Source organism: Apteryx rowi, unplaced genomic scaffold (assembly GCF_003343035.1).
Source record: "Apteryx rowi isolate R43461 unplaced genomic scaffold, aptRow1 scaffold_282, whole genome shotgun sequence".
NCBI lineage: Eukaryota > Metazoa > Chordata > Aves > Apterygiformes > Apterygidae > Apteryx > Apteryx rowi.
Genome location: NW_020449219.1, coordinates 212,819 through 284,907, shown reverse-complemented (window position 1 = coordinate 284,907; position 72,089 = coordinate 212,819). Strand labels below are relative to the sequence as shown.

Below are 72,089 nucleotides of genomic sequence, written 5' to 3'. Positions count from 1 at the left end.
TGGTATTCATGCTTATTCATAACCACTGGTATTCTCTTTATCTATCGTCCCCCCAGATTTCTGGTTTCTTTCTACACAGAAATCTGTCTTTCTCCAAAGTAGTTCATATTCTTTTTCTGCATAATAACACATTTTCCTAATCTCTTTTCTTATTCTCTTTTGTATATAATAATAATCTTTTCCTCTTTGCCTCCTTAACTGGAATGATGTTTTGTTGCTTATTTTCACTGACCTCAGTGAATCATTCTGAGTTTACACAGTCATGTTTCCCTCAGTTTTAATTCCGGAAAAGGAATTTCAGGATTTCTGGTCAAGATAACTGACTGCTATATCTGTCCCTGATGGGAGGGATGCTATAAATGTAACACAAACATTAATAATGAAATGCGGTGACAGGATCACTAAGAGCTCTTTCAGACCCTGGATTTGTAAAATATCCTCTGGTCCTTTCCCACTAGAATATCTTCTCCCACTTCCCATCCTCTTGGCTCTGACCTCCCTGGTGCCAATTATTTGATTTATATCCTGAGCCCACAAACATTAAATAAGCATCTAAAGGGGTCAAAGACTGGAAGAAGCACTAAAAGGAGATGAGAGTGCCAGTGTGAGGTACATAGGGAGGTATAGAATTGGCTCAGTTTGAGGATAGAAACAGGATGAAAAGGGTGAAACAGGGAATTATGCTTCCCTACACTATGGGAAACCTGATTAAATCCCAGCTTTTCCACAGATCTCCTAAGTGACTTTCTGCAAGTTGTTCAACTCCAGATCCTCAAAGGCACTTAAGCGTGGCAAAGCTTCAAAATCATGGTTAACATCTCATGAAGTTCTTAGCCTGATCTATGTGTCCCTCATATAAAGCACAGACAAGGGGATAGCTGCACAAGCTATCCAAGCAAGAAAAACAGAAGAAAGGGAGAGCCAGTTATGTATCTAACATGGTATATCTTACAAACATTATCAAACATGCCTAATTCAGCATAGGATCTCAAACCATGAACTCTCAGGTATAGAGGTGGGCTCCTTCACAGGCAGCTGTTCTTCCCTAGTGGCATTGTAGTCAAGGTCACCAAATCTCAAGTAAATGTCTTAATCAGTTCACACATCTATATAGACAATTGTGTCTTTTGTCATAGTCATGCTTAGAGGAGGCCAAGAGGATCAGGTATTTATGGTGTTCACTTGCCTTATTCATCAATCTCAAGAATCCACCGTGTATCTGAGCAGCCCTGAGTATGTATGTGCACTGTTAGAAGAAACTCTGGCACCAAAACCAGAGACAAGTGTGTCTATATAGATATGTAAAGGAAGTCTGGATAGTGAGCTTGAGCATTAACTGTCTACCTTTACTATTTCTTAGTTTACTCCTTGGCAGTTTTGAATCTGTCCAACTAGCTCTAAGACAAATCTGCTCTAGACAGAGCTAGTACTAGCCACCACGGATGTAAGACAACCAGTGCCACTTGGCTTCAGTGGCCCTCACTTGGTTCTGATCCCTTTTTATTTGGCAGTATCGGCATAGTCCTGGAGGACTTAGCACTACAGGTGGGTGAATGAAGTTTTTTAGGATGCTCGTGATGTCTAAGAAGCAACTAAAGTAATGGAGAGGTACCATTTAGTATTTAGTTTTTAGTATTTAGTATTTAGCTAAGCTAATCTCCCTCTCTGCTCTTTGGAGAGAGTTAGGAATCTTGAGAAGCAATTCAGGTCTGTGTGACTTGACTCCTCTTCTGTTTTTCATGGACTACAGGAGGGAGCTGAAGTGACTAACCTCCTAACTTCACTGCATCAGCCAAATGCCTGGATCTGGGACCCTAATCCTCTTGGGAGTAATTTCTGTCCTCACACTAGTACTGAGGATAAATATAGACCTGGCTGTAAGAAATAGGGTGACTGGGACTAGAGCAGAGGATGTGCTGTGTATATACCTAAGGATGAAATATTGTAACATTTGGCAATGAAGCCAGGAGCTCTTTCTCTGCATCTTCACATACAAGAAAAGTCACTGGGATATTTTTGCTTGTATGGAGACCTCATCACATTATTCCCTTTTATAGTTTTCCATTTTGTTTAGACCAGCGCTGGAACCCACTTGCTCTCCACATAAAGTTCCTCACTAGAGTTGGAACACAAGATCCTTTTTTTTTTTTTTTTTTTTTTTTTTTTAAACATGCATGAGCTAAACTGTTCTTATAAAATAGACTGATAATAGTTTTAAAAAAAGTCTTCTCAGTAGTTAAGGACAGATGTTTATCATAACTAGTCATTAACAAAATGACTGTAAATGTTCCTAGTAAGAATATAGCATTGCACAAAATCTTGTTTCATTAACATATTGCTCCCTTATCCAAAATTGCAGGGTGTAGACCAGATACCCTGCAATATACAGGCTGTGTGTTCTGGAACTTTAACATGCTCAGAGCATCATCTTGGCAAATCACATAGAATCTGCAAACCTGATTCAGCTCTTTCTGAGGACAGTGGTAAAAATTCCATGTTTTTTCCTCGGGTGGTTATTCTTCTGTATATTTCATAAGATGCACCAATGCCTACAGCTAAAGGTAGAAATAGCAACCTGCCATTTTTTTTCATTTGCCCATAAAGCTTTAACATAGTGCTCAAATTTGAAAGCCTTTGAAGAATGCAATAATCACCTGTAATACTCTTACCAAGGAGATGGCATCCCTTAACTGTCCTGTACACAATAAGCATTTCATAAGGAGCCTGTCCCACTGCCCATGAGGGAGCAGGGCACCAGGGTCAGCTGGGACAGCCCCAGCATCAGGCACCACTGCGGGAATGGGGACAGGCCAAGGCCAGGCCTGGTGGTCACCCCCAGGTCAGGGTCCAGATCAGGCCTGGTGAAGGTAACTGGGGTCAGACACAGTCCCACAATGGCCAGGAAGGTCCGTGGTCTTCTAGACATACTGGCTTAGCTGTAAAAAGAATATAAACTTAAAATCCAGCAGAAACTGGTTTAAAGAATCAAGGTATATACAGTGCTTGGCTTTTAGCAGGATGGGACACTGCAGAAGGTACAAAATTGTGGCTAGTAGACATATTTAACGCTTACAGGCATAGAGAAGAACAAACTTCCTCTGGCACTTGTGCATAATAGCGATTTAAACAAGCTCAGTGAACAGTGGCAAAGGCAATAAAATGAATTATGCTGTTTTCATACCAACATCATCTAGACACAGGTGGGCTGAATTACTGTTCAGGAAGGATCTTATCTACTTATAAAGTCACGTCTATAAGGATATATAGCCACCTACTTTCCTGGTGGCATATGCTGAAATGTCAGAAAGTACACTCCTTTAAATGCTCAGAAGCACAGTTACTCTGCCTGAGAAAAATATGTGCCTGTCTGTTACTCACAGACTAGAGATGCTAGATCTCCTGGATTTGTGGGAATGTCTACAGAACAGATTCAACACTCACCTGGTTAAGTATTTTTCCTCATAAATGTGTGTAGCGGTGTCAGTAGAAGTGATCTGAGTACCCACGCAGGATGCAGCAATTGTAGATTCAATTATTTCTGCAAGAAGAGTTTAAATCCATATTACCAAGAAAGCCTTAACCATTAGTATGAAACCTAAGTCACGAGTGTGATTGTGCTTATCCAACTGTTTTTTCCTGATGCAGTTATAGTGCTCTTTTACTGTGCTTCTTATCTCTCTTTTGCTTTAAAGACATTTTTTATTATTCCTTTAAGACTGTCATTTGCCAATTGATAGTTTTTCTCCTATACTCTACCATAAGACTACATACAGCAGTTTCCTGAGTTTGGAAAACTGTTTTTTGTAGTCTTCTATCTATATGCTGCTGTTCCAACCTCTTCCTGAAAGCAGGGATCTAAAATGTCTTGCCTATGTTTTTTAAGCTCCTGATGCAATAAAATAGCAATAAAACAGTCACTCAGTGAGTAAACTGTACCATGGTTGGATCAATTTCTATGTGGATAGCTTTTTATCTATATGTTCTCAGGCATATAGAGGCAGGCATATATTCTTTTCGTCAGAAGCAAATCGTACTGCCCATTTAATAACTTGCTCAGCTATTTCAAACAAAAATTTCTTCCCAACTTACTCCAAGAACTTGCTGGGCTATGTTGTGGTCACCTATTTTCAAGTAGTTATGTGGATAATTAAAATTCCCCCAGGTTCTGTTCTTGGAGAATGCTATTAAAGGCATAGAAAGATAGCCTCACCTACCCCTTCCTTATGAAATGACCTATAATAAGCCACATAACATGATGTTGCCTTTTATTTTCACAGAAACCTATCTCAGACCTTTCCCTACTCTCCAAGAAGTGGAAAAAGGCTTGATGTACTGTGCACTTCTAGCACATATAGTCTGAGAAAAGAATCTGCATCAGCATAGAAAGGCTGCATCTTTCTATACAAATATTCTTGTTTTGAAGTTTGTCCAACCAAGTACCTTGATGGCCAAGCGAAATCAAAGTTTTGGCACTTAGTCTTCAGTTGCTTGCTACTAAATTCTACTTAATCTTCATATTTGCAGTTATACATCTCAGATGCTCAGTGTGGATGGGCTCTAGTCTGCCAAATACAAGATCTAAACTCAGGCAGGCAGACCATTTCTGGAAACTTTAGCTCTACATAGATGCCTTAAATGACTGTACCAATAGTTGCCTAAACCTAAGTACAATTCAAATTCTAAGCTGAAAGGACTAGATTGCACCCTCAGTTGCTCCATTAACCTTTTGCCTCATCCAACACCCTATGTCAGTTTCCAGCTCTTAGCCCAATTTTTTCCTTAGGATCACTCCAAACAGAGTGTAAATTCTCTTCATTTTTTGGCAAATTGTCATCCTTTGACATTTCTCTTCCCATCATTCTCAGGGCAGCAGCCCATGTTTGCAGAAATCAAAGGCCTCTTAAAAGAACCTCCAGTCCTGCACCAAGGCAGTACTAAATCCACCTTCATATTCCTGCCAGGCATTGTGTCTACCTTCTCTTGAAGAGCTCCAGGGAAGGACGTTCCTCCTAGCCTCCTCTAGTAGCCTGTTTCAGTTTCATTGCTAATATTATTAATATCCACCCTATATCTTCTTTGCTAATAATTAGTCTTTTTTTTTTTCTTCAGTTGATGTGGAGAAAAAATGATCACCATCCTCTTTGTTACTTCATCACTTCTTATATTATCATACTTTTATGCATTCCTTAGCCTTCTCAACTGACCAAAGTACACTCAGTCTTTCCATAGTGATTGTGCATTCTCTTATCATTTTTTGGTTTCTCCTCTGAACTTTCTCCAGTTTGTTTACATTCTTATCCTGTTTATGGTCTTCCTAGCTTCACTAACACCATATAAAAAGTATAGTACTTTAAATGTAATACAACCCCATTTTTAAAACATCCCAAAAGAAGTCTTTTTATTTCTTTGTAAATGTCCCAGATTATTGAATATATCAATATATTTAATTTCTCCTTGATAAATAATGCATTACTGACTTTTTTTAATTTCAGATGGTTTCTCTAGTTTAGTTGGATTTTGCATTCTGATCCTCTTTTCTATAGTATTTGTAATCTCCTCAAGGGTCAAAGACAGATATTCTGTTGGTTTGGTTTCCTTCAGATAAAATTACACTAGCTGTTACTGTGGTTTTTAGTTTACAGCCCTGTATCTCCCTAGTGAACTGATCAGACATAATCTACTACTTTTTTCTCCTTTCCTTCCTTCCCCACCCTCAAACCCTTGTATATCAGTGCCTACCAAATGAACTTGGGGCACTGCACTCTCAGATCTGAGGCTGGAAGGATGAAATACAGGTGAAGACCACAAAGCCCTGTCACTTTATCTCAGTGTCTCCTCTCTTTTCCCCAGTTGTTCACTCTTAGGTCTGGAAGCCCTTCTTCTGGGAGGAATAAATCCCACCTGGTTTCCTACAGCTGGATGAGCCTGCAGTGCACTGATTCCGGTCCTGAGTAAGGGCAGAACAACCCTGAGTGTAGTGGTTTGTTCAGCATGGCTACTCTAACCAAAAATAGTTAGTTTTATTTTTACAAGAGTAATAGAAATACAACTTGCCTAAAGATATATATGTGGCTACCAGTCATTCCTTGGCTATGAAGAATCAGTTGCCCATGCCATATGCCCCAGAACAGACAAGGATATAGTGATTTCTTTAGGCCACATGCCCTGCTCAGTGCTCTTGCTTAACCAAAGAAAAGTCTTCTCACTTCAGGAATCATTTAAGTTTGCAGGTCCATAAAGTTCCTCCTGAAGTATATTCTTGACAGTGTACAATCAAAGCTTACTAAGTCTCTAAACTCACATTTGCAGAAGATCACCTTACAGTCAACATCTCCTTGTGAGGAGCATGCTCACAAGCATACCTATATACTGTTTTATACTTACACAAAACTTACCTGAATTCAGGGCTTGATGGATGAAGAATTACCCTAAAAAGAAGAACTACCTTTGTTGTGCACTGCACAATTCTACAGGTTATGGGGGGGGAGTGAGGGGGAGGTTGGTACTCAAAGAACAACGCTATAGCCTTAAAAGAAAGATATGAATGCATCTCTCCAAGTCTCTATAAAGGCATCTGGTTTTCTAAGAACTTATGGTCAAATTATGAAGTCAGCACAACTAAAGTTTGGGAGAGTTTTTTTCTATTGATCTGAATACCAGAAAGATTAGACTCAGTGCATCCCGTGGAACTCCAAATTTAGACTTAGTTTAAACTGGCTTCTTGACCTTGAACAAGCTTTTTCAGCCTTCTGTGAGATCTTTAGATCAAGAGAGAACATGCTTAATTAACTGCTATTGCTATTATCATCATATATTCACCTAAAGGCCCAGTGGAGAAATTATAAATGCTTTTAAGAAAACTACTTTCTCTGAAGGGAATAAAATAAGAGTGTTGACTTCTAAATACAGTTTAAGGGATGGTAGGTGTAAACAGGCCACAGCATTGAGGATCATTCTGAGAAGCAAGTGGTTATATGCACTACAGCTGTGCGTTACAAGCTTTCAGATAGTGGTCACAAACTTGCTCATTAAATGGTGAGATGGTTTACGTCAGATGGAAAGCTTAAACACCATTCCTGAGTGATGAGAGTGTCTTCAGCTGATGTACAGCTTGCTGACTGCTACAATTCAGACCTGAAAGATGAGCATCTCCTGGGCAGCAAACGGCTCCTGCATGGAGAGGAGGACATCAAAGTGTCTCTTTTTAAACAGAAGGCCTCCTGGCAATCTAGTCTAGCACAAAGAGAAGAGTTTAACCTTCATTTCTTCACTGGATGTGTTTTCTTAAGCATTAATCATCTATCACCAGGTACTAATTGTTAATCCCCTGATCTAACAGATCCCTTGATCTGTCCCTTCTGTTGGGCCATTACAATCAAAATCTTCCTTTTCTTCCAGGGGTAGCTTCCAGTCTGATGCATTCCCTAAACTGTGAACCACGCAGTGGTTGTTGTGCAAGCACAACAGAGGGAGCACTCTGCTAGTAGGAAGGTGAGAGTTTAGGAGCTGCTTAATTAGTCTAAATATGTATCTAGTATTCATGTCAAATATCTAAACATGGCCTCAGGCAGCCGGACAGCTGCTCTCCCTCCTTCCCCCTGCCATTAACCCCACCATCAAATTCAAGTTTTCAAGGTAACAGATACTTGTAGAGCTTCTTCAGTTTCAAATAATCAATAAGGAGTTTCTAGGCAGTTCCTGGAAGATTACCTGCATTATGACAACTCATTTTAAATATGACTTCATTACTCATTATTGATTAAACTAGTGGTTTTCTAAACTCATATAAAGGGCAGCATTTTGTTGCAGTGCTAAGGAGGGTCTAGAAAGAGATCTGGATCCAGGGAATCACTATCTGGTTCCTATTTCCACCCAGGGGACAAAAAAGTCATGCCTATACCTGTTTTAGAACACTGTCAGAAGTATCATTTTCTCTAGGTCAAACTGATTTTTGGTTCATGCTACCAGAGCTCATTTGCCATCTAGAAGAGCTGAGTCAGAGTATGCTGGAATTGCACTGACTCAGCAATAATTTCTGGCAGATGAAATACACTTGCATGAGCCAGACTTAAAGTTTGATTGAGTAGAAATGACAGCCCCCAAAACTGTGTTATATGCATAACGAGAGGACTTATAGTAAGAAAAAAAATAAATGAGAGTGTAAATTAAAGAAGCTTTCAAACAGGTGCAAGAAGCAAACACTAAAACTTGGATCTTGAACTCAACTATCTCATGGTAACTACAATGCAAACTGCCATCGATGACCACATTTACCACCAGTTCTTTGTGGGCAGCAGATCACATAGACCTGTTTGGCTTCTCTGTCATTTATATTAGGAAATTGTCACCAACACAAACTAAAGATTTCATGGATTGCTTGTACGATACTATTGTGCCCTCCCAGCCAATGTCTGGATGGTTGAAATCTCCCATGAGGGCGAGAGTTTGTGATCAGGACTTCTGTACTAAGGTTGATGCCGTTTGCCCACACTTCAGTTCAGGCTGTGAGGCACTTTAGGTCAATTTAATCCTGTCAGGATTGTGTTAGAAAGGAAAGAGATTGTGCTGACAGTCTGAATATCCTACAACAACAGCATTTTTGTAAATGTAATGCTGGCCTACAAAATACCAATCATCCAGTTTAGTGTGGAGTGCACAACTTAAGCACCCTGCACTCGTATGTACAGATTCCTCTCTCCTAGGTGTTGCTTTCAAACTTTCACTTTTCCTGCAGTGGATATCCTTCCTACTGCTGCTGGAGAGGGAGAAATTCACCTGGAAATAGCCACCTGCACTAACAAATAACCTTAGGTCTCCCCATCTCCTTCCACACACACTGCTTGCACAGCTCACACTCTGGATAGTTCAGCACAGTGCAACCCATGGATGTTGCCCCAACAGATGTTGTTGCCTGGTAAGCAGCCAGCACACCCAGTCTGACAACTATGCTGTTGCCCACGCTATGGTAATGCATACAGGCAAGTTATGGCCACCAGCCAGAGCTCTGAGGAATCAGATTTCCTGTTGCTAATGCTTTCCCCTTCTCTAGGGATTCAAGAAGACTGCCACTTTTTTGCAACATATTGTCTGCTTTGTAGGCAGTGAAGCATGGCTACACATTTATTTCAGTTCAACTGAGTGGCATATAGCTGCTAGCTAGATTTGCCTCCGCTTGTTTTCACAATTTCGGTTTGCTCCTCCCTATGTTTTATGTGCACACCTTAGATAAGGTATTGCTTCAGTCTTTAGCTGCACACTAGCCCTATCTTAGAGCCAAACCTCTGCCAAAAAAAACCCTGTTTATCATCATTCAGATGCACTGGCACCAGCCTACTTCAAAACTGGCTTGTAGCCAAATGAATTCAATTCCAAACACTACTGAACTTCTGCTCTGATCCAGCAACTCATGTTTGAAAATACATGTTTTAGTGAAGTCCAAATATATTTTAGCAAAGCCCAAATTACTCTGCCTCCTTCAAGAGTAAATACATTAAATTCTTGGCTTGAGATATACCAGGGGTCAGATGGATGGTAATTGCAGCTCAGGCTCCCCAGGGTCCCTGAGCTTCACCCAGAATCTCTTGGCCCACAGCCCAGGCAGCTGGTACCAGAATTGACGACAGGACGTCTCCAAACTCCCTCCCTTTGCCGTAAGATCAGTGTCCCCCCGCAGTTTTCCTACAAGTGACTTGGGAAGTGGCTTTCCACTGTTAAACACCAGGAATCTTCCAGCTAGTATTCATTTTGATTGTGGTTACATACTGTTATTTGAAGAAATGAATGGTATATGAAGAAAAAATAGGTATTTTTGAATTCTACAGTGGCACAGAAAACACATCCCTGTGTTTTATCTCATCTAGGTCAGAGAAAATAATCTAGCAAAGAGAATTTCAGATAAATCCTTTTTAATATTTAACTAACCTTATCAGGAATAGTGGAACTGGCAAGAAATAAGGTGGACTTGGAATGCTGCTTGTTATTTTTACGTAACCTTTATTACTTAATCATATGAAATGGCATTTCAATCTTGATCAAGAAAAGATAAGTGAGATCATTTATGTAGAAAAAAGATATTCACTTTCTGTCTTTGAATATTTTATGAGTCTTTTATATATATATGTGCATCAGTCATATAAGGTGTGTGAAATACGCTTTATGTTCATCAAGAACAAAAAAGAAACAGAACTGACATATTATTGTCTGTCAACAACTTCCTGTATGAAGTTTTGAGATTTATTTCACTGACAGGATATTGAGAGAGGTGTGTGTGCAACACTTTTGGTCAAAATCATTTATTTAGAATAAAAGTACAAACTTTTAATGATGTAAGAGATTTGGGGAACTAGAATTTTCCAAATCCTGGAAAATACTCCAGACCTTTTCATTACCAAAGTGTATAATTAAAAATACATTAAAAAAAAAAGTATATGTAGTAAATTTCTGAAAAATCTATCATGGGAGAAATGGACACCGACTATCCATTGATGGACAGTCAATAGACAAGTGTCCATTGCGAGGAAAAGCTGGCCTGAAAGCAGGGCAGGCAGCGAGCCGAGCAGCCTGAATGCTCCTGCCCAGCATGCCAAGCCCTCCACCTACTTGTTAGCTAGCTGGAGAACATTTCACTTTATAGCACCAGCATTTTCCCAGTGTTCTGTTACAGCAGAAAATTATCAGCTGCTGTGAACAACAGATCCGCTAAATTATTAATCCAGAGCACTGTTTGCTCTACAAAGCGACATGTATAGATTAGGATACTCAAAGGCTTGTCTTTCGATATTTTGTTGTCAGTAGTAGGACATGGCCAGAAAGTACCCTTTGCATTAAGAAGAACAGAGTTGATTCTGTGGTGCTGCATGGACTGAAATACTTCTAAATACGAGTTTCTTGAAGTGATTAATTTAATAACAAATGTCTAAGGCTAAAGAACTCAGTTCTTTCATCCCACAAGCATGGTAATCTTCTGTGACTCTCTGCAATTAGCAAAGACTGTCCATAGACCCAAAGATTTGTCCATGAATTTTCTGTGGGCTGTAGTGGGCCATAGGCAGTAAGTGCGGTTTGCATGACAAACTATGGAGAAGGTAACATGGAAAGTAACTGAGTCAGAGGTTTTAAAATGAATAATCTAGTAATTATAAGAACAGCCTTTATTCTGAAATTAGAATTATTTTAAAGGAACTCTTGACTGAAATTCTTCTCACAAAATGGAACTGTTCTTATTACCTTTAAGGAAAATATGATTGGTGACTGCTGTAGTCATTACAGCAGTTTTCTTTCTGTGAGGTGCTCAGTAGGAACAGGTTTTCTTTACTAAGTCTCCAGCTGTGCCTTGGGGAGCAGTGCAGAACTGCCAGCCAACCAGCTGCATTTTGTGTAGTGCTGCTGGGAACAACATGCCGATATTTGTATAAACAATTTGTCCCTGTTATTTTACTGGGGAAAAATCATGTCTCTCCTTTTTTTTTTTTTTTCCCCCAGCTGTCTAAATTTGAGCCTTCCTGCATCTTGAAGAATAATCACATTTTCAAGTAATCAGGAAGTTGAAACTAATCACTGAGCAATCAGGGGAAGGACCTGTGCTCTAGTAACATGCCTGAGTTCTGCTGAGCTATAGCTCTGGGAAATGCAGGGATACCAGAATAACTGCTTCCTCTGAAATACTAACTGTGAGACCATGTAATAGCAAGAGTTTACTACAAAGAATGATCTGCTCACCATGTAGTAGAAAAGAAATTACTATCAGAACTTACACGCTCTTATTCAACTCACCTACACTGTAAAAAAATAAACCCTCAAATTAGCTCCTTTAATTACAAAGCACTAGGGAGAAAATTGGCACAACTGAGTACTCTACAACTGTGTTCATTGCATATGCATAGGCATATTAAGGCTAACCAAACACCCACCACTGCTCTTGCAGCTTTGGTATTGCAGACCACTGGCACCCCCACTGAGATTCTTGTTCTTTAGTGGTTAAGTGCACAGAAGAATATTCTGCTCTTTCAAAGCAAATTTGGAATAACTTCCCTGGAGTCAGTAGATTAGTGCTAGAATAACACTCATTGTGAAAAGGCCAAAAAAATTGGTGGGAACTGAAAAGCTGGTGGTTGCGCTGGACAGATGTCCATTTCTCTGAGCAGCAAGAGGCATGATGACTATGAACAAGTGGTTGCAAGTCATAGGACTCCCAGCAGATGTAAGGATGCATAATCACATATATTTTGCCATATTTACAAAGAGAAGTAGTGTTATTTTAGCAGTTCAATTAAGCAAAGTTCTGTAAGCTGAATGATCAACCCCCCACACCGATAACAGCAAGCCGAACTTGGAAAGGGTTACTTGAGAGAATGCCACTAGCAACAGGAAATAAGTTTTTTTAATCTTTTTTTCCCTTGATCACAGTGGTAACAATGCTAGTATAACAAGACAGAAGAGAAATTTAGAGTCACACTAATGAAAATTGATTCAATTCAACCTGACAATTCAACAAGATAAAAAAAAGCATAGCCTCATGCCTTCCAATATCTGCTACCGCTGTTAGGAAGATTTCAAAACTCCAAGCTGACAATTCTATTAAAAGATTAAGTTCAGGAATAGTGAGCTGAACTATCAAAATGAAAATCAGAGCCAGATACTATTGCAAGCATGGTTCTGTCTGTCAATAATTATATTAAGATCAAAGTTCCAAAAATTATTTTGAGGACAAGCACGATCTTACATTGGTCATTTAAGAGCAATGCTAAAAACCCATTGTTTTGGAAAAAAAATCTAATAAGCTCTTCCACAAAGTGTAGTTCTTCACAAACTTCAAAAGACTTCATTGGATTTCATGGTACAAATCTATTTAAAAAAAAAAAACAAAGACAGTCCGCACTAAATATTAGCCTGTATTGGTTTACAGACAGTTTCTGCACAACTAGATCATTACTACTTGCTAAAAATCATAAAGCTACACCAACTGAGCATAGCTCATAAATATTTTTTTGTAATTTTTATGCTGTTTGTAATAATGAAATGCAGTACATATTCAAGTTAAAAGCACCAGAGCAACTGTGCTTTTTCCAAACAAAAGCCATTCAGTCTCTTGCAAAAGAAGCTCAAGATCTCACCTCAAAATTACATTGTCGATACAAGATGCGGCCACTGCTCAGGTGAAACAGTACAATGAAGTATTCAGACAAGTAACATTTGAAATAATTGCTTCCACAAAGACAAGCACCTCAAAAAAAATCTAAAATTATTCACTATGCCAACTGGAATATCCTAATGGAAAGGAACAGCCAGAGATGTTGTCCAGTATGTTAAAATTTCCCAAACATGATCCTTCTTATAAAGCCATCTCCAGCAGCTGTGCATAATGGGCAAGAAAATCATGAGAATAAGCATGCACTGATTGAGAGAATCACAACCAAGGCAATAGAAAATTATCTATGAAAAGTGGAAGACCTTGAGCCTTTTTGCAACCAGCAGGAATCAAGGCACCATATGTAAAGTGTATTCAAGTTCTGAGGAAATATATTGTTAAAAAAGACTGGTTTTTAAACATTCCTGGAAAAGCTATAGATGATAGCCATGTCCAGCTATGCTCCACAGACAATAGCTATTGCTACATTACCCAGTCCTACTGAAATCCATTTAAGTTTTAAAAGAGTGGGGAAAAGGTGAATTCTGGTTGTGAAGAATACTCAGTGGTGTGTTACTTCAACGACAGCAATGTGACATTAGTGTAGGACATAGATGGCCAGGTGTCTATTCCTCCTGGGAAATGGAAAGAGGACCACCTTCCAAAACCACATGTAGGAGTCCCCAAATAACTCTGAAGAAAACTGGGCCACTCTGCTGGAATAAAATAAGGGTCTGCTGACCACTCCTGGGTCTCCTCCAGTCATATGTGTGTCCTTATGTTGATGAGCAAACTCCAACAAATTTCACACTTTAACTCTATGAAATCTTACACTCCTTTCACATATTATATGCAAATCTCAAGCTCAGCACTTGAAGCTGAAGGCTACACAAAAAAGAATGTTTACACAGACAAGAAAGGAAAAGAGATGTCTTTGTGTTTCATGAGACAATCACTGAAAAGAGGTGTAGCAGGAACAAGTTCTAGACAGAGACAGTACTAAATGTACTAAATGAAGCAGTACAATGGATTGCAGTTTTTATGGAAATACTTAATGATTTTCCCAAAAGGAAAGACTCATCAGATTGGACTATTACCAACAATCATGTTATCAACTTAGAACATGGTCAATTAGCTCACACCGAGCTTTGCATTGCCATAAAAATAGATTGTACTTGGGATAAAGAAATGATAGCTTGAGTAGCCCAACAGCCATTTCTGTCAGCCTTAATTTCTGAAAAACTAGACTGCCTTGTTTTCTTTTTCTCTGACAGAAAGACTTAGCAGTAGTGATGAAGGTCCACAGTAATATTAACTTCCTCTTATAGACGATGGATTAGTGCTAGACGATGGATTAGTGCTAGACGATGGATTTAGTCAAAGGCAAGATAGACAGTGTGACCGCAAGGCGGGCAAGAGAGGGTCAGATACTGGCGGAGAGAGACGCTCAAGGTTCGTAAGGGGTTAAACAGGATAGGTTTAATAAAGGACATACTTACACTACAGACTGCACGGGGAGCCCTGGGAACCGCGCGGAGGGGTCGCCAATGGGAGGCTGCTGGAGGCACAGGTCGGACACACGGGTCGGACGCCCAGGCGGGACTCAACTCGTTGTTCATAAGGGCCCCTTAAATCTACTAGAACTTTTCCTTATCTCAGCTGTGCTAACCTTGAGTAGCTACTGCTGGGAAGCAGCTAGATGTTGTTGACAAAAGGGAATATGCGTGCCTGGCCCTGACGGGAATTTGGTCAGTGTGGAGTTTCACACGCTGGGCCTGCTACCACGTACTCTGCCAATCACTGACTCCTCGCCAGGTCTTCCACAGGTGTTCTCACCACACTCCACCCCTTGACTGATAGAGACAGGATATTGGTGCCACCAGTGTGTGGACAATGTTCAGACATGCCTTTCAGGTATTAACCTAACTAAACAGCTAAGGTGTACAAGCAACTAAATCATAGTGAATATATATATATATATATATATATACACACACACACAGAGTAAATTATAACATGTATGCACACAAAACTGATCAGCCCAGAAGACCAGGAGCATAATGTACTTTCCCCATAGTCCTAAATTCGATGGCCATGATGACAGTCACTGCCAGGGGTTGTCCCACACTGATTCTTCGGACTTTACATGGTGTAGTACTTGAAGTAGGCTCTTTATCTTGTGGTTGTTGGGCTCGATGCACTCACTGCAGTTCCGTCAGTGTCCCAACTGCTGTCAGTGTACAGGGTTAGGATGGAGAGCAGCATTGTCACAGCTCCACTCAGCATATTCATCAGGTCACGGTTCTCTGGGCAAGAGTCTCCTAGAGGGGACATAGACTGGGACACTTTCCCCTTTGATTAGTACCAGGTGGGTGTCTCCTGGCCCATCAGCAATGATTTCCCCTTCTGACTGTTTAGGTTTAGCCAGATCTTGCACCCACACAGCACGCCCTGTAGACTGGAAACCACCTGGTTGCTGGGTGGGCCGCAAAGAATCCGTTTCCTGGATAGTGGGGACCCCTATCTGGTCGCCTGTCAGTTATGCTCTCTGGTCTCCTTGTGTACATCGCAGCGGTTGGAATCGGGTGTAACGGATCGCAACCTTCACCTCCTCAAGGTAGTTTGAGTCAATGACTCCTGCCTCGATGCCCCCACTCCCAGAGAGCTAAACTATTGCAGGGCACCACGTGACCATCATACCTTTGAGGTATGGTGATGGCCAGCCCCATACTCACAAGATGACAGCTCTCCAGTTCTAGGGTTATTTCTTTGTGTGGCAGTCGCAGATTCAACCCTGCACTCCCAGGCAAGCTTGCCTGGGGAGGCAGGCTTGGGGGTGCAGCCATGCCATTGCACTCTAAGCACACGTGGCTGCTCGATGGATTCCCCTTGGAAATGAGCATACGGGCTAGAGCCACGCAGTGGGCGGTCATTGAGGCAGGCATTGCCTGACGAATGTTTTTGCTCCGATCTGGAGGAGGAGGGGACAGTATGCCCAGCTGCTCTTTGAGCAGCCTGTTCGTTTGCTCTACCAATCCCGCCCTTTGCAGATGGTGGGGTATGCGATATGTCCAGGCTACTCCTTGCTCTCCAGCCCAATTTTGAATGTCATTCCCTGTAAAATGAGTGCCCTGATCACTTTGGACTTCCACTGGGGAACCATGCAACCCAATCAAGTTTTCTAATGCCTTAACGGTGTGAGCCTGGGTAGCTGCGGCGCAGGAGTGGGTGTGCAATAGACCAGAGCAGGTATCTACAGCGGCCAGGACATATCTGTGCCGCTGGCTCTCTGATAAGAGTCCAATATAATCAATTTGCCACACCTCCCCCGGCTTTTGCCCTCTGCGGATATAACTCTTTTTGGTCCACACCTGCTGTGGAGCTAAGCAGGTACAACGAGAGCAACGCTGCCTGGCCTGTTTTTTGCTGCTGGCAGCTCCCACTCCATGCACACTGCTGGCGGGGCAGTGGGCATTGCAGGTCCCCCCTTGCGCTTCCCAGGCTGCTTGCTGTGCTCCCCCAGCCCTGGGGGCTGTGTGCGCTGCTTCAGCTGGAGCCGCAGCCACTGCTCGAGCAGCTCTGCGCTGGGTTTACCGTCCACCTCCCGCCACGGCACGCAGGCTCGCAGCAGGTCTCGGAACACAGTGCCACAACTCACTCTTTTTTTCTTTTTCACATTTACCCTCTTTTTTCTCCAGTTCCTGTCTCTGCTAACAGAGGATGCCTCTGCTAACTGAGATAGCAGCACTGCGACTTCCCCCACCGTACCTGCCCCCTGCCAATCACAGGTAGCACCATCGCTTTAAGATGGGCAGGGGCGGTTCACAGCACCTTAGTCCGGATGGTTTTGCTCATGGGGATCTGATCCGGTCCTGTAAAATCAGGGAAAAAAATTCCGGACAACATTCCTAATTGCCGCAGCTGGTTTATCCCTGCTGCAATAGTAGTCCACCCAGTGAGCCCGTCATTGATGTCCATGGCAATCGGCCAGGTTAAATGCACTGCACCCAGCACTCACTCCATTAGGGAGGGAGGGGGAAACCTTTTGGTTTTCCTGCTGCAGGGTGCGGATGGTGTTGCACAGCCTGGGGTCCTGGGGCAGAGCCCCCTCATCCTACCAAGCTCCTCTCTAGTAAAATAAACTGCCTCTGCCCCATCGTCCCACAACCTTAACAGCCACTCTAACAACCCTTCATGGGGCTGCTGCCGGTAGCGCTCCTGCATATCCTGCCGCAGCTCTGATGCTTTAAATTCACAAGTAGTTGTGATCCCTTGCAAATCGGCTGCATTTGGCCCAGTGAGCCGCTGCTCTGACACCGACTGGGCAGCTGCCTCCCCCTCATACTCTGTGTCTGACTCCGAGCTGGGGGGCTCATCAGGTTCCCAGACATTCCCATCCCAAGTTTCTGGAGCCCAATCCACTTTTCACGCCAGTGCCCACAGCACCAGGGGACGGACATCTCGCCACCTCCCCTCTTGCCACTGGCGATTTGCAATGTGGGCAGCCAAAACAGCACGCCGGTGCTGCAGCTTCTCGGCTCGACCTGCGGTGCAGTTGCAACCTCTCGGGCCAGTTGGCAAGCCTCCTTAGCTGCTTCGGGATCGCTTCCAACTGCCCATTTCGCTGGCGCTGCATCAGCAACGCCTCATCCAGGGTGCAGAGCGCAGTCAGTAGGATGCACCCCAGATCCCCCGCTGCCTTTCGCGCCGCCAGCCCTGCTTTTTCCAGCCGGAGCTTGGTGTGGCGGAGCGCAACTACTCCCCCCCCACTGCATCTCAGGCCCAAAGTGTGGTGGAGCACAACTATCTCCCCCCCACACACACCTTATCTCAGGCCCCAGCTGACCGCAAATAACTGACAGCGCCCAGGACTGACCAAGAGGAACTAGGCAATATGGTTGCAACTGGTGAGGCCAGAAATGGGCATGAGATCAGCAAAAAGGGGTGTATTTTCCACAGCATGGCATGAGGTCAGCCAAAAGGTATCTTTTTCCCAACACAGCAAGAGATCAGCAAAAAAAGGTACTTCTCCACACCAAATACTGTATGACCATGAGTCAAACTCTGTGCCCATAAATAGCACTGCAGCCCAGAGCCCGTTGAGCTCTCCTGCACGGCAGCGGGCTGCACAGCGGTGAAACTCCCCTTGAGTAGGGACACGTCTCAAGGTTACTCTCCGGGAGTTAAGAGAACCTCTGACAAGAAACCACTGGAGTGGTAAGAAACCGAGACTTGGGTACTAACAAATGTGCAGTAAGATTCGCTTGCTATGACTACATTGTACAGCCATCTTCAATAAATCTGCTTGAAATAAACCCAGAGATAATAATAATAATAACAATAATAATAATAAAAATAGTAACCAATAACCTCCCCCCCCGCCACACTGGGAAACCAGTTCCACCAGCCGCTCTGGGGTTACCCCCAGCTCACTCCCTAGCTCCGGCCATGCTACGGGGGTGACCCTCCCTGCCAGCTTGCAAGCCATGGGTGCCCACCGACCCGCAGCGGCCACCCAGGAATGCGGATCCCCACCTCCCCCTTGTCCTTTTGCCCCCAAAGAGGCATCTCCACACCGGTATCCTGCCGACTACACCGAATGTGACCGCAAGGCGGGCAAGAGAGGGTCAGATACTGGCGGAGAGAGACGCTCAAGGTTCGTAAGGGGTTAAACAGGATAGGTTTAATAAAGGACATACTTACACTACAGACTGCACGGGGAGCCCTGGGAACCGCGCGGAGGGGTCGCCAATGGGAGGCTGCTGGAGGCACAGGTCGGACGCACGGGTCGGACGCCCAGGCGGGACTCAACTCGTTGTTCATAAGGGCCCCTTAAATCTACTAGAACTTTTCCTTATCTCAGCTGTGCTAACCTTGAGTAGCTACTGCTGGGAAGCAGCTAGATGTTGTTGACAAAAGGGAATATGCGTGCCTGGCCCTGACGGGAATTTGGTCAGTGTGGAGTTTCACACGCTGGGCCTGCTACCACGTACTCTGCCAATCACTGACTCCTCGCCAGGTCTTCCACAGGTGTTCTCACTACAGACTGTCACTTAGGAAAGCAGATATAGGGAAAAAACAGCTGTTCTTCTCCCCCCCTCCAACCTTTTTTTATGATGCCAGAGCCTTGCAAAGTTGATTTGTCTTTCTGTGGCGAATGGGCTGGTGCATACTGCTGGGGGGAGGAAGAAGAGGAGCTCCTCCCAGGCACCAGGCACCATCCTTATTTCCCTGCCTCCTAGGTCGTTGGAGCAGCAAGCCCAACTTCCCACGTTTTCTTACCAGCTTCCTCTTCCCTCTTTGTAGTGGGAGTTGCTCAGCCCTGGCAACCTCCCTCCCTCCCACCCCTCAAGCCCGTTTCTTGGAATAGCAAATTTCAGTGTTTCCTCCAAGGCTCGAGCTGTCTCTGACGATTTGGTTGCATGTGTTCAAGGTGGGGGACTGCTGTGCCAGGTAAGTCTAGGTTTTAGCTGTGCACTGAGGAGGTCATCGTTTCAGTACTGTTTCAGTACCATTCCAAACAAGTGAAACAACAATGTTTGGGGATTTCAAAACCTCCTTCTCAGACTGCAAACTGAAATTGCTTCCCCATCTCTTTCTTTCTTAATATGAAGTATGTATTTTGAGTTTGAAAGTATTTCTATTATATATTCAGATTTTCCTTTAACCTTTTAGTTTCAGTCAGCTATGTTACGAAATCCAGTAAAAAATTCTGATTTCAGCTTAAAAAAATATCTTTTTTGGTTTTGTTTCTAATCTCAAGGCTGTGCTAAGAACAGAAGAACAGTTTTTTAATGCATTTTAGCAGGATAATAAGTTACAGCACTAGTAGTCACCTATTTGTTATTTTTCCTGTATCATTCTTTATCTGGAAACCTAAGAGAATGTCCAACTTCCAAACATGCAATTACCAAAAGAGATTTCACATCCTTTCTCAGTCAATATACTCAGTATATAGAGGAAACCAGAAAGTTGCCTTCACTTGTACTGAAATAAATCTTTTATCATTGTTCTTTTTTTATTTTGTTGTAGTTTAGGAATTTCTTTAAGAAATACCAGAACTGTCTATCTGGAAATTAGTGGAAGCTCCGGGTCAGCATATTAGATGGAAAAAAAGCATCCTTTTTTCTAACCACCAGTAGCTGAAACTGCCATCAGTGTTCAAGGAGTCTGGAAAGAGTTGTACTGGATTGATAGTGATCCACCAACTCCAAAATGACCAAGGAAGGACAAACACTAGAGTCTCCATCAAAAATCTCAGAGACAAAAGGGGAAAAAAGATTTGGTAGCCTCCCTAGAGAGTGCTTTTATCAGTTTGGTGTTGGCAGGGGAGGGTGGTCGGGGCTGTGGCTGAAGTATGGGCGTACATACTCCTCCTGTTATTCAGACATAAACTCTGGAAGGTCCTAGGAGGACCTGCATGAAGCATCTTCCCAGGAATTTAGTAACACATAACCTTTGACCTCATCATTGCTTCTGACTGGAGGGCCCCATGCTGAGTTTGTCTGAACGAGCCGCGGAGGAGGATGTGGGGAGCCTGTAACCCAGATGATGGCAGCATCCCGATCTCTGCTGCTGCATTGGAGCTCCCTAGTGGAATATACACTGCAGAACAGCCACCTCTTAGCTGAAGGTGGCTAATTATGTTCAGTTTTCTGAACATAATTATGTTCTGACACACCCAAGCAGAGAACTGCCCCCAGTGTTAAATCACTTTATATCAAGAGCTTAATATCATATTATGTTTTGTAAGAGACGGAAGCTGGAGAAAAGATATAGGAAAACAGGCAAAACATGAAACAAAGGTGATGCATACATTTCTACTACCTCTATACAGTTATGAAGAAACAAGATGACAAAAGGTTCCTATTCACCCAATCTATTATGCAGGCAAAAATTCCATTACAATCAATGACACAAAATCCAGAACAGCACAGTATAAGCACTTTGACCGTCTAACAAAATGCACCAAAATAATGGGCTTGATTGTTATTCTGAGTACCTGTGAAGACCAGGGATGTACAAAAAAAGTTGGCATGTCCCACAGGACCCTCTTTTTCAGTATCTATTATGTCTTTAAACTAACTCTGGAGAAACACTCAACAGCATAATCTGGTAGAGAAGTAATGGGAAAAGACAGTTGTGTTTCTGCTGGGCATGGAGCTAGGGCTTCTAGATGGCCAATGCATCATTTAATTTTAGCTTTTTTTTTTTAAGGTTCTTGATCTATTTAGACATTTGTGTTAATCTAAACAGCACACCCATAGGATCAGACTGAACTTGAAAAAGATTCAGAATTCTCTGTCTATCTCATTGTCTTCACTGGTTCCAGCAATGTATTAGAATCACGTTACCTTCAATATTAGAATCACTTTAATGGGCACCACTACTGTTCCAGAGAGAAGAGAGATGGATCTGCTGTCTGGGTAATGGAGATAAACAGCCCTGGAGGGGTACAGAAAGCTAAGACTCTTTTGCCTTGTTGAAAATAAACGAATCCCATTTAAGCAGAGCTGCTGAGGGAATCACTGCCCAGAGGGAGTGGGCTGACTCATGTTTCATCCTCTTTCCTTTTGCACTCCTGTTTGGCCATATCAGAGGCTCTGAGCTAGACCTGCGTGTAAATTAGTTACAGCATTCAGTGTCACCTGGAGGCTCGGAAGCACCAGGTCTCTCATTTCAGATAGAGCCAAAGAGACAGGAGGAAAGTGATTTAGTGTCAGTACAAGACTCCAAGAAGCCCTGTGTTCAGTCCAGGTCTAGCAGTAGCCTTGGATCCCTCCACTTCCTGGGTATAATGCTATTAAAGTGAACTGAGACCAGTAAGTAAGGCTGAGTAATATACAGCAGTATTCTTCATACGTAGTATCAACAGATAGTTTTTTGATTTTTGAATAATTTGGGGGGAATTTTGGAATAATATTGCTTTCTGGAAGCAAAGCATGTAATTATGTATGTAAGTAACTTGCTAATCAACTAGTTTCCATCAATTTAAGGAACCAACTTCTACTTTCTGTGTGCTGTTAGGGAGCCATGTGCCACTAAAAATGATTATTCACCTGGTGCTGCTGTAGCACTTAAAGGCACCAAGTGGGGTTCAGGTCTCTTGGTGTTCAGAGCTAAGTATGCAATACAAAACAGTCCATGAATTACAATGCCAGTCATGCACTGTGATTATCTTTTCTGATTGTCTGCATAACACAGGACATAGGACTTCCCTGAATTCTTTTTTGAACAGTTCCATCTTCAAAGAACTTGCCCTCCAGGCTATTAGAAATTGCAACCAATTCATCAAACAATTGGAGATGGGAAGGAGGGAAGATGAGGAGCTATAAAAAGAGTAAATTGTCATACAATACATGGAGATTTCAGCCCACCACGTGCTTTTTATATCACCGCCTAAGCAATGTTCTCTGACTTTTGTCCAAAGACTCAACAAAAGAAGGAAACAGCCAGAAAGTAGCTAAACAATTTCATTACCTTAATAGCTGTTCTGAAGTCTTAGAGACATCCTTAAAAAGCAAAATATCCCAGGAATTTCTGAAGTTCCATTCATAGGTAATAAGGTAATAAGACTCACCCAAATTCATTTATTCCTATTGTGAAAAACACACAAGATAAGATTCAGGCCACTCACTTTGGCGCCTATGATAAACCTGAGGAGTAATTAAAAAGCTTAAAATGAATAAAGAAAATCCTAATGCTAGCTCTCCAGCATGATGTAACCCTGAACATGGCCAAGTTTAGATGATATGCACATTTTATGTCATGAAGTCCTTCAAATTTTCTTGGTCAGAACAGCCACTGAAGTTCCCATCTAAGTTATCACAATTCAGACCTAAAAAGGTGAGCTTACACATTCAGCAAAGAAGGGAAAAAAAACTTCTTCTGCCTTTCTACAGTTGATAAGTGCTGGATAAAAACGAAAAAAAAAATGAGTGCCTATTTACTACTGAGCACCTCAGCCACTAGTTTACAGATCCTTCTTATTGTGTTTTCTCCTTCTTCTCATCTTGTGCTTGTGATCCGTAGCATCTTGCACATCACACCCGTGCCTCTGCTCCGCACTTCCTCGGCTAGATTGTCCTCTCAGGGGCTAACTACCTCCTGCCATCGACTGGACGAGGACCCTTGGTGCCAGACTTTGGTGCTCTGATGCACCTCACAGTGCCAGGCAAGCACTCCGAGGCACTGGGGGGATGATTTAGGTGGTCAGTGTTTGCATTTTGAACCTGGATCAGATCAGCTACTGCATGCTAGGGTAACTAGACACTCCTCAATTATTCTGGATTAATTTTATACCCAACTTCCTGGTTCTGTCACATTTTTTTCTTCACTCTGAGCCCCTTGGAGCCTGGGAGTCCTGTTGAAATCAATGCATTCCCACATGATTGGAGGTTGCAGGAAAAATCCTCAGCCTAAAAAAAGTCTCTGAAATCCTTGTCATTTTCTTTAAAGTAAGTAAAGAGCTATGTTTTCATCTGGCATACATCATTAAGGCATGTGGCACAACATTTCACTGTAATGTTCAGGAAGGAAAGGGAAGCTAGGATCTTTGCAAGTAGCCAAAAAGACTATTTGAGGAACAAGAGGTCACCAAGCAAGTGAAATATGTGCAATGGCATGAGTGAATGAGGGGAGAAAACATTCAAAGAGAAAATATTAAGATTTGCCCTTTTCTACCTAACTCTTGTAAAGACACCACAAGTTATAGAAGTATATGACTAAATGGGACTTCAGAAAGTGTTCCATTTTATCTCTCTGGGTTAAGTGTGGCTGGATTTAGCATGCCATAACCGTTCTCCGTAGAAATTTATCCAGCTTGTTCCTGTAAAGCAAATGGGGTTCCATAACCTTCCTATATAGCTTGTTTGAATGCTTAACTACCATTACAGCTAGAAAGTTTTTCATAAGATCTAATAGAAATCTTCTTTGTTATAAATTACAACTATCTTTTTTTTCCCCTGACCTGAATATCTGATCTCTGTTCTCATTACAGAGCATGTTTGGTACTTTCAGGCTATCATGCCCACTTTCACACTTCATTTCCTTGTTTGTCATATATTTTCTAAACTTGATTTTTTTTTCACAATTTTTCTTTCTCCTTGATGGCAAAATTCAATAAAGTACTTTAGCTGTGATGTCATCTTCTCCTAATAGAGGGGAATTATATGCCTGTGCTGTTGGTTTCACCAGGACCCCAAGGAGCAAGAACTTTGTGGTAATATTTTATTGAACACATCTGAGGGGATTGGAATCACAAAAACTGTCTTATATTTGAATATATGTTTGAAAATAGATTGAACATTTAAAATAGAGAAACTTTAATCATTTAGGAAAGACAGAATGGCAGTTCAGTGCTTTTCCAGGTTACAACACACTCTGGACAACCTTTCTTGGACCCTCAGAGAAAGTTTTTTCTTCTGTCACCCCTGAGGCCTGGCTCTGTACCTATAGCTGTCTCTCTCTCCCTTACCTGCCCCACTGCTCTCCAGGTTTCTCTGTGCTAATGTGGAGAAGTGCTCAGCTGCTCACGGGTAATGTTCCCCCTACCCAGTGCGCAGAAGCTAAGCCAAGGCATGCATAAGTGGCTCAATAGTCAGACCTTCCTTGACTGCGTTACACATATAAACATTAAACAAACAAACAAAAATAAAACTGAACCCTCTCATGCCACTGTGAGAACTTCCCCATCTGTGATATGGCTTTTTGTAAGGGTATCACATTTTTCTGCTTATATTCTGGTTGTACTCTCCTACAGCCCCTGGTCAGTTTGCCACGTGTTTCAATTTTTAATTTGGGCATTTTGCTTCCAAAGGGCAGTACCTTGCACCTGCCTTTCTACACTGTTAATATTATACCGTTTCTCTAATTTAGATCAGACTAATGACAGGCACATGGAGGACCTAGGGCTATGTCCTTCCTGTTTGACAAGAAATAATTAGAATGACTCTGCCATTTCTGTTTTAAAAGCTGTTGTGCACCCACATCGTGCTGCTCTTATCTGGACTGTATTTTCTCAGTGTGCTTCTAAGAATGTCCCTCCATATTTCAATTACTTAGCATCCAGTCAAGACATATTGATTTTATTCTGATAATACAGAACTTAAGCTCTGATCCTTATTTCCATAAGTTCATTTTTTTCCCAATGTTTAATAGAATGTCTTTGTTTTGTAACATTAGTTTTAAACACCATAACCCCCTTGTACATTCTGTATTGATTTATAATGCAAAAACACATCAAAACTATTATAAATACAGGGGTTTTCATGGCTGTGGTTCCAGGATCTGTATATTATATTAGATAAATATATCAGAATAATTTGGTAATATGTCAGGTACACTTCTTGTAAAAATTAGGATCTAATTAATCTATTACTAACTTTTTGAATGTTCATGACAAAGTTATACTGTGAACCTCTGTTGCCCATTTTTACCTGGCGCTTTCTTAATGACTGTACGTACCCTTTTATTTTTATTTTTATTTTTTTACTAGAATGCCCTTATCAGAATGTGCTTAACAAGGAGAAGGAGAGCTGTTGCTGAACTTTTGCCTCCATTAGGAGCTTCTACACCAGACTTTAAGAGGCTTCTCCAAGGAGATGGTGGAACCAAGCACTGTCTCATATGAAAGCTCATCTTCTATTTCAGCAGAGTAATGTTATCTTTGGGAACACCTCTCCTTGACTATGTTGACTTGGATATTACCAGCTACAATTCCTTTTAGGCATGTCTGTTATGACAAATCTGCAACTCTAAGACAGGTGTCATGTTTAGAACACGTCTGTACATTCATTTTCCTCTTTCTCTTAGCATATACAGAGAACTGAGACCTTCTTTGTTTTCCTTCCTCCAGAGCATTGTCTTTGTTTTTTTCATGTAAATCCCACGTACACCCACATAGATTCAAAACAATTCAGAACTTGGCCTGTAGTAAAACAGATGTTTCCCTATAGCAGACTGTATGCCGATAAAGTCGCATTGCAACCAATTTTGTTTGCCCAGAAAGTTCATATATATATATATTATTTTCTGCAAGAGAAAATAGATTTGTTGGGGATTTAGTTGTTTTTTTGGGGGGAGGGGGGGTTCCATTTTGAAAACTACGAGTTCTGAACAAATGTTTTAACACTAATATTCAGCCCAGAGGTCAAAGAAGCAGGTAGAAATTATTCTAGAGAAGGATTTCATTCTTAGTTACTAATTAGCTATAACCTCTGACATAGAAACGTCCTTCTTTCAAAAGTGAGACCTAGACTGATGGTTAGACTATACAATTAAATTATTGAAATGAAATTAAATGTGCTACCTTGCATGTAGAATAGAAAACGATAGATAAACAAAAGAGCTCTTGTCAACACGAAGGTGCTTGTAGCTATCACCACAGGGTCACTTCCTATCTCTCATTGCTGTTGGTCACTATTTCCTCATTTTGTAGTTGTAGATCAGCCACTGGGCCTATTTTAATGAAATATATACTTCTATCAATAAAATTATTTCATCTTGTCATTCCCATTCTAGTGGACTGGAAATTATTGCTAGGTCCTGCCATTTTCTGAATTTTTGTCAGTTTTCAAAAATTTTTTGGAGCCGCTCATGAGATTCAAGAATACTTTTTGCCCAGCAGGCTTTGAGTTTATCAGGATGTCTCCAGGGTGATTGCCAGTGGCCTCTGCAGCCAGTCTGCAATAACCGGTCAACAGTATTCATGCACCAAAGTCTGGAAAGACTCCTAACATCAAGATCTTTACACAGTGTTTTCCTAAAATGGAAAATTGAACTTTGGCTCTCGGAATCCCTCTGGACATTGATGACATATTGTAATTTGTCCAAAGACTCTGAGAAAAACAGTTCATCCTTAGTTTCTGTGCTAATGAAATCTTTCACCGGATACTTGCATGGGAGAAGGGCACTATCCAAATTCTCTCTGGAGAATTACTAAATTTGCAGCAGTGAAAAAAAGTTAAGAGTGTTCTGATGCAAAATATGTGCTTCTGATGAGAACCACGCTCAGCACAACTTTTGTGAGAATATGAGTGAGAGTACTACAGATGGAGAGAAAAAAAAATTATCACTCCTGCTGAAGACTTTTAGCAGCAAAAGATGAGGCCTCTGTGCTGCAAGTGTGAGAGGAAATTGAACTCCAGAAGTGCCTATTCTTTTTCATTGCCTGTAAAGAGGACAAAAGGTGACTAGTTCACATGTAGGCTTCTACACTGAGGGTGTCTGAAGATAGGTGCAGCTAATATCAACAAATATGTTTTGACATCGTAACAGTGCTTGAAGGTATTTTAGCCACTTATTGGTGCAGTGACAGAATGTAGTTTTATGATCCAGCATTCATGATTCTGCATTACAAATGAAAATATTTTAAATAAATTGTTGATAAAGAACATATAACATTAAAGTTATCAATAAATTATTATTAAATGCCTCTACATAATTATGTGCACTTTTAGAACAATATTATATAATCTACAAACATTTTTCTGTTTTCATAGATACAAAATTGTGCAAATAGGATGCTTAAAATGACCTCTTGGGCTATCAAATGGTGATAAAGTAAAAGGATCTTTCAGTTCTTCCTTGCATAGTGTCAGATATTTAGAAATGTCTCTGGGGAATGTCATGAGCATTTTCCAAAGTACATATATGTCATAGAAATGTTCTCTTCTGTCTTTACATATGTCTCTCAGGAATCTTTTAAAAGTTATATTTCTTCCTCCCATTCCTATGGTTTTCACACAACTAGATAGTCACTAATAACATCTCTCTACCTTTGGTCACTGGGCCATCTGTGATACACAAAAAGAAAGGAAAAGGCCAATATTGCCCGAACTACAGGTCCATGTTCACAGTGATGGACCATCTCTTTTCCCTTTTTATTTGGTGTTCTTTTCCCCAAAACTCCTTTCAGCCTTGGATCTTGGAAGCGGCAAGACATTTTCAGGATTTGCCTTTACTATGTAAGGCCAAATGTTCCAGGAGGAAGATACAGGAAGGATGCTAAGCAGGTGGCTGATCAGCAGCTTGAGCAAAAAAAGCAAGTTGTGGGTACTATAGCTGTGAAAGGCCAGAGACAGACTAATAGTTTCAAAAGAATGGCAAGGGGCAAAGAGGGACCGGAAAGCTCATCATTGCTTGTTCACATCTGAAGGCAGCATTTACTTTTCAAGGTGGTAACCTCAAGCCTTCCCCACAAATCAGAGAAGGATATTATGAAATAAACCTCAGGTCCATGTTAATAAACTGCCAAAGCCTCCAGACCAAGGAGGTTGTAAGTCATCTACCTTTTGTTGTTTCAGTTTTAATTGCTAAGAATTAAAGGTCCGGGATCCAAGAATTGTCCAGAGAAAGTCAGAAACACATCAAATTCTTGACTGGGAATGTTCCAACAGTTTACTAGCATATATGATCCCATTCCAGAATAATTGCAGTCATTCTTGAATTTAATAGTATAGCGGCTGCCTATAAATTCAACAGCTAACTGACTATAGGGTACAAATATTAAGTAAGAAGATATATTTCTCTGTTACATGCCACAAGATATTCCAGGAGAGCTGGGTCATCTGGAAAGTCAAGTGGCACTGCTAAGATATATCAGATATGTAAGGAATGGCTTAAGTATGAAGTGGAAATCTGAACAGAATATGGGGTTGAATATTTATGAGGGGTTTGATCACAACCGTTGGAATCCATCCATGCAGTATCTGCAGTTTAGAGGGACTTAAAAACTGAGCAGGCGCAAATGAAATCTAAGACCTCAGCAAAGCCCAGCACTGAAGCACGAGGTGTGACTACTCAGCTAGCAGGACCGTGACAGGTATGTGAGCCCCCCTCCTCGGAGCTGCAATCACAAAGGACAACACGTGGCTTCAGGCTAGCACTTCATCCCAGCGATGACTTTCTGTCAGGGTGACTCTGGAGCAGCAGAGGACATGCAGATAAATAAATAGCCTGACAAATCTGTGCGAAATATCAGTAACACAGCTTACCAGCTGCACAACACTAACTTTAAAATAGGGGAGTGGAGTGACAATGACTCCTGGAGGAAATCTCACCCCACATTCCATGAAACTACTTCCACAACAGATTTAATAATCATGAAAACACAAAATGAATTGCCAAAATAAAGAAAAAGTTTGGAACATGGGACATGATAGCTTGAAATAACTCAAGTTATCCCACGCAATATCTTAAAGAGCTACAGCCTTACCTTGACAAAGTCTTTAATGAGAAAACTGCTCAAATGAACAAATGGGAAAACAGAGTCATTGTCCTGAAAAAATGCAGATTCACTGTTCAGTTACAGACAGACTCAGCTTTGAGACATGATAAATGCTGGAAAGAGGAAAAATAGAGATAGAGACATTTGTACAAAGCATCTGTAGATGCCAAGAAAACAAGCCCTAAGGAGACTAGGAATTTTGCTTAAAGTTGCAACTTTGAGAATAAAGCTGAAAGGATAATATTTAATTCTGGAGGTGAACATGTGGCTTTGAGTAACAAAAACATCATTCTTTAAGGCATAAACTATGTGCTGCCTGAAGGTATGAAGGTGTTCCCCATCTCAACAAGTTACTCCATAATTATTAAATGAGGTTTTGCACTTCCTTTTAGGCATTTGAAGCTGGACACCATCAAAGACAGAGACCCACGCCCAGTGCTTGAGTGCAACAGTGCAACAGTGCTTGTGAACAACACTTAGAGACTATTGGCATTCATAAAATGTCGGTCCTGCAGGCTCTTTCATTTCCTTTGCATCTAGGTCCTGACCTCATTTCTTGTGAGACCTGAGGATTCAGGGGCTTACTTTTTTCCCCATCTACTTTTATTGTATGTGGGTGGAGTTCTTAATATATCTGTTCAGGATCTCCTTTCCCAAATACCTAGGAAGTCTGAGAGCTGTGCTCATTCCATTCAGAAGAGTAGTAAAAACATTTTGTTTTTGTTTTTCCTTCCCTCTCTAAGAACAAAACATTTTTGGGGTGGAGGCTCAGCTCAGGAAGAAATGATCAGCTTTTAAGTTCCTCTTTAAGGGGAGTGGGAGCTGGGAAGGGTGAGATAATTTCCATTTTCCCTTGAATTCTTTGCAGGACAATACATATTTTTCTGGGGGAAGTGTCAGGTAGAGTTGCATTAATTATAACAGTGCTTTATAAGCAACACGGAAAAACACGAATTATAATTCTTGCACTATAATTCTTACTTTATAATTCTTACAATCCCAAAAGAGTGAAAAGTCCTAAAACTTCCTCCATATGAGGCGTGTGTCAGGATCAGGCACATCATGCTGCTAAGATTAGTTCAGGATACCATCAAAACTGAAATTACTTTAGGTATCTTGGTTGAAGACATTTGAAAGTCAAGCAGAACTGACCACAAAACAAGATGAGAAGGTACTGGGCTCACTCAGAGGCTAAACTGGTTACAAGCCACAAAGATAATGAGAAACAGCTTTGCTACTCTGGAACAGCAATATTTCTTACAGAAGATATACAGACATAGCTTTCCTGGAATAATTTCAATATTATAGACTGATTTCCCTAGAAAATCTCTCTCTCTTTTGCCATACCACATTTTGTTGCCATTTCTAAAACTTTCCAAATGAGGATCTTCTCTAGATGTGATTATGACCTTGGGTATGAATGAACAAACAAATATCATGCAACAGATATTACTCTGCTTCCATAAATATATAATATAAGAATCCACATAGAATAAAACAGATCTCTTTAGATGCAGTGCAATATCTCAGCAGCAGAAGAACCTCTTTCTACAATCTTTTCCAGAGGAATTATTACAATATGGCAACAGCTCTTATGGAAAAGAAATTTCCATAATTTCCATAAGAATTTTCCACAAAAATTTCCCTCTCCAGGCTCTGAAGATGCCTAATGTTTTTTTCACTATTCATAAGTCAACTGTTATCCAGACACTACACAGCTGTATTACAGTACAGAGCTGCTCTTACTCCATGAGCTGCCCATGTCTGCCAAAGGGACTGCAGCTGCATAAAGGCAAGTCTATCAGTTTAGATGGAACATGCCTGAAAGGGGAGGAATGCTAGGATGGTAGGAAAAGTGTGCTTTAGTCTTTTCCATATTTTTTCCCTCATGTTTTTTTGACACCAGAAGGAAAGGTTAAAATGTGTGTTATTTAAGGAGTTTTACAACTCAAATTATAATTGTGTGTGCTTTTACTCTTTCTTCTCTTCTGGCTGTGCAAGGCACTGAGTTGGCAGACCTTACTATATAGCTCTACTGGGAATTGGAAATGTTCAGAGTGAGATGTTGACAAAATATTATCCCATTGTTTTAAGACCTTTTTTTTTAATGTATTGTGTTGACTGTTCACCCTGTACTAGAAAATACATCCTTTTAGCAGAAATATCAAGCATCCCCCATTTTTTTGCTAAGATTCCCTAAATTATTTCCAAAAATGAGATGCAACTCTTGCATCAGCCAGTTGGAGAGAGTGTCAGACACTCCAGTGAGAAATACATATGAATCAGTTCAAAGACCTAATTGAATTTATTCATTACAACGTATCACACTTTGGCTGTTCTTTTTAATCTTCTTAGTTGAACTGACAATAAGTCAGGAGAAAATTTACACTCACCATAGCAGAGAGGTCATTTGTTAGTCTTGGTAGAAAGGTCAGACCCTGAGTTATTTGCTGACTTTGTGTGAGAAATCAGGGGAAAACATCAGCATTCAGTGCAGTTCATAGCTCTTAGATACATCACAGACATCCTGTAGGCACAGTCGGCAATCAGAGTATTGGTCCAGGAGAAACTGAAGGCTTTGTTCTTTTAAGGCTTTGCATTGGATATTCCTTTTCTACTGGTGAGCCAGACCTATACATCAAGCGACAAACTTCTGGAATGACCAGTTCTTTATCTGGAGCTAGTAGCTTAGCCCTACATCTGCTGCCACAAAACTGACACAGGTTCACAGCGAATGCAGTCTATGTTCATTCAAAATATTGGAAAACATGCCAAAATTATGTGAATTTTATCTGGACTGATACTCAGCCAGCTAACCTCCACCCAGCTCTCAATAATCTGCACACACAATGTCATTTATTCCATTGCATCAGCACGTGTTGTAAATATAGAACTGAGAATAATGAGTGTACTGAACCTAGTGTATATGGTTTATGCATCTCATAGTGATTCTGAGATTTTGGAAAAAAAGGGAAAAGAATTATTAGATGTATCGATAATTTGAAAAAAAACCTGTTTGACAGGATTGAAAATGTAACAGTTTTTCATTATTTCAAAAAAAATTCTCTTGATATTTTGAATATTTTTTTCTCTCTTCTACTTCCTTTTCTTTCACCTCTGAATGCAATAAAAATGAATTACTTCATTTCTTTCCTATTTATTCCTTTTTTTCTTCTTAATGCAACAAAAGTATTCAACTTTGAAAATGTTACAGTATCACTACTGTAATATTATTATAGAGCAAAGGAACAGAATTTCCTTTTTTCTTCTGCCATTCGGTGATGTTTCCTAGATGTGAGAAGACAGATTAGAAAAATAATGGAAAGGAAAACCTAAATTCCATTCGCTTATTTATATCCAGTGCAGAAAAAAAGAAAAAAAGAATGATCAGGAAGGAGCATAACAAATAAAAAGCAAGAATCCAAATGTTGTGTATTTTAATTTTTTGAGAAAAAGGAAATATTTTCAAATGAGAATTTAAAGTATTTATGCATTCTTTGCATTTCAGTGTTTTTGTAGAAACAATACCATTTTCCCCATGAGAACCTTTGTCTTTTTTTTTTTTTTTCACTTGGAAAGTTTCAAGAATGTGCAATTTAAGAATAATACTGCTTATAAAGGAAGCCACAGAGCTGAAGACCCAACAAACATATTTTTTTTCCACATACTACAGTTAACAAGGATTTTGAATCTCCAGAATTCTCTTGACCTGTGAAAGTGTTGAGGTGGTAAGAAAAAAAGCAAGCACAAAGATTTAAAGTGTTTCAACTTATACTAAGCCCATCCATTTTTGCTTATCAATTATCATGTTATTAGTCATCTCTACTTTGCTATTTCATAGCATGGAAAACACATGGTAGTTCATCACACAAACGTCCAAAACAGTGTCTAAAACACTACAGTCTGTTATGTACTTTGATATGCACAGCTCTATGGAAATAGCTATGTTTCAGTTATTCTAATCACTGAAAAACCATGAGGAGAGTTATGTAAATAGGATTTTTTTTCTTATTGAAGTAAGAGGATAAACAGCAGAATTAATCAATAAATGGAAACTTAAGTAAATGCAGATGATTACAGACACTCGGTCTACAAGAAGCCTACCTTTTATATACCAGAATACTTAAGTTGCTGCAGAATCATGGGGTGCATACAGAAAAGGCTTCACAACGCATACATAATCGGAATAATATTAAGGAATTTCTAGATTCCTTAACAGAATCTAGAAGGTCCTCGATACTTGAGTTGCCCTGACTTAAATGCTGGTCCATTTCTACAAGAACATGATTTCAATTGTGCTTGAAAAGACTCAAGTAACTCGTTAGCTTTTCCCACTAGAAAATAGTGCTATTATCCAAATACTGAACTGCAAGTGTGCTTGCATACTGCTCTGGGTTATCTTACCTAACATGAGCATGGGACAGTGCTTGTTAGTGGTTGGAATGCTATAGTGCAGGGCTGCCATTCACAGAGTCCTCAATAGACTAGAGGAACAGGCCAACATGAACCTCATGAAATTCAAGGGCAAATGCAAATACCTCAATCTAGAACAGAATAACCCCATGCATCACTACGGTATGAGGGCTGATTAGTGGCCTTGCTGAAAAGGACCCAGGCAGGTCATGGTGGGCAGCAAGCTGAATATGAATAGCAGTGTGCACTCAGCCGAGGACAGCACCATAGTGAATTGCATTAAGAATATAGTTATCAGGTCAAGGGAATCCCTTTACTGAGTTCTCATGATGACATATCTAGAGAAATGTTTCTAGTTTTTGGCCCACCAATAAAAAAGAGACATTATCAAAGTGGAGACCCATGAAGATCAGAGGCTGAAGCACTTGGGATGAGGATGCTCAGTTTGTTCAGCCTAGAGAAAAGAAGGCTACGGACGGGATCTAATTGTAGTCTTCTATTACCAAAAGAGGGTTACAGAGATGATGGAGCCAGACTCTCCTGAGAAGTGCACAGAGAAAGGACAAGAGGCAACAGTCATGTGATCCAGCAAAGGAAATTCCAACTGGGTATATGGAAAAAATTCTTCCCAGTGAGAGTGCTTAAGCAGTGGAACAGGTTACCTAGAGATGCTATGTAATTTTCATCTTTGGATATTTCATAATTTAACAGGGCAAAGCCCTGAGAAACTTGATCTAACTTTGAAGTTACCTCTGCTTTGAGCTGAGGATTGGACTAGGGACCTACAGAGGTCCTTTCCAACCTATTTTTTTCTGTTATCTTATTATAGAAATTGCAACTAGTTTTACCTTAACTATAAATTATGGAGTGCTTCTCTGGAGTGCTTCTTTCTTATGGAAACCTTATTTTTCTAATTTAAAATCATTTCATTAGAAGACTACTTATTTGTGTGACTGGGATAGGGTGGATTAGAAAAAGAGTCCACTCTCCTTGATGGTGAGTAATAAGCTGATACATCTCTCAGGTATATCCTGACTTCCACTGCAGGATGTTCTGCTGTGACTCCTCCAGCACAGGTATCTGAACAAACCTTCATTCCATAACATTTCAACTTTCTTTGTCAGTGAACTCAAAGGATCCCACTTTACAATGGACACATCCGTAAATGGAACTATCACTCATCCAGAGTAGAACAAGAGAATCAACTTGATCTGCCACCATGAATTTGAATATATTCCCCTACTGAAAGGACAGACAATCAGAGAGGATTTTCTGATTAAGTCACTTTATCTTGCACATATAAGATAATTTAATAGAGGGCAGTAGCATGGTAAGATCTAAACACTCATCTCTCCATCAGATTTTATGGTCAACACTGCATTGCTGACATTGATAGACAAGTGCCTTAAGATAGTGTGCTCAAAAGAGTGTGGTTGGATTCCCCAGCAAGAAACTGAGGAAGTTTGAGCTCTGAGCACCCCTGAGTTAACAAGATCAAGTACTTCACATACATGCAGTGGTAGAACTGACGGCAGCAGTGCTAAAGGGAAAAATCCAAGAACCTGCTGCCAAAGACTTTGAAAGATCTGGTTCTCTCATTGAGACAGTGATGAATAACAGGAATAATTCAGTCTCCTAGTGTCATTTCTATAAACATTTCTAGTAATATGAATCTGGCTGGTATGACCAGCTAGATGAATGTGTCATTTTCTTGGTCTATGTCAGATATCTCAGTGTCCTAGTACACCTATTATTGAGATTGATACATCCTTCCACTTGGCTTGAGAAGTATGGAGATGATTCTCAAGAGGAGCTAGATACTTATCTGGACATTTTGTTGCTGACATCATGTCACACTCAAGCTTCAACAGTTTTGGTTTTATGACTGAGTCACAATATTTTGAAAGAGGATCAGAGTCACAAGAGAAGATAACTTTAGGAGGCCTCCATGATAAATCTACTACTTAAAGATTCTCCACCTGTTATCAATTATTGCTATGCCAGATTACCAGTTCTGCAGTCAACACTGCTGTCTTCTTCATATAGTGAAATGCAGCCATATGGGGAGAAAGTAACTTAAATCCACAAACATTGTAGCCACATGACTGTGGCCAAGTGCCAGAGATAATAAACCTTGACTCTTAACAGGATTCAAGAGTTCTGGTTTTGTGCCATGTTAATACAGCTTGCTGTTAACACAGATCTAAGCTAGTATCAGTGCCAGCTGGGAGCATATAGGGAGTCTCCGTACCTGTTTCTTGGTATCTCTAGAATTTCTATCATTCAGTAAGATGATCTTTGCACATGAGTAGTTATGAAAGTCTATATAGACTTGTCAATGTTCTGGGTGTAAGGTGAATGCTTTTTTCACTAAAATATTGCCAATGGCCAATAGACAACTTTGGAGCTGTCTTTTTTTTTTTTTTTCTTTGTGCATCAGAAGCAATTCAGCAACCAACTGAAGGAGTCGAAGGGCTTCCTTTGATTGCAACAGGTATTGTACTGAATGTTTTTGAGGCTTCCTTCATTTAGGAGTATACTGAAGGAAATGTATTGAAAGTTCCTATATTTAGAGAATTCTATTCTTACTAAAACTTCCTCCTCCTTCATCAGTGTTATTCCTCCAAATGTTACTAGGGAAAAGGGAAAACACTCATTATCAGGGAAATATGGAAAAGACAAACAGATTGTAATGTAAGTAATCAAGAGAGAAAAAGCTAGTAGGTGTATATTTCCTAAGATATCTCTCCTTTTTCAGTGCAGTAGAGTACAATGTTTTCAGAAGAAACAGAAAATAAGAATCAAAATTCACTGAAAGATTCTACAAACAGAACTACTATATTATTTGCCAAACCAAAATCCAAGACCAGTACATCGTTAACCTGTCCAAAATCAAAATTTGGAATTGGAATCAAGAATTCCACATCATGACTTCTGATCTTTTGAAAAAGCCTTTAGAAATTCTCTTACTTACCATTTCTTATGCCAGCTACAAAATGCCTTTCGTGTACACGCTATATATCAGCGCCACCTAGAGTGCATCACCAGAAACAACTCCAGTAACATGAAGCTAATTTTCTTTTCAAAGCGAGATTGTATTTCAAAGGAACATTTCCAGTCTTACTCCCTCTCAGTGACAATATTTTTATTCAAACACCTAAAGGAGATGGTAAAAAAGACATCACAAAACATGTTAGCTTTCACTGAGCCCTGTAAGTCAATGTCTATTGTTTCTGGCTTGACCATCAGTAGTAAGAATCTTCCTTGATCAGAATATAGTTAATGATGCTGCTGCTGATGTCCAAAGCAGAATGGAATCCTATTCATCCTTCAAAACCTGCTTTGGCTTTCCATGAAAACGGAAACAGATTGTTATGTTTTCCAATAAACTATTTAGTTAGGATTTAGATGGTAGAAGTAAGCAAATCAAAAAGGGAAGTTGTTAAAGATATTGCAGATTTATTAATTAGTTGCTTATTATTAGTTGTTTATTTCTTTCTACATTTTAATTACAGCTTGCTTGTACCAGACATCTAATTTTATGAAGCCAACTTCTGGGTGTAGTTATAAAAGCAACAGAGGCTGGTAGGAAATTGATGCTATAGAAAACACACTTGCTCTTCCATTGCTTTCCACCTAGGGAAAGTGAATGAAAAATGATGCAGAGTTTTCATCTTGGTTTATTTACACTCATTTTCTTCCAGTATAACTGAATAGGAAATAATTTACCATTGCTTTAGTCTGACACTGCAAAAATTAAAATCAAAATAAATAGAATTAAAGAAACACAGAATCACAAAATAGCTGGGGTTGGAAGGGACCTCTAGAGATCATCTGGTCCAACCCCCCCTGCTCAAGCAGGGTCAGCTACAGCAGGTTTCCCAAGACTGTGTCAAGTTTGGTTTTGAATATCTCCAAGGAAGGAGACTCCAAAGCCTCTCTGGCCTGTTCCAATGCTCACCCTCACAGTGAAGAAGTGCTTTCTTGTGTTCAAGCGAAATTTCCTGTGTTTCAGTTGTGCCCTTTGCCTCTCGTCCTGTCTCTGGATACCACTGAGAAGGGTCTGGGCCCCTCCTCTTTACACCCTCCCTTCAGATATTCATAAACATTGCCAAGATCCCCCTTGAGCTTTCTCTTCTCCAGGCTAAGCAGTCCCAGCTCTCTCAGCCTCTCCTCATATGAGAGATGCTCCAGTCCCTTAATCATCTTTGGGGCTCTTTGCTGGACTTGCTCCAAAAAGTCCATGTGTTTTTTGTACTGGGGAGCCCAGAACTGGACAGAGTACTCTAAATGTGGCCTCACCAAGGCTGAGTAGAGGGGATCACCTCTCTTCACCTGCTGCCAATGCTCTTCCTACTGCAGCACAGGATACCATTGGCCTTCTTTGCCATGAGGGTGCATTGCTAGCTCATGGTCAACTTGTTGTCTATCAGGAACTCCAGATCCCTCTCTGCAAAGATGTTCTCCAGCTAGTTGTCTCCCAGCCTCTGGTGCCTGGAGTTATTCCTCCCTAGGCACAGGACTTTGTGCTTCCCTCTGTTGAGCTTTATGAGGTTCCTTTCTGCCCATTTCTCCAGCCTGTTGAGTTCCCTTTGAATGACAGTGCAACCATCTGGTGTATCAGCCACACCTCCTAGTTTTGTATCATCAACAAACTTGCTGAGGGTGCATTTAGTCGCATTATCCAGGTCATTAATGAAGATGTTAAACAGTATAGGCACCAGTATTGACCCCTGCAGGACACCACTGGTCTCCAGCTGGACTTCATGCCACTGATCAGAACCTTTTGGGCCCAGCAGTTCAGCCAGTTTTCAGTCCAACTCAGTGACCACTTATCTAACCTGCACTTCATCAGCTTGTCTACAAGGATATTATGGGGGACAGTGTTCAAAACCTTACTACAGCCGAGAGAAAAAACATTCACTGCTCTCCCGTTATCCCCCAATCCAGTGATCTCACCATAGAAGGCTATCAGGTTGGTTAAGCATGGTTTCCCCTTTGTAAATCCATGCTGGCTACTCCCAGTCACCTTCTTATCCTTCACATATCTAGACATGGTATTCAGGATTAGTTGCTCCATCACGTTCCCAGGGGTCAAGGAAAGGCTGACCAGCCTGTAGTTTCCCACATTCTCCTTCTTTACCTCTTGAAGATAGGACATTTGCTTTCTTCCACTCCTCAGGAAGCTCTCCTGATCACCATGACATTTCAAAGCTAATGAAGTATGGCCTCGCAGTGACATCAGCCAGCTCCCTCAGCACTCATGGGTACATCCCATAACGGCCTATGGACTTGTGCATGCCTGGAGTAACTCAGTGGTGAATCAGGCCCTGTATCTGGAGACAATGCTCTTCTCTGTGGTTTGTGGCTGTATCAGTTAATCTGCAAATTCTGTTAGTGTCCAGAAATGCTCAAACAGAATTACTTTTCAAACCTACTGAACCGCACAGGTGCATTGTACATATATGCAGTTTTGATAAACAGACACCTGGCACTGATACCACACTTCTGATGCTGCTTATTTTCATCCTTTATACAAATGGAACAAGATGTTAGTATGGCTGCCTAAAGATCTTATTACCTGCTGTTTTAAAGAATAAGCGAAATAATAATATAGGCTTAACAAAACAGAAAATTTTCTTGCTATGTAAATATATATGTAAAAATTCAGCTGTTAATAAGTGCCAGTTATTCATCCCTGGCAAAGCAAAGCAAGGAGGCTGAAAACATGGGTTCTTGCTCCATTGATCGAAAAGCATACACTGAAGAAGTACAATTGCTGATCTTTATTGCAGTATGTCGTTCTTTATGAGTAGATACTCACTATTGAATGGGACTAGCACAGGAAACGACCTCTTCTTTCCTCAGAAGACCTCACTACTGATCAAATGGAGCATAGCTCATAGTAATGCAGCTGATCTTTATTCCACTCTCTCCCATTTTCTACTTATGCAGTGCTAGTTGCCTTCCTATTACAGCCGGGGTCCGGCTACTTCTACTATAAGAAAATTTCTTTTTTTATAGGATGGAATGAAGTAATCCCTTTGCTTCTGGCCCTCTTCCTCATTTCTCTTCTGGCCTAGAAATGCATCTAAGGTCACTCAAACTAACCTGTATGCTTATGTTTCCCTTAACCATTATTCCCAGGCTAAAGCTTATAAAGCTTACATATTCTAAAGTCTGAGCATTAACTGTTACTAGTCAATATTCATTAATTATAATATTGCACACCATTAAGATTTATTTTATTTAAATACCTAACCTGAAGAAAAGGGACCAAAAAAAAAGTGTTTTGGACCTTTCAGTCCTGATAATAATTCTTCTCTTACCCACTATAACCAGGTGTGAATTATAACAGAGCATAATTTCTCAATACACTGCTGACAATGCATGCCAAGTAATATGTCCACCATAAAATACTTCTATATTACTACTGCATTATGAATATACTAAGAGAAAATAATTACATCAGTGGGAGGACTCTGACCTGTATCCTTTCTACACAAAAAGGAGTATGGTGCTCTCAGTCAAAGCCGATTGCTGCTAATAAAATTATAAAAAAATGGAAAAATGTTACAGCCAAGGAATAGCCACACAAAGGTATCCCATAGATGATACAATAGCAATGAAGTACCTATAACCATTATAAGAAAATAAATGAACTTGCCATAATATCATGAAAATGCAGAACATGCAAAATGTTTGCATGTAAATTATTCAAAATAAAAACTGATGTCTCAGTTATATAAATCCAAATCTGGTCATTTTTAAATAGAGAATACATATATTCAGAGCTATGACCACTGAAAAAGAAAAAAAATATGCAAATACTTTGAAGGCATATAAATCTTTTTTTGTTGTTTCAGGGTAAACACAATGATTCACAAGGTGAAAATTTTTTTCTTGAGCTGAGTTATTCCCAACTTTATTGTTTCAAGACTTTCTGCACATTTCTCTGAAGCACATGAGACTGGAACCTGCCTGAACAAGGACATAGGACTGTCTGGATCTTGGTTTTGTAGAATGGATCATTTTAATTCCATGACATCATAACAGTGCAATTTTTTGTTCCTATATAAATCCTAGACTGTAGCATCTCCAGGTCATGTGACAGATGTAAAGGGATCATTTGGTCTGAAGAGTGAATGCAGAGGTCGAATGGGATTTTTAGATTTTCTCAGCACACATGTTGTCCTCCTTCTGAATTAAAGCAACTAGCCTAATCAGAAATAACCCAGCTGGGACAAAGAAGGGCTTTTATTTAACACCTCAAGATGGGCAGTGGAGCCAGTTCTGAGAGCAAGGAGTTGGCCAGGAGATCCAGAGAACTGGAGAAGAAACTCCAGGAAGATGCAGAGAGGGAAGCCAGGACAGTCAAACTACTATTGCTGGGTAAAAAGAATAGAAATCATTGATATTACTTTTTCCATTGAGAGGTTATTTTGCACTGAAATTACATTTCAGTACAGAGAATTTCCTATCTTTTACTATTTTATTTGAAAAAGATAGTCCTGTTATACATACACAGAATGTTTTCTGGTTTTGGTCACTCTGCTTTAAATCATGAAGTTGCAGACAACCAATTAAGACACAAGAATCAGGTTGAAAATGATTGTGTTCTTCTCTTCTTTCTTTTCTTCTCTTCTCTTCTTTCTTCTCTTCTTTCTTCTCTTCTCTTCTTTCTTCTCTTCTTTCTTCTCTTCTCTTCTTTCTTTTCTTTTCTTCTTCTTTGGGGCTATATGTGTTCATTTGCAGGAGGATTAAGTGAAGGAACTGGTTAAATAGAAAATATGTAGGTGTCACCACCTGTTGAAAATGTTTATTTTCCAACTCTTTCACTTCATTTTTTACAGAAGCAGGAAGTTACTTAGTAGGGCTTTTCTCAATGAATAAAAATGATATTGTGGATAGGGGAATGAAAGGTGATGAAATGAACTGAATGTAGATGAATATTCTCACAAACTACTATTTCTGATTCATATTATGAACTACTTATTAACAGCCAGCTTGTGTAATAGAAAAATAAAAATTATATTTTTTTCCTTTCTGTGATACCGCTTAGACTATGAGAACTATCCAAGAGCATAATAATACTGCTACTTTCTATATCTTTCTTCTAACAGCATGATGTCTGCTATTGGAATTTACATTTGTTTCACCAAATGAATAGGAAAACTGCTGTTGATTGAAGTGTTTTATTTTTTCTTCACTTTTCTTGCTGAGACAGAGCTAGATCCCTTAGCTAGAGTGAATCAGCTTAACTCTGTTGTCTTGTATTTTATGCAAAGTGTCTATTTACACCTACTAAGATTCTAACTATTATTGGTAAAAAAGAACAAAGGGATAAACACAGCCATGTAGGTTTCTTAAATAATAACAGGAAAATAACAATTTCATATACTTTATCTACCATCAATATTCAGATTGCAGTTTACACAGTTGTTCAATCTTGTGGAGAGCATGAAAATCTTATGTGCCACTTTGATACAAGCTATTGCCCTTACTGAGACAGGCTTAAGTTGGTCGAATACAGTAAAAGTATAATATTATATACTTTCTATATGTTCTTAGGAAAAAGAATCAGCATATGGAGTTAGAACCGGGGCCCATCTATTCCAATATCCTGTCTCTGACCTCACCCAATACTGATCCATTAATCAGATGCAAAAAACTCTGTAAGAGGAATTTATAGGAGAAGCAGTTCAAGAATAAGTTTTGTTCCTCAGACTGTCATGTCTTGGTGGTTGTCCTGGAGGTTGTCTTGCAGCAGGACACAAACTAAAGTACCCCTCCCAGAAAACATGTGTGTATTTAGTAGTAAGAACTTTGAATATGTTTCTCAATGTATGCAATTAATCTTTTATTGACCCTATTAATATTTTAGTCTCACGGTACCTTTAGTAATATGCTTTGAGATTAATTGCAAGCTATATGAAATAGAATTCTATTTCATTCATTTCGAATTTGACATATTTCAGTTTCATCAAATATACAAGCACTCTTTCATGAGACAAGGCAAACAGCAGAATTTGAAATACTTTAAAGGTTTCTTTATGTTATATATTTCTACAATATCATTTTTTATTTATGTCATACATTATAAAAATTCAAGTGTCAATATTTTAGAAGTTTTTTTCTTCTTGGACAACTGTTTTGACATAGATCACAAGGAACCAAACATCTGATAAAAAAGCATATTAGAGAGGAAAAAAAAAAGAATATAGACTTAAGAGCTTGCATTTGATTGGTCTTAGAAAAAAAGCTGAGTAAAACATAAGTCTGTTTTGAGCCTAGTGCAAAGCTATTCTGCCCCTGAGAGTGAGTGTGTCTGTTTGAACACCTGGAATCACAGCTGTTGAGCCAATGTTCGTAAGGGGCACCATATATCCCTTTCCACAGTCAACCAATGAAATGGCCAGATAGGAGAGGATTAAATCCACTGCATTCAGGTCTAGGTTCAAGGTTGGAAATTTTCCAAATTTTAGATCATTCTGATCTGAGCCTGTTATCTTTCCATACCTATGCGGTGATCTTAGAAATAATTCCACTTTTACAGTGTGTAAATCAAGGGCAGCTCTATGCAAGTCAATCAGAGCAGTCCCATCATGGAAGAAAAGAAAAAAAAAACAACAAAAAATACCACAGTTTAAGCACTGAATGAGACTGAGTTTCAGCACTAGGAAATGTACACATAGCCATGCTATGAACAAGCTTTTGAAGAAAGTTTAATTTATCTCCTACAAATTAAAAGGAAGCTAATTTATTATGATGTATTCTAATTGTGATTATGCTGAGATTCACAGGAAAAGATTTACAGACAAACAGATTTCTATTCATTCCGACCATATGTTGCCTCTATCTTATGGACCAGATGTCACCATTGTTTCTTTTGCAGTAGGCAAATTGGTAGAAAGTACTCACAAAAAAACTGTATATGCATATTATAAGTTTTTCAGTTTGATCATAATGTTCGTATGATTAAAATGTAAAAAAAATCTATTTTATCCATTTTCTGAGAGGACAATTTAATATCTAGCCTGGTCTCTCTGTGTTCTTCAATAGGTTACTTTACAAAAATGAAACTACATACAGAAACTAAAGACACCACATCGTTCAAGTTCCATGATCTGGACAAACACATTATCCCTGATGAGTTGATAGTTTGCTATTTATAGAACAAGCTCAGGGAGAAGGGACAACAGGAAAATGTAATTTTCTGATGTTCTTCACAAATTGTCCAGGCGCCAGAAGGTTTAAGTCCTCTGTGCTAGGTGTGCCTATGCTATAAAGACTGCCCAGTTCCCTGCCTTGTCCACAAATCTATTCTCTGCATATCTGTGCTTCCAAAAAAATCTGATTGCCTTTATGACTCTGGAGCAAATTCCAAGGTGAAAGTTTTATTTCATTTGTATCAAAAAGCATAGTTCAGAGTCATATCTCACTGTGTCATATTGCATGTATGTGTTGTAGGAAGCCAGCCTGCAATCTGTTTGTCTGTAAAGTACAATACATATCTGAAATACTGCAAAAACAGCTGATACTGACAGTACTCTAAGAACAGTGCCATTTCACAGTAATAAGAACTTAGCTTCAGTTTAGATAATCATTAAGACTTTGAACTTTCTTCTTTTCAAAGTATTATTCCACGGCCTCATTGCCTACAATTTCCAGGGGTGAGATTCTTTCCACTCTGGGAGTGTATGGCATCATACACCTTCATCTGAGCTGGTCACCCTCGGCTCACTTTACTGAGAAACGCCCACTTTCAGAGCACAACTCACCCAACTTCATTTAAACATCTACTTCAGGGTGACAAAAATTGTGTCTTAGAAGCAAGTATTTTTCTCCACTGACTATAAGGGGCTCTCATGACTAGTCTGAACACAGGTATTTACAGTGTAGGCATTTAAAAACAGTTAGATGAGTCAAACCCTGCTCACCTAGCATAGTACTGAAGTCAGGTTTAAGTTCCTGTTATTAACACCTGCACTGGAAGCAAAGAGTGGACTCAGAGTCCACAATTTGTCCAATAATCCTATTGGCTGGAATACACTGAAAATTTTTTGTTGAGGACACTTACAGATGAAATCCCCTCAAGAGGGCAGAGAGTTAATAAAGCACTTACATCTTCTCTAGTTTCTTTCTCCCATGGAGAAAGTTTGTTCAGCTTGGTAACGTGGCCAGAAGGATTGCTCTCTTATAATTTCCAGTCTAGTTCACATTTCTAGAGCCTGAATGGTGTAGGCAAGGCTCGGGAAGACATGTGAAACCTTTTCTGACTTTTAATTTGAAGATTTTCTTTTCCTGCCTGTTGCTGTGTTAGTGTCAGTGGATTTTGTGACAGATTTCAAACAAAATATTCAGGCAATAGGGTTTTTTTATTGTTTACCTACCTTTACTTCTGAGAACTTTCCTAAATCACATAAATTTCCACATAACTAATAATTATGAAGAAGTAATAGCTCTTTCTCTGTGACAGAAAAGCAGTTTATTAAATAAAACCCCTTCTTCAAAGCTCAACAGATGCTAATCTTGAAAGGGGCTTGCACTCTCTTTTCCACAACTATTCAAATAAATTCTGCTTAGAAAAATAGAAGAGTCAAGTTATAACTGATGTTTGGGGGGTTGTTCTCCTTCAAATTCAAGAGATTTTTCACTAACTTTCGAGGCCTTCTCCAGTCTTATCCCTATTTCTGCTCTGTCTATGTGTTTTTGTGGCCTGCACTATAGAGGCTAGTCTATCCCAGAGCAGCAGGGTCATTCACATGTGCCCTGCGCAGGGATGGATCTTTGCAGCCAGTTGCCTGCATCCCCACCGCATAGGACTTTTTCTTGAGCCTTCTCTGCAATTTCTGTGTGCCCTGAAACATAATGGGCTTGGGATTTGGAGGGCTTTTTTTTTTTTTTTTTCCAGTTCAAAATATCCATGAGAGAGCCAGGTTACACTTTGCTAGATTGCTGTTTTCACAGCACAGGGCTGAAGGCAGCTGCAGCATGCCGGGGAACATGGCACAAGCGCACAGAGATATGTGCGGAGGCAAACTGCTTGTTGTTATGCGCAGGATGCCTGTCCCACAGCAAACTTCGTGTTACTTTGCAGTCTCTCTCTGGAGAGGATGTGGCAGCAAACATTATGTCAGCTGTTTTCTTCCTGATGGAAATTATTTAGTGATCTCCAGGAAGAAATGTGGGAGCTAACTAGGGTGTGGGCAAGGCAATAAAGCTATGAAGAAAAATGAGAAGCGAGCCAAACTGGGAGTGTAAACACACTGACTGTTTATATATTTTCCAGCTCATGTAAGCTTAGAGAAAAAGGTGGTCAGTGCTACTATCACTGCTTTCCCCCATGCTGCTTTGTTAAAGAAAAGAGCTGTATATCCTAGATAACTTTAGGAAAATTCACTCACTAAATGTTTCATTTGTGAATCCTACATGAGTTTACTTAAGAGATAGGGTTGTTGAGTTTAGCTTTAAACACCTCAGGGCATACACAGGAACAACACTTCTGGTGCCTTACTACTTCTTGGCAGAAAAGATGGTTACACATTGCATTTTGGCTACCTATGCTACCAGATTTAGCACAATTGTTTGGATCATCCTTGGCTTGCTTTTACAAGAAAATTAGCTTGAGTTACAACTCCATTAGCACATAACACTTTCAGTATCCTGTTAGCTCATCCAAAGATTGCACTCTAAAAATTGAATTAATCTCACTTAAATTTATCTCTCTCAATGTCAGATGTGAAACTATAGTAGTCATCAAAGCTTTCTGCATAGCTGATGGTGGCAGTCAAGCACCCTCAAAAGGCCTGCCTTGTCAGGTCTTTTAGGTATCTGTAACCCTTTGACTCTGTAGGTAACTAATTTTAATCAACTGAAGTTAGGTGAAATGAACCACAATTAGCATTACTTGCATTTGAGATGGTAACACAGTAACTTTGAGAGAAGGCAATTTTCAGCAGCTATGTGAATTCAAGTGCTGATTTTTACAAGCTAAATTTGTAAAGATATATGTAAGTTTATAAACAAGTCTATTAGTGTCATTTACATAAGTTGCATTAGAATAGTGTTCACTTGTAAATATTACTATAAGAGCTGGTGGTGGTTTCATACTATACAATTTTAACCATCTCACAGAGGTAAAGTTAAGAGTCCAGTAGCCCTCACCTCCCTCTGTAGTCAGTGGAGAAAAAAGGGCACTTTCAGATGATGGTTCAGATCATAGGTGGATGAATCACTCTCTGGCGTTGCCTGTTTCTCTCTGTTGACTCCAGAGCATATTCACATTAGGTATCTACACTGTGAATCTTTCCACATCTCCTCCCGCAATACCCCCACACCTCTAACAGCACAGACAGGCGATTATGGTAATATCTATATCTTACTGGTTTGGACTTAAGTAGAGTTTATCATTTACCAGGAGACTCTGAAACACCATTGCGGTTAGCATTGCTCTTAGCCTGATGTTCTGGCCAAAAAAGGGCACTGCACATGATGGGGGAGAAAGAAAGGAAGCAGGTGCAAAGTAAATTGTTTCTGACCAGTTTCCTGGGGTGCAAATATAGCTACAGCTGACACGATACTCTAGAGCAAAGCCAAAATCTGTGTGTGGTTTGTTATTTTGATTAAGGTGTTTTTGGATCATAAATTACAGATGAACAGAGGTAGAAAAATGCACCCATAAGATGCAAGTTTTCTCCTATTCTATTTCAACTTTGTCTTTCTGATCTGGAAGAGAGGTTCACTTGGATATTATGCTTTCTGGCCTCTTCCCATGAGGTGAATGTCTGCAGTCTCTCTCTTCCTTAGAAAGAAATGTAGCAAATACTGCCTTGCTGATGGGCTTTACCAAGTTCTTCAGAAGGGTATTGGGAGGATAATGAATGATACAGCAAATTTACAAGTTGCAAATACAAAACCACTGTTGACAGAGTGGTCATTTTTTCCAAACTGTGGCAGATGGCAGCATCAGCCCATTTTGCATAGGCTTGGTGTTTTTCTCTAGCACTTTCTACTTTCACATCATAGGATTTAGAAAATGATTTGCATATGTTTTGCTGATTGTTGTGATGCATCTGCATAAATTAATCCCTGTCATTTAAATATTATTAACTTTACAAAATCTGTTTAGGAAGTTGGTAATGAGTTCATTCCACTCATTGAGAAGCCTCCAGATAGAATAGTATGTCCCAGATTTTGTCTTTTATCAAAAGTATCTGACACTTTTTCCAGTGAGCTAAATGATAGTCTGCAAAGAGTAGAACAATGAAGAATCCTGTCTCATGGATCCATATCCAAAATTAAATCTTCTCTTGAGGTGCTTTCAAAACCTGGGTAGGTTTGTCAGACAAGCCCTGTTCCTCACCACTCTCACTGTGGCTCACTGATAGCCACTCACATTGATTTTCAAAGGAAAAGGCTTGTAGTGTGGTTATACTTATTACTTTGTAACAGGTAGGGAGGCCAAACTCACCCTACTTAATTCCATATCTAACCAAATCGAAACCCTAGTTCTGCAACTGACTGTTCAATTAAATGCCTGTACCTCTGACAAGTATAGAGGTTGGCTGCAGAATCATTCCCAAGCTGAGTCTATTGCAAGACTATGTGGGTTTCCCAACTCTGTCCACACTACTTCAAAGCAGATGACCATGAGGGAGAGGAAGTGGAAAAATACCAGTGTCATTTGCTCATGTGCTGCTTCTGCACCATGAGCTAGAGCACATACAAATCTTTGTACTCCATTTTCTAGCTGTTTAAAGAGACTAACTAAGGAGTACAGAACTGGCTATTTTAGCTTACAAAAGGTGTATGATACACCTGAAATGAGCAGCTATAAATCCTGTAATGAATGAAGCACTTCCCATTCACACGCATTATCAGAAGCTATATTTTGTTCACTGAATCAAACTCTTTCATGTATTTCTGACCAAACTGCCTAGCTGACAGGGATGAAATCAAAATGTGATCCATATTTTACTTTTTTAATAATTAAAAAGAGCATATATTTTTTTCTTTTAATTGACTAAATGTACTTTGCAAATCTTTCTTTCCTTTCAGAAATAATATTTTTGTGCCAAGATTTCATTCATTTTAAGTCTTTGAATTAAAACAAGGGAGGATTATAGTTGTAAAAAGGGGGGTCTAAGACACCTGTATGTCTCTTCATAAATGCACACTTATATATATGCCACAGAGTTATTTTTAATACTTCCTAGTTATTCATGTATTACATTTCCTTAACATTCCCCTTTTGCAGGTGCTGGAGAGTCAGGAAAGAGCACTATTGTAAAGCAAATGAAGTAAGTATATGAATATTCATATCAGTTGTTGGATTTGGATATTTGTAATATAAGTTATGTAGCTAATGTACAATATTTATATTTATTTGAATAAAATGCAAAGAAACATTAAAATCAAGTTTTCATTCAACCATATAAAGAGAAATACAAAGTGACTGAAGACACACAGCTGGTCTGGTAGTCAAATCTGTCTGATCAAATCATGCACTGGTCCAATTCCACTTTTACTGACTTCAGTAGAAGTTACAGTATTGTAGTGAGAAGGTAAGTGCAAAAGACAAGCAGCCATTTCAGATCCCCCTCGCCTAGCATTCAGTCTCCAGCAGTAGCTAATAGAGGATGTTTCTGGAAGATTATGAGAATAGACAAGCAAGCACACAGTAACTCTCCACCCATGTACTCTGCTGGTATCTGGTGATCTGTGACTCACCATCATCCTGAACCAGACACAGTATCATTGGGCTTAATAGCCTTCAGATAATTTGCTCCTACATTTCTGCTGAATCTCTTTTTGAACCCATATAAACTAATAACAACCACAGTATTACATGGCAAGCAGTTCCACAGTTTAATTACACATTATGTGAATTATCTCCCTTTGTTCAATGTTAATGTGGTCCCTACTGGTTTCATTTGATCTCACTTTATTTCAAGATAAAATATTGAATATTCACATTCTATAACAATAGTGCCAAGCCTTTTTTTTTTTTTTTTTTCAAACTGGGCTCTGTAGATCATCTTGGTCTTCACAGTACTATTCGAGCTCCTGCCTGTGGCCAGTAAGATTATTCTTACACTTCCCACAGACCAGATGACAGTGTATTTAGCCGCAGGCCTATACAGTGAGCACCTGCTACCCACCATCTAGCTGGTGTAGGGGCAGTCATGAGAACTTATTTACAAAGGAAAGAATCGCCCCAAAAAGCATTCATACAACAATCAAGCTGGGTAAAAGCAGGCTGGACCATCTCAAATGCAGGAATCCCTGTTCAAATTCCAACTGAGCAGCTGGTTAGGAAGATGTTGTGACTGTACCATAAATCTAGTGCAAGAATACTTGTGGTAGATGTTTGCTCAGCATGGACTAGGTGCACACAGATTGAAGTCAGTACCTGTATTTCCCTTGGCTTCAAATAGATGCCAAACTCATTCCTCCACCCCCACCCCCCATATTTACAATTTAACATCAAAGTCTTTTTCATGTATAGTAAAACAGGCTAAAAATAAATTAATTCATGTTATTCTTTTAAGGGTAGCCAAAATATTGATTGCATATCTGGTTTAAATAGGTAATCCACCTGAATTCCAGAGATCATACTTAGACAGGCAACAAAAAATCATCCTTTACTATGTAAGCAGCTAAAATACCACTGTTTTATCTAGTCTTATTTTCATAGACAGTGTCCAGGTCTGGGAAACAGACCTGGACAAATGCAGAAAGAAATAACAAAACTGCAGAGTCACAGTCACTGTAACTGTTTAAACATGACACCACTTTGTAAGCACCAATCTAATCCCACGCAAACATTAAATTAAGCAGGGTATTTTACTAAATAGGTCATATGATTCCTAATTTAAATTCTCCTGGTTATTTCATATCTTCACCAACAAATTTTAAAGAGTGAAGTAAAAAATATTATGTCATAAGAGCAATTTTCTACCATTTAAGCAGCTCATTTTCTAATAAGACAGATTCAGTAATGGCAAAGTAGATTCTATCAAATACTTTGCCAACTTTTTTCTTCTGGTTAAATGGTGGATGATTTTATTTCTGTTGTGAGCGTAAATCAAGAGAGACTCCCTATTCAGCAAACCAATGAAATATATATTTAGTCTCATTCAAATTATATTGAACACCTCACCAAGTAGGAATAGATTAAAGATGTTCCTCTAAACTGGGGATTTTAAGAAGGCTGATAACCCTTAACAGCATGGAGGAAGGAGAAGAAAACTGCAAAGCTGAGTTACCATTAAAGCTCTGTGCATATACGACCTGTCAATCTAACTGTAAATACGAATTATTTTCCAAGAAAATTGTTGATGGAAATTATCACTTTTTGGCCTTTTTTTCTAAAAAGGGGAACTTTTCAGTAAAGAATACTATTTTAGGGGGGTTTTTTTGTTTTTTTTTTTTAGGCAAAGTATAACATTTTCTGGAGAAGGCTCCAAACTGTTTACAAAAAGGTGATTCTGCTAAAAATACAATTTTCCACCAAAATCAGTTAATCAGGTTTATTTTACTACTATTCATATATTTTTCTAATTCATAAACATCATTCTTTCCAGACTCAAGATTTTAATCAAAGTTAAATCCTTCCACTAAGCTTTACACAATATCTTATGATGCTTGAAATATAGATATGTTGCAGCGCTTTAGGAAAGCTAGGTTGGTTGTGAAGGAAAACTGAAAAGTAAAAAATAAGCTTCTATAGAGAGCTCTGCTTCTGGGTGGATCATTTCCAAATTGAGTTAACTTGTTTAAAGCCAAGTTGAGTATTTCTGTGCTATGCCATAAATTAGCAGTACAAATCTACTTTATAGAAATCAGAATTATAATAGCTCAACAAATGAAAAGCATGAAACACTGAAATATTTTTTAACTCGTGATGCCTGTTGAGACTGAATCAACTTCACCTATCTGGTGAAAAGCCCCATTTGCATGAAAAACAGAAAAAAAAACAGAAGACTAATTTTTTTCCTCCAATACAACAAAATTTAGATATTATGACTGGTAACCTAACATCTCGTTCCTTCACCAACCTGCATGTATTTTTAGTGGGTTTTTATTTTTGCAAGGACAATCAGGTAACTAAATTCCCAGTTGATAAAAAGCCATATCAGGGTGGCATCTGGCCATATCAAAATGGCATCACTGTTTCAAAATCTTTTCTTAAGAATGTTGTATCTTTAAAAAGATCAGCAAAATTCACTACTGATTTAACAGGCTGGTTAACATGCATTCTGCCAGAGGACATAAAAAAAAAAAAGAAAAGCCTCAAGCAAAAACAAGTTTTCATTCTGTAATTACAAAATCTAGTTTTATTTCAGGATTTTTATTTTCTTCCTCTCTTTGTTCTTCAAAGGGAAAGTATAAAAAAAACCATACAGAATAGTCATTTGGGGGTCGTAAGTGTTGAGGCCTTTCCTTCACTCTCATCCCAGATTTTTGCAACCACACCCGAAACACAACCATCTTCCACATAGATCCTGTTACTTGCATCACTGCACACAAAATACTTAAGCCAAGCTCAGGTTTGCATGTTCTGAGGTGTTGAGTTTCTGTGCATTTCTCTCCACTGTTTATAGAAAAACACCTGCTTTTACAGGTAGGAAGGGTAAGAGTGAGGAGAATACACTTAAGTATCAGTATATACACTTAAACTTAAGTACCAGTGTAAGGTTCAACATTTCTTGATGACAGCTGAAATTGATTTCTGTGAAAGGCAATCTGACCCATTAAAGGAGACCACCTGCATCAGTGGGAAGCTCTGGGCTACATGGCACTAGATACACAGGCCACAGACTAACCCCAAGTGATAACCTAAAAGTAGCCAGTGCATTATTATGTAGATACATTAGTTTCTCCCAAGAGAATAAGCCTCTCCACTCAGCAAGTCTTTTTATTTCATTCAAACCACCGTTGACACAGGGATATGCGGATGTTTCAGATGATGGCAAAAAAAAAAAAAAAAAAAGTCCAGTAGTATACCACACTGCAAAACAGAGACAACTCCTCTGAATCTTTCTCTCAAGTTCAAAAGGATTCATTTGAGTCTCACAGATTCATTTGAATTCATGCTGAAAACAGCATTCAAAAAACTGAGTTTCAAAATGGAATTTATACATTTGCCTGTTCTAAAAGTGGTTGTGGAAACACTTAGAGAACTTTCTCTTTTTTTTCCTACAGTGCTACAGATGCTATTCCTTGAGATAGGAGAATGTATCTTTTGACTTTTCAGACATATGTGGGTCGCAGAGGTGTTAAGATTCATGCATATTCTATTGTGACTTTCTTGGAGATTTTTGGGGGGTGCATGCGAACTGTTTTCTGACAGGGTTGACTTTTCCCCTTGTAGGGAAAGTCTCCCCATGACAGACACCTGTACTCGTTCTGGGCTAAACAGTCAGATCCTTTCACATCTCCCCTTTCTGCTTGTATTACTCTGTTCAGACTATCTCTGGCAAGAGAGAAAAAACAAAAACCAGGAATTATTTGCTTAATTACATGGCCTTCACCATTGAATAACTGAGGTGAGGAAGAATAGAGCCCTGGTTCTGGTAGGTATTTCCCAGCCAAAGCAGTTTGTACACTGCTCATTGAAAGTAAACTATGCCAAAACAGATTAATCTTTCTTCCTTTTCACAACAAATGAAAAAAGACATCTCTCTGAGTCATGGTAAAATCTGTATACTGATCTTGGAGCATTTCAACCATATGTCATTCTCCAGCCAGAGAAGACTATGAAATTATAATCTATCTCTCAGAATTAGATTAATTGAATTTAACTATTTAGTTCTTTCATCCATGATTTGGAATATGGGACAAACTCTCTGGACACCTTTCAGTAACTGGAATTTTTTTTTACACAGTGAAGCTGACTTACAAAAAAACATGAAAAATGAAATAATTTCTTGAGGAAGTACCTCATGTATAAATATCATTGCAGTAATTTTTCTAGTCTAGATAAGATTCAGGTTAAAAATGAGAGTGACTAAATAAATAAAGTGAGAATCCAGGACTAACATAATAAATTCCCAGTAACAAAAGGAGTAGGTGCCTAAGTGCAACTAGACATCTTGCACTGCCATCCCATCTACAGGAATGTGGAAAGTCCCAGACTTGTTCTAGATACATACCATAGGTTATCTTCTATTGGCCTACAGGTAAAACAGTACCTATTCACTCAGACTGGAGAGTTAAAATCTAGCCTCATGAGTCTAACTGCATAAGGCTACAGAAACTGTTGTTCATTAACTGTGACAGCAGAATAGGCAGATCTACTCTTACCTTTGATGAACACTTTTCCAAGGGCCAGACAGATTCAATTTGTGGTTTTTACACAGACCTCAAAAGCATCTGATCCAATTTTTCTTGACTTTCTTTCTCCTTTAATGCATACCATAAACCTTCTTTTTTTCTGTTTTCACAACAGGATCATCCATAAAGATGGTTTCACATACCAGGAACGCATGGAGTTCAGACCTGTGATTTACAGTAATGCGTTGCACTCTATTCTGTCTATTGTGAAAGCAATGACCGTGTTAGGGATCAGTTACGAAAACCCAGCTAGAATTGTAAGTATGATGTCTTTTCTCTTGAAATAGGCTTTTTTTTTTTTTTTTTTTTTTTTTTTTTGTAATATAATACTAGGGACTAGTAGAACAGAGTAAGAGAGTTCAGTGTTTACTTGATTATAGTGGAAACTAAGTACTATTTGAGTTATACCTGTGACAAGATATCCTTCTTTATTTTCATTTTTTCGAGACTGATGTGTGAGATGTAACCTTTGTATAAACTTGCATTTCTGCAATAATTTAAAGCATTTAATGCATAAATTGCCATTTCTGTTACAAAAGAAATGTTCAACCTGCAAAGCCATACAAAAGAAAAAAGCCTTTTCATGGATTCTTGGCCATTTATTTATTGCTATTGGGAAATGTAATGGATATTTCCATTTTATGAATAAATATTGGGGCTGAGCCATGAAAGGAAGGGTCATTTAGACATGTTGGGAACAGTTAAGTTTTGCATTGCTCCTGGGGCAGAGACCTTCCCTACTGTATGGAAGTGGCACCATCACTGACACTGCAGAGAAGGATAGTTTATCCTTCCTTATGTCATTAGCAATTCTATGCACTAGTGCACAGCAAAAAAGCCACACTTTCCTTTATCTCCAGCCTCTTTAAAGTGGTTAGTAACACTGATTCTAGCACTTTGCAGCTTTTACTAAGAGGCTTCAAATATGATGATCCATGCAGTGGTCAGGGAACAGTTTTAATCAGAAGTTCAATCAGGGAGACTAGAAGTTTGAGGAAGCTCTTTAATTCTATCTTTTGTTTCCCTGAGCAAACGTCAGCTATCACACAGTTGTATTAGATATGAATGGTCCACATCAGAACAGAAAACTTTTGGCTTCTTTTGGCAAGTAAACTGACAGTGCCTGCTCCTTCCTAGTAAGAAGACCTGCTACCCTCTGGCCGTCATGCAGGACTGTCAGGGTGATCAGCTGGAATGGCAGGGACAGAAGTAAAGGGAAAACACATATCTTTCTGTTCAGTGCGCTGATCAGTCTATTGCTTGTAATACAGATCTTCCTGAAAATTTTTCAAAGGCCTCCCAGAATATCAACTGGTTCTAGTTTTGGCAAATTCTGCCTGTTCCGTAGAGGTTTGCTTTTAGGTGAATTGCATCCACTTATATGAAATGAGCTGTCAGTTCCAGCAGTTTACATTTCATTACAATGATATATGGTATTTGGACCTAAAAGCCTAGGGACCCATCTGCTAGACATGGCCTAAGACAGCTGAACCTAGCAGAACCAAGCCACAGGTCCTAGCTCAGAGTCTCCAATATTCACTACTAGGTCCAGACTTTGCATTTGCCCTCTGTACTTGAGATATGTTCTATCTATGCTCAGGTACTTCAGCCTACTTTCTCAGCCCTATCAAATTTTCTGAGAAGTTTATATCTGTTCACTCATTATTTTTCCCTTGGGATATCATTAGCAAATACAAACTTAGGGTATACCAACTTATCAAACTTATTTCTTTAGCCACAGATATCATAAAACCATAGAAAAATTCAGGTTGGAAGGGAAATTTTGAGGTCCTCTGGTCTAACCTGCTTTGAGCTGAACCAATTAGACCAGATTGCTCAGGGTCTTGTTCAGTTGATCTGGACAAGTATGGAGATTTCACATCACAGCCTATCTGGGCCCCTGCTCCAAATTTTGACCACCTTTGCTGAATTTCACAAGGTTCCTGCCAGCTCATGTTTGCAGCCTGCTTAGGTCTCTCTGAATAGCAGCCCTGCCCTCCAGTGTAACCACTCCCTCCAATTTTATGTCTTCTACAAACTTGCTGAAAGTGTATTCTATCCCTCCATCCAAGTCATTAAACAGACATTAAACAGTACTGGCCCTAGTATCACTTCCTGAGGGATGCCACTGGTAACTGTCTGCCAGTTGGACTCTGTACTGGTGATCACCACAACTCTTTGAGCCCAAAGATCAAATCAATTTTTCACCAACCTTATTATCCACTTATTCAGTGCATATCTCACCAGACTGGCTATACAGATATTGCAGAAGAACGTGTCAAAGGCCTTGCTGAAGCCAAGATATGCAACATCTCTCTCCTTGTTCACAAAGCCAGTCATCTCATTGTAGAAGGCAACCAGGTTAGCCAGGCATGATTTGCCTTTGGTAAATCCATGCTGGCTGTTCCAAATCATCTTGTCTTAAACCATGTCAAGGGCATACATAAGTGACTCTGGAAGCAATGGAAAGTTCTGAATCCACACTTCTTTAGTCCAATATGAGATAAGTGCTTGATCAGAGTCTGTAGGGTTGGGCAGTCCTTACTTAATCATCTTTTTCCCAGCACTTTCTTTTCACTTGGAACAAATAGTTACAGAGATGATCAAAACTGTAAAACTTTTTTCCCAGGTGTCCAAGCTGAGAACTTCCAGCAATTCCATGCGTCAGGTTTTTGTATAGAGTGGTCATTGTTTCAGGAGTTGACCATGGAGCAGCTTTTCAGACATAAACATCAACCAAGTATCAACCACTTCTAAAAGGTGACTGCTCTAACCCACATTGTAAGCAGTAATATGATTTGAAGACTACAATTTCAACATGAAATTTAAAATATGAAAGGAAGCCCATGAAAAAAAGAAAGTGTTGACAGTTTGACAAATACCCATGTGTGGTCTACCACTATGTAAAATAGATATTAACTTTTTTTCTTCCTTGTATGAATTTAGTTTTACAAAACTGAATTTGCAATGATCACTGCAAGCAGGCTACAAAATTCTTTGCAGAAATCCATGTTGTATTCAGAGAACTGATTTTCTAGGGATTTCACAGCTTTGAGAACTGGAAAAATGTGTATTAAACAGTTCAGGTTATCTTTAGACATTATACATAACCAAATGCAAAAAAAAATCAGCTATTTTAAGTTTATAATTTATAGCACAAGCCTATTCTTACTCTCATTGACATTGACAATAGGCCTCTAGGAATACAGCTGACTACACCTGTATAAAATATTTGCAGTGCCTGACTTCTTTTGCCCCAGAACCACATAAGAACAGCGTAGATCTGAGTTTTAAAGAAAGTGGAAATTTCAATCACACACACTCAACTGGCAACTAAACATTGCTCCTTCTTCTGAAAATGAAGTTAATTTACATTTTCTGTAAAACCATGAGGCATTTATGAGTTTGTGTGGTTTTGATATGAGCCTTGACTTCTGCTGGACATTGTTCTTGCTCAGTTCTGGTCCAGATTTAGCTGCCTAAAGTAATTTAGGCATTGACTGGGCCTTTCTTGGGCATAGGAAGCAATGGGTTCTTCCACATTCCAGGGCTGCCTGTAGTACTTCTTAGCAAGCCTTAAAGTCCCTCAGCATGTGACTTGGAACGAGAGCTGTTCTGGAAAGAGGGGAATTTTTTTTTCTTCCTAAAGATCCATTGTAATTTCTCTCTAAATGCCATTATATATACCAGGGTTATGTTAAACTAAATCTAATATCTTTCCTTTTTACATAAGCAACAAAATCCACAATTATCAGCTTTTGCGTAATAATCAATTAAGTCATTAACAAGGACATTCTGAGCTCAAGGTTTGTAGGCTACTCCGCTTTCAAATCCAACATCATAGGATTATAATCATCAGATGATATGTGATATCTTGAACAACAGCACATTCCAACTCTTATCTTGAAGCTGAACAACTGTGCACTGCGGAGAGTATTTGTGGAGAGCAAGCACGAGCATACACAAGAAAGCATAAGTCAGTTCTGTTGGTCAGGGCACTGAACTAGAGCAAGGATGTATAGAATGGAGCTGTTTTTGTTTAATGTAAAAGGGAACATTTTGTTTAATGTATTGCCCTCCTCCTTTTGCTTTCAACTGAATTATTTTCCTAGTTTTTTTTCCTTTTTTCTCCATTCTAACTTTTAAAAATTTCCCCAATTTTTTGAAAACTTGTAGTGCTTTATTTTTGTTCAGTCTCTGACTTTTACAAAATTTCCAGAAATGCAGTTTCTAATGAAACATAAAGAAAAATAACATTCCTAATATAAATAAAACATTCCTAATATAAATTTTTTACAAATCATTGAGAAGATGTTTTCTATTTTTGAATAAAGCATACTTCTGTCAAAATAGTGTCTGTCAGAATACATTTCTACTACTGACACTATTGATTAAAAGTCCCTTCAGTTGTCTACTTATGGCTAGGACTAGGAAGTAATTATTTTCTATAATTATCCACTGCTGTTACAGTGTACCAAATGACCCTATTTTTAATCATACTCTTTATTCAAAATACATTTCTAAGCCATTAACTACTGAAAATAAATATTTTTAATGTAATGAATTGCCTGAAGTCTTTTGGGGTTGACTGCAAAAGGAAGAAATTAGAGAATAATTCATTTAAAATATTTGGAATTTTTTTCACTTACAGGTTTCTTCTTCCCCAAAGAGGAAATCAGATAGGAAATGCACTCACTAGCTATATTCACTTTGCCACATTTCTCATTGTGCTCTAGAGCTAGAAAAAAAATTCCAACTATATCCATTTTTTTTTTCCAAATATATTCAAAAAAATTAGGAATATATTTCTGCTTTAATATATTTAAAATATATTTAGGTATCATTTTTAATTTATTTTATGATACATAGCTCTTCTCTTTTACACTAAAAGCCTTTCTTGCAGGTTAGTCCTTTTGTGAACACCTGTGGTAAAATGAAACTGAGACCTTTTAGGAACACACACAAAAAAAAGGAAAACTTTGTATCATGTAAGTCTAGCTTTGGTACTCACTAAAGGGAAGTGAGCTTGTAAAAGGATGTTTACATGCACAGGTGAGTACAGCTAAATGGAAAAAAATTGTGAAAATGAGAAATTTCTCTGCCTCTGCAATTCATCGTAAAACAAGCTCATCTTCAAGGAGGTGGAGAGGCACAGTATGTTTCCATAATATGTACTGAAATTTATCTTTAGGAAGATGAAAGACAACTCTGTGCCATGGCAATAACTCTAGAGGATGGTGACATGTCTTCCGAATTAGCTGAACTCATTAAGCAACTGTGGAATGACCAAGGGATCCAGGCCTGCTTTGAAAGGGCAGCAGAATATCAGCTCAACGACTCAGCAGCTTAGTAAGTGACACAAATTGCAGGTGTAGAGCACCTCAGTATTATCATGATGGACAATGCAGAAAGTGTTATATCTAGAACGCTTTCTCAAATATAGAATAGTGTATGAAAATTATTCAATGTTAACCAGAAAAGGAACTAGGCCTATTGCTGATGGGTTTATAATATATAAGAAACATTTAACTGAATTTAACAGCAAAAACAAAAATTTCATTCTGTGAGTAAGCTTAAACTGTAAAAAATGTCTTCTACCTCTAGCCAGTTCTGATTCAAAAAAGTGAGTTGAAACAGCTTAGGTTTTACCTAGAGTAGTACTTTGAATTCAAGTCTAACTGGTAGATTTCAAGCTTCTAATAAGTCTGATCAAAGCTATGAAAAATTTCCTCTAAGCTAATCTGGCTACATGCTGCAGTGTAACCTGGGCAGTTACCATCTCAGTGTCCCAATGGGTCTTGGTCAGCAGTGCTGTAGCTGCTGTCCTAACACATCACCTCGTTTTCCTTTCTGTGACTAGGATGTGACAGGCACATAAATCAGGGACTAGGGCTGCTCAGCTCTGACTCTGTGAAGAGTCAGGATTCAACTGAGATACCTCTCCCAGTTTAAATGTAGTCAGACAGTCCCTGTTTTGGTTGCTTCTCCAGCTGTTCTTACAGGCTAGAGCCTCTGGGTGGTTCTGTTCTGCAGTTTCTTCCATATGGTCATACAAGACCTAGAGGAGAGGTGTCATCTGGGTCTTCACTTTCCTGGAGTGCAAAAGTCAGGCTCTGGTACTGGGGAAAAGGGTAGTTCCAGCTGAGGTCCGTTTTATCTCTTTCTTCTAGTAGCTGCGATATGAGTTTTTGCTGCTCCTACAGTGTCTCCTACCGGCAGAGGGTACCTGCACAGGGAAATTGCACAAAGCGTTAGATGCCACTTGCATTTAGAAGAGAAAGGCATGATAAGAATCTGGGCAGGAGCCAGGCAAACTGACTGTAGTAATAAGTTACTCATTTTAGTTATTAAAGGGAATATACCATGAAAAAATATATAAAATTCCCCATCTCTTTATATCTTCAAAATAGGAATGAAGACCTTTCTGCAAGATACTAAACAGAAGTAACTAGAAAATGTTGTCTGCTTTGATTTGTGCTTTATTTGGCAGTATTTTATGGCAGCATTGTATTCCTAGGGAAATAACTAACAGAAGTGCAGAGCAACCCTGTTTCCTTTCATATACTGTCTGTTAGGCCACACTGCAGTTTCCAGGACTAAAGCCCATAACAAGTCAGTAATTATAATTAGAAGGAAAAATAGGAAAAAAAGAAATAAAAAGAAACCAATGTAAAAAACTAAAATGATTACCTGTTTATTAGCTAAAATTTTAGTATGTGCAGTATACCCAGGAGATTAAGTTTTGTTGTCTAAAAAGAAGATAGAGTAGTCTAAAATAATTTCCTATCAGTGTCACGGGCTGTGTCATTTTAAACTTGAGGTAGATTTAAGGGAGCTAGTACACACTCTAGAGGAGCCAACAATCATTTATTACAGCAGTTCCATTAAGAGCAACAGAGTGATATGCTTTACTTCTTAAAATCCCACTAATCAGCTACCTTCATCTTTAGGTATCTAAATGATCTTTGAAAACCTAAGCCCTTGACTCTGAATTATTAAAATTAACTTCATTTTTGCCATTGTTATTGGGCTTCTAGTGATCCATTCAAAGTCCGTTAGAGTCAATCAACCACCTAATATTATATTTGAATTGTTCTTTTAAAACCAAAAGCTTGCTTCTCAGCTCTTGTGAATCATCATAGCTCCACATGCTCCTACGCAGAGTATTGTATACTGTGTAATTTCTGACCTTTTGAGGTTAATAGATTCTTCTGTGAGTCTTTTCATTATTAAGTCTTGCTAATAATTTTGATCACTGTATTTTCTATGCATGTTTTTATCAAAAAAATTAGATCTTCTTAATAATGTTAAATATCCTGTAGGTCAAATTTTGCTGGAATTTCTGCCTTATATTCATTAGCAATTGATCTAGTTTTAAGGTGAAGCAATGGGGCAAATGAAAAAAGGGGCAAAACCAGTATATGGTGCTTCTTGATTGCTCAGCCCTGCCTTTCAGGGTGCCTTATGTCACCTAACTTTAGCAAAGGAAAGATCAGGCATTTAAATTAATCTACTAGTTTGTGTTCCCTCTTGTGTCAGCGGTGAGCAGGCCTGCAGAGCATGCCACTGTAGTTGTCTAAAGCTGTGGGAAGAATCTGAAGATGCATTTCTTGCTCCATTAACTAGATAATTAACGTGGACTAATTCTTAGGCAATTACGATCGGACGTGTTGACTGAATTCAGGTATTTGTGACTTGAAGCTAGCAGATGTTTATAATGAATTTTATGTACAAGTGTTTACTTTAGTGCTTCCATGCTTTATAAGTTGCAAAATTTATTTGGTTTCTGCCTCCCACAGAATTAAGCTGAGATGAGTCTGCCTCAGGCTCTGCTCAGAAAACCAGAGTTACATTGCTGTTTTAAAAAAAATAGATTGTTTACTGGACTGAAATGATGGATAAACATTGAATTACTGAGATCAACTTCAGCAGTCCTTGTTTAGTGGACTCAGACTATTCAATTTAAAATACGAAAATCCCATTTCTAAACATTGCTTACTAATCTAATGCAGAAAGATTCTGGTACTTTCTTTTTATTTATTTATTTATTTTTACTTGTAGATATACTAAATTTTGCAGACAAGGATGATGAGCTGTGAGGTTTGTTTTAATAGTTCTCTAGCTAAACTGTACAGCAAAACTTCCTGCTGTGTAGACTGGGTGTAAGGGAAGAAAAGAAAAAAAAAAATAAAGCCTAGAAAACATTAGAGAGATTACAGTGGGTTTTTTTTTTTTTTGGTTGGTTGGTTGGTTGTTTTTTTTTTGTCAGAAGCAAGCAAAGGACATATTACAAATGGAAAGGTGCCAACTGAGGCATTGAAAGGGCTTGAAAATGGCTCAACTATTGTACACGGTTTCTTTCTTTACTTTTTTCCCCCACTATTTGAATATCAGTTGTTAAGAGTCAGTATATTTGTAAGCTACTCCATCTTTTCTTTTTGCCAAATCATAACCATTTTCCACTGATTCCTAGTTCAGCCAGTAAGATTCACAGGTATTGTTCAGTCATTTCAAGAAAATTTCTTGCCTCTAGAAGAGACAGGAGAAGAGTTGGTGGTGGCCAAGAACAGGATTCAAAGATCTGGTTCAGTTTCTCATTTCACAGGGATTTCAATTCTGAGGTTACGCACGGCATTTTATCTCCGTATGGCTCTGTCCCACTGGATGAAAAACAAGATAATCGACTGCTTTCCTAGGGGGTGTAAAAATGTTAACCTAGTGTGTCCTCAGCTTGGTTGAAGCTTCTGGTTATGATTGCAAAATAAATGTTTTTTAAATATATAATAAATATTAAATAATAATGTTAAAAATAATGTACCTTTCTCTTGTAAAGTTGTAGGTCTAAGTAAAACAGCCCCTGCCTGTGAATTCCTCTAAATTATCATGCCCTCTCTTTTCATTTAGTAAAAAGATATTTTTATAACAGACTGGTGGCATTGTCTGATATGCTGAGATAATTTCTAGCAAATCTGCTTCTAAAAGATGTTTGGAGTTCTTCCCTTGTGGTGGTAATTTCCAAGTCAGGAGAAAAACCCTTTCCTGCTGAGATGCTTTCTTAGCATCCCTGAGGGAGATAAGGATTTCCCTGAACTCAAATTGTCTGAAGCATGTTTATTATATAGGACTAAATTACCACTTCTGTATACAAGAAAAAAATGGATCTTGAGTATGGATCTAGGCCATATAAAAAACAATAGTATTGATTTAAATGTGTAATTCGCATAAAATATTTAAAGTGGCTCAGTATAAATGGATCAATGACCATGTAATGATCAATTTACCTTTTAAATTCACCAATTACTATTTCTTATTACTCTCCTTAGCTATCTTAATGACTTGGATAGGTTAGCAATGCCTGACTACGTGCCCAGTGAGCAAGATGTTTTGCACTCCCGAGTGAAGACAACTGGGATTATAGAAACTAAATTTTCCTTCAAGGATTTGAACTTCAGGTATGAAAGCCATATTTATCAGTGTTTTCTCTGGTTTTAGCTTTTTTAAATATTTTCTTTTCAATGGGGTTGACCTATTATAATATTGCTAATCCCATCGTGATGTCCGTGAATCCACTCTTATTTAATAGTTCATTAGTATTCCAACTTTAAGCATATAATGGACTGTTATTAAGAGATCTCAGAATATCAGGCTCTAAAGGGATGTTTTTACATTTGTAAGTGTCTAAAAAGCATTATTTGTATCCTGCCATTTGTATAATTATTTGTGACATTTACAAAATTTGCCTACCTAAATGTCCTTAACAGCATGTAAAACATTTGATGACTACTAATTTGCATGTACTCTCAACCTTTCACTCTCTTGAGAAAGAAAGGAACTGCTCTTAACACTGGAACTCATTACAGCTGTCAAAAAAATCGTAATTTCTGTCCCATGAGAAATTTCAGTATTACCATGCATGCCTTCATCCTTGTTTAAGATGAAAAGCAAAATATAAAAAAGAAAAAATTATTGAAAATAATGTCTCTGAGAAATTTGATTGGAAATAACTGACACTTTCAAATACTCAAGATTCTGTTATGTTTAGTGATCCAATTAAAAACATTTAATTCCACATTAAACCATATTTGAGTGAACTATGATAGTTTCAGTGTGTTATAACTTCACTTTGCTTTACTTCCACTTTCCACTTAATCTTTAATTTAAAGGCTGCAGTGCATATTGAGGAAGTAGTCTAGACATGAAACTGTCCATAGAGATAGGTGGACATATGAGGCACCAGAATTAAACTTTTGCATTTATTTTCAGTGGGCTTTTTTTTTCCACATGTGGTAACTAAACACCCCATAAACCATCTATCGTACCAAACGGACGCTTTGAAACAACTGAGATTACTTTCAAAATGAGATTCAGAAGTAGATGACCAACAAATAAATGATTATCACCTATAAATATATTGATCACTCCTGAAAACTCAACACTTATCCACAAATGCTACATTGCAACATCACAGATGCCATGCTCTTCTTCTCCAGTTAACCTATTTCGGGTATCTTTATACATTGGAAGTCTGAGTACCTTCACAGTTACAACCATAAAACACTAAATAGGACTGGAGGAGGAAATTATCAGACTACAAACCCCCTATGACCTAAATCTTACCAGTCTTAATATTAGAGTTAGTGTCTAGGTCCAACTGAAATGCAGCACAGCTGAGAATTAAGTTACCTATTTGAGTGTCTATAGACAACAGAAAGGTTCCTAATGTCACCACAAACACTAAAAAGCACTGTATTTGTCCTCTCTGTTATGCATCATACTGGTGTATATGAGTAAATTCATTTGTGTCTTTATGCACTTAAGTAATGTTAGGTAAAATCACTATAAATAGTCTGAGGGTTTTGAGCTGCTACAGGGATGCACAGCCAGTATAAATCCATCTTAACCAGCAAATCACTGCTACTTTGCATTGCCAGAGCAATTCAAAACAGCTGGAGTATCCTGATGACTCTGCATTTACTTTGATAAGTGCCATAGGGAATCTATAAAGAGAGGAACACTTCCATATTCAGAATAAGCTTTGGTTGATGTACTTAAATGAGGTTTGGGGTCACAAAACCAAAAATGGATTAAAAAAAAAAAGCCTCATTCAGTAAACACTTGTCTGTCTTCCAAACTGAATGAGGCAGAAAAACATTTTGTATCCAAAAATCCAAATTGCAATACTCTAAATTGCTCCAGGGGTTGAATTACAGTCGCACAGGCAACATCACTTGTTATTTGTTAACTTCTTAGTGGTTGCTTTGTTGTTTTAACATGATTTAGCTTTACTGTGCTCTTCAACTTACTTCACTAATAACCTTGACTATGGCTTTCAGAGCTGAGAACATATTCAATATTTTAAAAAGGAGGTCTGATATTCATGGGTCCTCTCTTGCTGTAGTTTCCATTGATGTGCTAGGAATACTCACTGATACCAGGCAAGCTTTAGTTTAATCTTCAGGTCTCACGATATGTAACATTAAGACAAATGCATATACAATTAGTGCCATATCTGTGGCTAGATTCTCCAAGAGCAGTGTCAGGAAAATACAGAGCTTCCAAGCCAAACTTTGCCTATCTTGGTAAAAGAAAAGTAGAATATCAAAACTACACTTTATAATTTTCACAGAGTGACTTCAGTTTTACATGTACATATGTTAAGTTCTGGGCTGACACGAGAAGAGCTAAGCAAGCTAAGCTTAGCATAATAAAAAATGTCCATAAGCATCGCTTCTGGCCTTCATCTTGTCCTATTTTAACTGACTCCTCATGAATATTCACAGGGCCATATGCTAAAAGCTTGCAGGAAGTGAATACAGATTCATGTGATTATGTATGCTTGTGAAACTAAATTTTGAAGAATTTTTTTTCCCTAGAAACCTGATTAAAGAGTTCCATACTACAAACCAAGGAAGACACATAATACCAGGTGACTTTTGGGCACTAATCTCAGCCAAGAGTTAAGATGCATTATTCATTCTGTCCTCACTTCTCAGTAGGCCTACTGAACTCAGTGCAGATATGCTTGGAAGAATGCCATTACTGATATCAAGATCCTACTCAACAACAGCATCCTGATTTCCTAATAACTCAAATTCATAGACACCTAATGATCAGACAAAGAGATGAATGTACTAGAAAAAAAACATTTTCTCTAATTATCTCCTCAACTGCAGAAATAGTTCATCAATACCATTGGGAAGGGCTTTATATCTTCTAAACAGGAAGAATAAGCATAAACAATAACCTTTGTTTCAATGAGCTGCGTTGCTGACACTGAAGAAAACAGAGGAACAAGATACTGCAAAAATGGTGTTTCAGTGAAAAATTACTCTTGCTCTGTTTATTAGTGAGTTGGTTTCCTCATATTGAATCTCAGGATTTGCATTGCTAGAAAAATTGAGCTGTGTTTAATTCTCAGATCCTGTAGGATGTACATCCAAAGTGTAAGATCTAATGTATTTTTTTAAGGAAATGATAAGGTAACACGGGATTAGGAGGCTTTGGAGTTTAAGTTCAACAACACACAGCACATCATAGAAAATCATTATGCACGCAGGAAATACAAAAAGTAAGGGTAGGATCAGCTGCATAATGCGTAAGACCAACTAGGACATAAATTTGGCTTCTTACTTGTTTTTTCTCCTAATGCACTTGAAAAATATTCAGGTTTTGCCAATTTTATGTCAGAAGAATAGTGAAAAGAAAGTCCTATTCCCTATCACAAAAGAGCCATAAAGATAAGTGGGAGTTTTAAAGGAAGAAGAACAATAGTAGCTTTGACAACAGATCCAGCTCTGCTGGGCCTCAAATTTCATGTTGTATTGAAGGTCTAAACTAGGCATGCTCAGTTTGTTTTGGACCCCATATAGAAATCCATATGACTTTACCCAGAGGTGGTAACTTCTGGCAAACGCTCAAACAAAGTAATGAAGAGGAGGGCAGCCCTGCATTTTCTTCTCTACAGGTGAATGGATTCCTGCTCCCCATGCATTGTTTGAACAGCTGATGCAACTAAATGAGATTGATAGGGCAGAGACTTTCACACACAAACACATGCTGCAGATTATACAACTATCTAAGCAATTACACAAGGACATTGAACAGATAACTAAACATTTATCTATGCCAGCCCATTAAACATACTAGTGGGTTAACCAGTAACTGGCTTCCAATCATATGTCATATTGATCAACATGGCAGTTCACTACAAACAATACTAATAAACAAATGAGTAAGGATTTGAGGGTCTTTTGTCAATATTTCATGTATGAACTCTGTCCTGAAACATCCCTGCTCACAAGGTCTAGTCTGCACTAGCTCAGTCTGCACTGAGCTTTTGCACAGAGCCCCACTCCCTCAACAGGGAGTGCTGCCTGACAGCATCTCCTATATGCACTTATTTAAGCCTTTACTTTACATTTTGTGCCTGCTATAATGTTGTAAATAATATATAGCTTTCCTTGACCTGTTGGGATGGAAGTAGACCAGTATTTGGAAAAGTTGAATACTTGAGCACCATTTGTCTCTAGTTGCACTCTGCACATTGACTGCATGACTACATCCTTATTAGCTACTGCTTTACATTGTACATGCATTATTTTTCCTGCAAAGGATGTTTGATGTGGGTGGACAGCGATCAGAGAGAAAGAAATGGATTCACTGCTTTGAGGGAGTTACTTGCATCATATTCTGTGCTGCACTCAGTGCCTATGACATGGTTCTGGTGGAAGATAAAGAAGTGGTGAGTCAGAAGGGATAAACAACCCTTTTTGCTACTAACTTTTAATGTACTCTCTGATGGCATATCAGAACTATTCCTGTTCCCTGATAACAATTTAAAGGCTATTATGCTGTATTGGTTCTTGCTAGAAAAGAACATTACAGTAAAAATGACATATGAGGATGAGATTTGTCAGACTCTCATGCTCACCTTTTGCATCTCAACAGAACAGAATGCATGAAAGCCTTCAGCTGTTCAACAGCATCTGCAACCACAAGTGCTTTGCAGCCACTTCCATTGTGCTGTTTCTAAACAAAAAAGATCTCTTTCAAGAGAAAATAACGAAAGTTCATCTCAACATCTGCTTTCCTGAGTACAATGGTAAGTTTGGGGTTTTCAGAAGAAAATACATTCAAATGATTAGTGTCGGCCATGCAGTAAAGGTAGAGACTTTGACTCAGGTCACTGATACAGCATCTTGCCCAAGCATCTAGCCTTTCTCTCAAAAGAATGGAAAGGGACAGACATTGCCAGAATCCAGTTTATCTCACCTACTCTTGATGCTTACCTTTGTGTGGGATGAATTCTCTTTGTAGATGCTTTTTCCTCTGCACTAGCTTATACAGGGAGGTGAAAGGCTAGAACATTTAGATGGCTAAAGTCAGATTTGATGAAGGCAGACAGCATTATCAGTATCAGTCAATGGTCAATCACTCACATACACCATATCTGAATCTAGGTCTTTTTGTACCTATCTGTAGACACATTCCATAAAGGAAGTCTGCCTCTTTTTATATGTCACAGTATTCACTGGAGATAGAAAACAGCAGCTATTTCAAGTTCATGAAAGAGAATATATAAAGGTGTGTCATAAAGTGCCAGAGAAAAAAGAAAAGCTATCAGTATTTTAGTATTAAACTAATGTATTTGTGATGGGAAATGTCCAGAATAACACACTTAAAAAAACAAAAAAAGGTATTATTAGAAGATGGGTTGTGTCCACTTCCTAAAAAACAGCTGCCCCACTCACTTCTCTAAGACACGTCAACACAGCAATCCAAAAATGCTCAGTGTTTCAGTGGGATAATCAAACATTATGTGCTAAACTCAGTGCAGCTATGCCAACTTACACTAGCTGAGGCTTCAGAGACACAATGGGAGTCACCAAGGGCTCTCAACAACAAGCATCTCATTCACATCCTGCTCTGGACCTACAGTGAATCAGTATTCAGACCTGTATCAGTATCAGTATTCAGACCTGTTGTTGCTTCTGTTGCTAAGGAAGAACTACTGAAAAGCAGGAAAACTGTGCAAAGAAATTTTGACTGAGCATATAAGCCTCTAATTTTTTTGCTTTTTCCTTCTTTATTTCTTTATTGCTTTGTTTTTTTCCTTCTACCAACCCTGTCTGCTATTGACCCACTTCCATTTGTATTTTTTCTTCTGTTTCTCTCACTTTCTGCTCTCTCTCTAAGGGATTTAACTATTTCACACTGTTTTACTCAATTGTGAGCATTTCACTTCAGAGATGAGGCCTTCTGTTTAGGCACTGAAATTTAAATTTGGGGGGCAGTTTACACACAAAGCTAAGGCCTAAAGTTAACCTCCTAAAAAAACCTTGTTTCTTAGTAACTGTGAGAAAATTCAAGTTGAAAAGTTTCTTCTCTGTCTCTTACTATTATCTTCAATAGGACTAAATACATTTGAAGATGCAGGAAATTACATCAAGAAACAGTTTCTAGACTTGAACATAAGGAAGGAAGACAAGGAGATATATTCTCATTTGACATGTGCCACAGATACGCAGAATGTCAAGTTTGTTTTTGATGCAGTCACAGACATCATAATCAAAGAAAATCTGAAAGACTGTGGGCTTTTCTAGCCATTCACTCCCTTGCTCACAGCCTGACTTCATCTCTGTCCACTTCCTCTCTCATCCTGTGTGCTGACTGAAGTAAAAAGTGGTAGGGAAGAAACAATATTAATTAGGCTCTATTTAGCTGTCAGTTGAAGCTTTGGGCTTTAGTTAGCTTTGTCAATCGAAGCCTGAGCATTGCAGAAAAGTAATGACTTTCTATATGCCATAAGAAGATTAAAAAACATGTTCCTGCTCCACAGAGATGCTAGCCACTGATGATTCCTACTGGAATCAAAGGGAATTTCTCATTGAAATCCATACAATTTGAAGGTAAGCAGCATTTCTCAGGAAGCTGGGGATAACTCAGTACCCTACGTTTTCCAGTGAGGGGGGGAAAAAGCATATAAAAGAGATTAGATAATGGACTTTTATTTGTATTTAAAGCCTTAAGAAAGCCATAAATAAAAAAGAAACAGTATCATTGGATTATTTCAGCTCATTACTTTTATGTTTTCATGCTACATTCACAACTAAAAATGACATTACATTAATTCAACAGAAGCAAACCCCCAGACTTAACTGGTTTATGAAGAAGAGCAGTGCAAATCTGCATCTTTTATTATACTGTTTTGGTAGAAGAACTGAGGGACACATACACATAAACTGCACATGTATAAAATTCACAAGAGCTGCTATCCTGTTTGGAAAAAAAAAACAGTAAGATATAGGCAGATGGCAGACAATTTTTTGGAAATATTCCTGAGGGAGAAAAAAATATTACAGTAATTATCAATTCCTGCATATGCCATAAGGGCAAGTGCAAACATTTTTTTAATACTTAAAGACCTGACTTTTTAAAATAATTAATAGTCTCATTGCTGGACAGCTTCTCTGGTGCTCTGTGATTGAAATAGTCATTTTCACCAGTGCAGAGCAGATGTAAACCTACCAGTCCCAGTGGCAAAAACACATTCTTGAGGCTCTGGTACAGGGATCCATTTTCTATGCAAAGAACTTGCTAATGAAGAACTGCTCCACTCTTACTCCATCTGATTTACTGTGACTATAACTCTGGAAAATATTTAACTATTTTCAGTGTAATGGGGGTTAATAAAAATATTGTACTGACATTTGAAATTTGGCCTTGAAACAAGACTCACTTTTGAAATCTGAACAATGATAAAATAAGGTGGTTTTTTACGACATTTCAATCTAATTTTCACCATGCATTGAATATACTCTGGTTAAGCTAATTATTGAAAACACTATAAAAAGGGACCTAGTCTGTCACTGACTAGCAGAATCCTGCAAGCTCTCCACATAAGCAAAGGCATTGGCCTGTGCTGGTCTCTCAGCAAAACTAGGAGCTGATGCTAAACACTGTAAACAGCACAAATCCTGGGGTAAAGCCCCACTGTGAAACCCTTTAATACCACAATTTTGGAAAATGCAGCCCTACCTTTTACTGAATTTAAGACTTAAAACTTGTCACTACTGCTCCCTAGTGTGCTTCAGTAGTCTTCCTGTTGGTATCCATCAGCTGTTTAACAACAAGCATTTTTGATCCAGTGGTCTAAACCAGTGGATGGGATTTCCAGCAATGAGGGTGACTTTGATGGTGTGAAGACAGGGGAGGCCCCAAGTGGATACAAGGGACTGGAATAGGCAATCTTAGCTGAATCTGAACTAACAAAATAAATGTGGAAAACTACTGCCTCCTACCAAGAACATATCTGACAGTTGAGGATAGACTAAAGAGATTGATACTGGTATTGGTTAAGCTGTATTCAAACTGCATGCAGTAGAGATTAAATAGTATGTGAAAGGGAAAAAACATGAAAAATGGTGAGAGTTTAAGCACAGTAATGGTAAGATAAACTTAACAGAAGGCATTGTTAGGCCTTGGGTCATGGAATAGCACCTTGACTGACACCTGCCAGAGTAAAGGCCAGTCTCTCCTTGCTTGATTTTGAAAATCATATGCACAAAGCCTTAGCTAGAGCTGTGTAGGGCACAGTCCTGAGCCAGAAAGGTGACCAAAACCAATTTCTACTGTCTAGATTTCTATTACTGCCTGATCTGTAATGCCTCCCTTGATTGATTCCTTGTTTGTATTGAAAATAACAAATTTCCATGGCTAAGGTTTCTGGATTCACTTCCTGCAATAAATCTCATTTAAAATGAACAACTTCAACTGTGATGGCATCAACATTAATTTCTGGATGGCTTGATGGCATAACAGAAGTCAAGATCTAAAAAAATAATCAATCCATGAACAAACACATCTCATTGTTTTCTTTTGTTCCCTTAACCCACTTCAATCAAAAGGCTAAGAAATTGGATGAACTTTACACTGTAGCCTGAAAGTTAATAAATATAAAACTGTACAGGATGTTTTTTCCTA

At 39.0% G+C, this 72,089-nt stretch overlaps 1 protein-coding gene across 2 annotated transcripts; it reads left to right on the top strand.

Moving 5' to 3' along the window:
* Positions 1–41,041: 41,041 nt before the first annotated feature.
* GNAT3 (G protein subunit alpha transducin 3) lies at positions 41,042–69,709 on the top strand. Of its 2 annotated transcripts, none has more exons than XM_026068897.1 (8): positions 41,042–41,159; positions 49,027–49,069; positions 54,223–54,364; positions 59,299–59,456; positions 63,431–63,559; positions 67,719–67,848; positions 68,055–68,208; positions 69,519–69,709. In XM_026068897.1, the coding sequence occupies exons 1-8, from the start codon at positions 41,042–41,044 to the stop codon at positions 69,707–69,709; spliced, it is 1,065 nt and encodes a 354-aa protein (XP_025924682.1). The 2 variants fall into 2 exon arrangements, with proteins under 2 accessions (XP_025924682.1, XP_025924683.1); XM_026068898.1 differs by lacking the exon at positions 41,042–41,159 and adding an exon at positions 46,102–46,124 and having other exon boundaries at positions 49,019–49,069.
* Positions 69,710–72,089: the final 2,380 nt, after the last annotated feature.

Excerpts from the sequence above, each read along its gene's own strand:
- GNAT3 (XM_026068897.1), top strand. The coding sequence starts at position 41,042 with ATGGGCAGTGGAGCCAGTTCTGAGAGCAAGGAGTTGGCCAGGAGATCC. Across the intron at positions 54,365-59,298 it reads ACGAAAACCCAGCTAGAATT|GAAGATGAAAGACAACTCTG; the intron begins GTAAGTATGATG and ends ATTTATCTTTAG. Across the intron at positions 59,457-63,430 it reads CTCAACGACTCAGCAGCTTA|CTATCTTAATGACTTGGATA; the intron begins GTAAGTGACACA and ends TACTCTCCTTAG.